Below are 62,650 nucleotides of genomic sequence, written 5' to 3'. Positions count from 1 at the left end.
TAATCCATGTTATAGTCGATTTTATAGAGAAGACTATAACAAGTTTATAGATATAGAGACCACACTATAGTCGAGTTTATTGAGTTCCTAGTCGATTTTATAGACGAGTTTATAAAGGATACTATAGACAAGTTTATAGTTATAAAGAAAAGACTTTAGTCGAGTTTATTGACAAGTTCTTAGTCGAGTTTATAGACGAGTTTATAGTTGAGTTTATAGATATATAGACAATACTATAGTCGAGTTTATAGACTAGTCTATGATTGAGATAATAGTAGAGAATACCGTCGATGTTTATAAAGGAAGCTATAGACAAGTTTATAGATATAAAGACGAGACTAAAGTCGAGTTTAGTGACGAGTACTTGTAGACGAGTTTATAGTCGTATTTATAAAGAAGACTATAGAAATGTTTTTAATATAAAGAGGGTATAGTAGAGTTTTTAGTCGAATTTATAGACTATGGTTGAGTTTACTAGACTTTAATAGAGTTTACACTAGTTTTGACGAGTTTATGGATGAGACATTAGTCGAACTTATAGAAGAGACTTTAGTCTAGTTAATAGTCCATTGTGGTCCAGTTTATAGAGGAGACCATAATCCAATTTATAGACTGTCTATAGTTCAGTTTATCAATAAAAATAGTCGAGTTTATGGAACAGGCTGGTCGTGTTTATAGACGATACTGTATACGAATGATTCAATAATATTTTCCATATCTCATCTCCTAAAGTATTTCCTCTTTGAAACCCGTAAATTCCCAAATTATTCACTAAAACACTCTAATATCTCACCTTGGACTTGTGGAACTGATGGAAAATTTTTGTCAATTTTTATAATTTTTTTAATTGCTTAAAACACTTCTAATAAGTATTAAATAATTTTTTAATTGTCGTAGGAGAACAAGCCAACGAACAAAAAAAAAAACGCAATTAATACAAATTAATAATCTTGATCGGATTACCTTATCTATAATAATCCACAACATAGAGCCACTTGAATAACTTTTTTTTCATTTTTGTTAAGTCATTAATAAAAATTTAAGTTGTTAACAAAGAAAAAGAAATGATAAAATGTTTTATATAATAAAATAGTAAAAAAATAAATTTGCCAAGAGAAAAACAATTAAACGCAAACACTTCTTAAAAAGATTATTATTTAATTCCGAATAATTGTAAGGATTGTTAACATAAAAACTAATATCTCTAAAAAGTTTAATATAATCTCTTAATTTTAATATGTATTTTGACAGATTTATTTGTGATAAACTGATTATTTTTATTAAAAATTCAAAAGTTATTTGAAAATTTTATTTAAAATGAAGTGCGGAAGGACGGACATATTTAAAGCGATAAGGAAAAAGATTTAAGATTTAATGTTAAACTGAGAAGCTTTTCACATTTCAATCACAATAAAATCGTGGTTAGTAACTGATCTATACTATATACTTTACACTGATGTATAGTTTGGACTATAGATTGATCTATAGTCTGGACTATAGACTGATCTATAGTCTGGACTATAAACTGATCTACAGTCTAAAGTCTGGACAATAGACTGATCTATAGCCTGGACTATAGAGTGATCTATAGTATGGACTATAGACTGATCTATAGTCTATCTATAGTCTATAGACTGATCTAAAGTCTGGACTATAGACTGATCTATAGTCTGGACTATAGACTGATCTATAGTCTAAGCTAAAGACTAACCTATATTCTGGACTATAGACTGATCTATAGTCAGGTCTATAGACCGATCTATAGTGTTGACTATAGACTGATCTATAGTCTTGACTATAGACTGACTATAGACTGATCTATAGTCTTGACTATAGACTGATCTACAGTCTTGACTATAGACTGATCTATAGTCTTGATTATAGACTGATCTATAGTCTTGACTATAGACTGATATATAGTCTGAACTATAAACAGATCTATAGTCTGGACTATAGGCAGATCTATAGTCTGGACTAGACTGATTTATAGTCTGGCCTATAGACTGATCTATAGTCTGGACTATAGACTATAGACTGAACTATAGTCTAGACTATAGACTGAACTATAGTCTAGACTATAGACTGAACTATAGTCTAGACTATAGACTGAACTATAGTCTAGACTATAGACTGAACTATAGTCTAGACTATAGACTGAACTATAGTCTAGACTATAGACTGATCTATAATCTGGATTATAGACTGATCTATAGTCTGGATTATAGACTGATCTATAGTCTGGATTATAGACTGATCTATAGTCTGGACGATAGACTGATCTATGGTCTGGACTATAGCCTGATCTATAGTTGAGATTATAAACTGATCTATGGAGTGGTCTGTTGCATGGACTAAGGACTGATCTACCGTTCCGACTGCAAAGCAATTGATTAAGTTTTTGACAAGTAATTTTAAACTTTAGAACCAGAACACTTTAACAGTTTTTGTTATTATTATGATTTCACTTTTAAACCAAAAACAAGAAATATTAAAATTTTTTTTTTAATTATAAATTTTCCTTAACATTTGAAAATTACACTTGAACCGACATATTACAAACTAAAAATCAAGAGACCTTGATAAATTAACTTAAAATTTGTCCGGTATTTATAAATTTTATAAATTTTTCACTAATACAATTAAATGTTAATGGTGGCGTATGTACAATATTTATTTAGCACAAAGGATTTAAAATCACTTATACGCCGCCGCATTAATTTGAACTATTTTCGTGTTTTGATATTTTGATTAAACTTTACCTTTTATTTAATAAAAAAGATCACTTTGTTTATTTCAAAAAATTTCTTTTGAAAGCACAATTTATATAATTTTTTTTCTTAAATTTTCTTAACTCTTGTTTTGTTAGAAAAATTTAAATTTTCAGCTTTTTCTTTAAAATTTTTCGCAACTTTTAATTAATTTTCTTTAACCACCTCAGTTATTATTACTTTTCTTTAGGTAACAGAAACCACGATTTATATTTTTTATACTTTGTTTTTTTTTTTTCAAACCAACCGCGCACGTTAAACGTCTAACAGCGAATGAAGTTAACAGCGTAAAATTCATTAAAGTTATAAACTGTTTGGCCAAAATCCAACCAAAAACAATACTAATAACTAACTAAAACTCGTACTTAACTCATGAGCAGTCAACAGCAGCAATAGCAGCATTTGGCCAAAATCAAATATTATGTGTGTAAAATACACAAAAACAATAAAAAATTATATACTCTCAAACCCGCTATAATTTGCTATCAGTGATAAAAGATTTGTAGTTATTTTTTCTTTCATTCAGTTAGTAAAAAAGATGACTTGATAAAACACAAGAGCAAAACAGAAAATGATATGTACGTGTGCTCTTAGTTTGTCTAAGCTTAATGACAAAGAAACAAAGTTGCAAAATTTCAATTAAAGAGAGCTAGTTAAACAACTTAAGAGAATAACTGTAACTCTTAATAATGGTGATGAGAATGGGAAGTACTTTTTTAGTAGTTTTACGTACTTTTTGCTGATCTATAGTCTCGACTAGAGACAGGTCTATAGTCTGGATAATAGACTGAACTATAGTCTGCACTACAGATTGATCTATAGTCTGCACTATCGTATAAATTGCACTATAGTGTGGACTGCAGTTAGGACTATAGACTGACTTTAGAATAGACTTTAACTCATTTATAGTCTCGAAGTTTGACTGAACTATAGGCTGCACTATAGATCGATATATTGATATTATTGGACTAAAAACTGATCTATAGAAAATACTATAGACTGACCATTAATCTCACATATAGTCTGACTATAGTCTGGACTATAAGTGGACTAATCTATAGTTTGAACTATAGACTGATATGAGATCAAGACTATAGACTGATCTATAGTCTGGACTTTAGACTGATATATAGCTAAAACTATGGATTGATCTATAGTCTGGAATATAGACTTATCTATAGTCAAGACTATAGACTGATCTACAGTCTGTACTATAGACTGCTCTATAGCCAGGGCTATATACTGTTCTCTAGTCTAGACTATGGACTGATCTATAGTCTGGACTATAGACTGATCTATAGCTAAAACTATAGATTGATCTATAGTCTGGAATATAGGCTTATCTATAGTAAAGACTATAGACTGATCTACAGTCTGGACTATAGACTGTTCTATAGCCAGGGCTATAGACTGTTATCTAGTCTAGACTATGGACTGATCTATAGTCTGGACTGTAGACTGATCTATAGTCTGGACTATAGACTGATCTATAGTCTGGACTGTAGACTGATCTATAGTCTGGACTATAGACTGATCTATAGTCTGGACTATAGACTAATCTATAGTCTGGACAATAGACGGATCTATAGCCTGGACTGTAGACTGATCTATAGTCTGGACTGTAAACTAATCTATAGTCTAACTACAAAGTGATCTATAGTCTGAAGAATAGAGTGATCTATAGTCTGAACTATGGGCTGATCTATAGTCTGGACTGTACTCTGATCTATAGTCTGTACTAAAGACGTTTCTATAGTCTGGACTATGGGTTGATCTATAGTCTGGACTGTAGACTGATCTATAGTCCGGACTGTACTCTGATCTATAGTCTGTACTAAAGACTATTCTATAGTCTGGACTATAGACTGATCTATAGTCTGGACTGATCTGTAGTCTAAACTATAGACTGATCTGTAGTCTAAACTATAGACTGATCTATAGTCTGGACTATAGACTGATCTATAGTCTGGACTATAGACTGATCTATAGTCTGGACTATAGACTGATCTATAGTCTGGACTATAGACTGATCTATAGTCTGGACTATAGACTGATCTATAGTCTGGACTATAGACTGATCTATAGTCTGGACTATAGACTGATCTATAGTCTGGACTATATATAGTTTGGACTATAGACTGATCTATAGTCTGGAGTATAGACTGATCTATAGTCTGGACTATAGACTGAGCTATAGTCTGGACTGTAAACTAATCTATAGTCTAAACTACAGAGTGATCTATAGTCTGAAGAATAGAGTGATCTATAGTCTGAACTATGGGCTGATCTATAGTCTGGACTGTACTCTGATCTATAGTCTGTACTAAAGACGGTTCTATAGTCTGGACTATGGGTTGATCTATAGTCTGGACTGTAGACTGATCTATAGTCCGGACTATAGACTGATCTATAATATGGACTATGGGTTGATCGTTAGTCTAGACTATAGACTGATCTATAGTCCGGCCTATAGACCATTCTATGGTCTGGACTATGGGTTGATCTATAGTCTATAATGTAGACTGATCTATAGTCTGGACTATAGACTGATCTATAGTCTGGACTATAGACTAATCTATAGTCTGGCCTATAGACTGATCTATAGTCTGGACTATAGACTGATCTATAGTCTAAACTATAGACTGATCTATAGTCTCGACTAGAGACTAATCTATAGTCTCGACTAGAGACTAATCTATAGTCTGGAGTATAGAGTGATCTATAGTTTGGACTATAGACTGATCTATAATCTGAACTATATTTAGTCAGGCCTGCAGGCTGATCTATTGTCAGGACAACAAACTGATCTATAATCAGGACTACAAACTGATCTGCAGTAAGGCCTATAAAGTACGCTATAGTCTCAACCACAGACTGTTCTATAGTCTCAAGAATATAGAGTATTATATAGTCTTTCCACGCTTGACTATTTTGGCTCTAGACAATTTTTTAATCACAAATATATAGTCTCAACCAAACTGTTTTCGAAATTGCGTTGTACTATTTTGACATTTTTGATTAGTTGACATATAGAACGATTTCCTAAATTTTAAATATATTCCGATAATAATTTGATAAAGTAGGGCGACTTTTTCAAAATAAGTGTTATTGTTTTCAAAAAATGTGCACTTTTATATAGGAAAAAATAATATTGCATTGGAATTTTGGTAACAAAAAAAAACAAAACAATATTGACATTTTGAATTGGATCGTGTTGAATTGGACGCGTGTCAAAATTTGAAAATGTGATAATTAAATTGTTTTTATTATAACATAAACAAATCATAATATTCCATCAAAATTTTCTTATCTTAATATGTATAAGTAATTGAAAAAGAGAAGATTAGAGAAATATTTCTATGGTTACATTAAAATAATAAATTAAAGTAAAATTAAACAAATCTTGATAAATTTATAGTTTAAACAATTATCTAATATCAGATTTTTATTATTTTCCTCAATAACAATAAGCAATTTTTAAGTTTTATTAGTTTAACGATAACATTATATATGTATTTATAGGCCCTAAAAGGTCGGGTTCACTTTATTCTATTGATTTTGTTTCAACTTAACGTAAAATGTATAAAATTTAAATTCAAAAATTGTTTTCTTTATAAAAATCACTTGTTTTTTGTTTTAGCCAATTAATGACTTAATGCTAATTTTAAGACTAAAAACTCATCTTTTTTGCTGTAAATTCTCTAAAACTCAGCTTTATTTAATTAATTTTTTATTTTCAGAAAACCCCCTTTGAAAAGGTACTGAAAAAAATACAACAAATTGTTGCGGTTGTACAAAATTTTAAAAAAAATTTTTGGTATAAAAAAGAGATCAAAGCTCCACTACAGTCACATGTCGTTTTGAATTTGATAAAAATTTAAATATTTTTTTTTTATAAAATGCAAGTGTTTTGCTTTTTATTAATTAATCAGTAATATCTTAAATAAAAACCTGAAGTATCCCAAAAATTAGCAAACTTTTTTTTTACAACAATTAACTAATAAATTAAATTTATTAAAAGACAACAGGGACCTTCAAAAGAGAAAGTGTTATTTGTTGTTCTGTTTTTAAAAATTTTGATATTTAAAATTTCTTTAATTGAAAACAGAGTATGTAATTATTCAAATATAAAATAAAAATTATTAAATTAAGCTAAAGAAGCTGAACAAACACAAAAGCCAAATGATGTTCGTAAATGTTTTAAAATATTTCCAAAACAAATTCATTAATAGTAAACATTCTGCTGATGAAGTAATCAAACGAAAGGGCGAACTAACTCTATAGTATTGACTATAGATCAGCCCATAGTATTGACATAGATCAGTCTATAGTCTTAACGATAGATCAGTATAAATTCATGACTATCGATTAGTCTATAGTCTTGACTATAGATCAGTCTATAGTCTTGACTATAGATCAGTCTATAGTCTTGACTATAGATCAGTCTATAGTCTTGACTATAGATCAATTTATACTCTTGACTATAGATCAGTCTGTACTCCATACTATAGATCAATCTATACTGTTGACTACAGATAAGTTTATAGTCTTAACTATAGATCAGTCTATAGTCTTGACTGAACTATACATCAATCTACAGTCTTGACTATAGATAAGTCTATAGTCTTGACTATAGATCAGTCTATACTCTTGACTATAGATCAGTCTATAGTCTTGACTATAGACCAGTCTATAGTCTTAACTATAGATCAGTCTATACTCTTGACTATAGATCAGTCTATAGTCTTGACTATAGATCAGTTTATAGTATTGACGATAGACCAGTCTATACTCTAGACTATAGATCAGTCTATACTCTTGACTATAGATCTGTCTCTACTCTTGACTGTAGATCAGTTTATAGTCTTGACTATAAATCAGTCTATAGTCTTGTCTATAGATCAGTCAATTGTCTTGACTATAGATCAGTCTATACTCTTGACTATAGATCATTCTATACTCTTAACTATAGATCAGTCTATAGTCTTAACTATAGATCACTATATAGTCTTAACAATAGATCAGTCTATAGTCTTGACTATAGATCAGTCTATACTCTTGACTATAGATCAGACAATACTCTTGACTATAGATTATGACTATAAATCAGTCTATAGTCTTAACAATAGATTAGTCTATAGTATTAACTATAGATTAGTATATAGTCTTAATTGATTAGCCAATACTCTTGACTATAGATTAGCCTATATTCTCGACAATAGTTCAGTGTATAGTGTTGACTATATATCAGTCTATAGTCTTGACTATTGATCAGTCTATAGTCTTGACTATAGGTCAGTCTATAGTCTTGACTATAGATCAGTCTATAGTCTTGACTATAGGTCAGTCTATAGTCTTCACTATAGGTCAGTCTATAGTCTTGACTGTAGGTCAGTCTATAGTCTTGACTATAGGTCAGTCTATAGTCTTGACTATAGATCATTCAATAGTCTTGACTATAGATCAGTTTATAGTATTGACTATAGATCAGTCTATACTCTTGACTATAGATCAATCTATACTCTTGACTATAGATCAGTCTATAGTCTTGACTATAGATCAGTCTCTACTCTTGACTGTAGATCAGTCTATAGTCTTAACAATAGATCAGTCTATACTTTTGACTATAGATCAGTCTATGCTCTTGAATATAGATCAATCTATAGTCTTAACTATAGATCAGTCTATAGTCTTAACAATAGAACAGTCTATAGTCTTGACTATAGATCAGTCTATACTCTTGACTATATATCAGTCTTGACTATAGATCAGTCTTTAGTCTTAACTATAGATCAGTCTTTAGTCTTAACTATAGATCAGTCTATAGTCTTGACTATAGATCAGTTTATAGTCTTGACTATAGATCAGTCTATATTTTTAACTATATATCTGTCTATAATCTTGACTTTAGATCAGTCTATACTCTTGACTATAGATTAGTCTATAGTCTTAACTATAGATCACTCTGTAGCCTTAATTTCTAGAATATTCCAAAGTATCTACTAAATAATAAAATAAGTGTTGAATCATTTTTTTCTAACATTTCTTAGGTCTACCAATATCTTTCAAATATCTACTTTAAAAATTGTACAGTAATTTATTTGTTTTATTTAAACCACTAATAAACATTATTATTTAAACATTCTTGGGCTCCGTTATAAATTCTTTTATTGATATTATTTTACGAGTTTTACGATTACAAATCTGTGTTTGTTTATTTGTTCACTAGTTTAAAAAAAGTTGTTATTTCTTTTAGTGGCAGATAACTAGAGATAAAAAGTAAATACATAATAGCCAAGTATTTAAACATTCTAACTGCTAATTTTTGCTAATTTAGCATTTACTATGCTTTCCAAATTAGACATTGTAAAGATAAATTAATTAACACTGTGTTGTTTAGAAAATACTATTAGAAATTACAGTGGGTAAGAAAAATGTTTTAGTTCAGCGCTAGTTCAGTTTTAGTTTAGTTATAGTTCAGTTCTAGTTCAGTTTTAGTTTAGTTCTAGTTCAGTTCTAGTCCAGTTCTAGTTCAGTTCTAGTTCAGTTCTAGTTCAGTTCTAGTTCAGTTCTAGTTCAGTTCTAGTTCAGTTCTAGTTCAGTTCTAGTTCAGTTCTAGTTCAGTTCTAGTTCAGTTCTAGTTCAGTTCTTGTTCAGTTCTAGTTCAGTTCAAGTTCAGTTCTAGTTCAGTTATAGTTCAGTTCTAGTTCAGTTCTAGTTCAGTTCTAGTTCAGTTCTAGTTCAGTTCTAGTTCAGTTCTAGTTCAGTTCTAGTTCAGTTCTAGTTCAGTTCTAGTTCAGTTCTAGTTCAGTTCTAGTTCAGTTCTAGTTCAGTTCTAGTTCAGTTCTAGTTCAGTTCTAGTTCAGTTCTAGTTCAGTTCTAGTTCTAGTTCAGTTCTAGTTCAGTTCTAGTTCAGTTTTAGTTCAGTTCTAGTTCAGTTCTAGTTCTAGTTCAGTTCTAGTTCAGTTCTAGTTCAGTTCTAGTTCAGTTCTAGTTCAGTTCTAGTTCAGTTCTAGTTCAGTTCTAGTTCAGATCTAGTTCAGATCTAGTTCAGTTCTAGTTCAGTACTAGTTCAGTTCTAGTTCAGTTCTAGTTCAGTTCTAGTTCAGTTCTAGTTCAGTTCTAGTTCAGTTCTAGTTCAGTTCTAGTTCAGTTCTAGTTCAGTTCTAGTTCAGTTCTAGTTCAGTTCTAGTTCAGTTCTAGTTCAGTTCTAGTTCAGTTCTAGTTCAGTTCTAGTTCAGTTCTAGTTCAGTTCTAGTTCAGTTCTAGTTCAGTTCTAGTTCAGTTCTAGTTCAGTTCTAGTCTAGTTCAGTTCTAGTTCAGTTCTAGTTCAGTTCTAGTTCAGTTCTAGTTCAGTTCTAATTCAGTTCTAGTTTAGTTATGCTTCAATTATACTTCAGTTCTGGATAAGTTCTATATCACTTTTAGTTCAGTTCTAGTTCATTTCCAAAAACATTTGTAATTTACCTTGTATTCCAATTTGTGTGTTTTTTGATTTCTTGAACAATAATTTGTGGATTTTCTGATTTCTTGAATAATAACTTAATTTCGGACATTTTCTTTTTATTGAAAAGATCTTCTTTTGGAATCTTGAATTAAAAACCTTCAGAGTTTTGATTGATAAGTCTTGCATATTAAAAAATATCTATAATGGGAGAGTATAAAGACATTATTTAAAAAATCTTATGAATATTTAAATATTCTGTTAAATATTTTTTTCTACAAAATAATGAGATTAAAGAAAATTAAATCTTACATTTCGAAACTTTATAAAATCTGCTTCAAAACTAATTCTGCCAAATCTTTCCAATTGATTTCTCTTTCAAAATTTCTTACTTTTTTAAACAAATCCAGCCAAAGCTTTAAGACACCTTTAAAAAAATTAAAGAAAAAACACTTTTACATTTTTAAAATCACAAGATTTAAATTAAAATCTTAAAAGCATTTAACTATTTATTTAACTACTAAAGGGTATTTTTATAAAATGTATTCAACGCTTTCCATGTCTACATCTCTGTAGTCCATAGGAAAATCATTGATTTAAAAAAAAAAAACGAAACAAAATGGTAATGAAATGTTAAAGCTTTTTAAGCGAAACACTACTACTTAATACATTTTAAAACATTATTAACATGGATAATGAGAAACTCAAAATAAATAAAATTCGAAAATTTTCTTCAGCAAAAAAAAAAGAACGCCTTCTCTTCAGAATTTCAAATATAGCATACGATGTGCCAAAGCTTTGCCAACCAGTTGGCTGTACTCAATAATTGATTCGCGTTCTTCATTGCCAGCAATCTGAAAGAAAGTTGAAAGATATTTGTGTGGAAATAATTTAATATTTTTAATAAAGATTTAAAATATATAGATGGTCTACAGATCAGACTATAGAGGAGACTCTAGAACAGTCTTAGCCTAAACTATAGATTAGTCTCTCTAGAATATACATATGTATGTTACTCTAGGTACTAAACTATAGTCTAAAGATCACTCTATATTCCAGTTTATACATCAGTCTATAGATCAGTTGTCAGTCTATAGTCTATATTATAGATCAGTCTATAGTCTAGACTATAGATCAGTCTATAGTTTAGCCTATAGCCTAGCCTATAGATCAGTCTATAGTCTATCCTATAGATCAGTCTATAGTTTATCCTACAGATCAGTCTATAGTCTATCCTATAGATCAGTCTATAGTCTATCCTATAGATCAGTCTATAGTCTAGCCTATAGATCAGTCTATAGTCTATCCTATAGATCAGTCTATAGTCTATCCTATAGATCAGTCTATAGTCTAGCCTACAGATCAATATATAGTCTAGCCTATAGATCAGTCTATAGCCTAGCCTATAGATCAGTCTATAGTCTAGCCTATATATGAGTCTTTAGTCTAGCCTATAGATCGGTCTATAGACTAGCCTATAGATCAGTCTATAGACTAGCCTATAGATCAGCCTATAGTCTAGCCTATAGATCAGTCTATAGTCTAGCCTATATATCAGTCTATATCTAGCCTATAGATCAGTCTTTAGTCTAGCCTATAGATCAGTCTATAGACTAGCCTATAGATCAGTCTATACACTAGCCTATAGATCAGTTTATAGTCTAGACTATAGATCATCTATTCTAGACAATAGATCAGCCTTTAGTCTAGGCTATAGATCAGTCTATAGTCTAGCCTATAGATCAGTCTTTAGCCTAGCCTATAGATCAGAGTATAGACTAGCCTATAGATCAGTTTATAGTCTAGACTATAGATCATCTATTCTAGACAATAGGTCAGTCTTTAGTCTAGGCTATAGATCAGTCTATAGTCTAGACTATCAGTCTATACTCTAGCCTATATATCAGTCTATAGTCTAGCCTATATATCAGTCTATAGTCTAGCCTATAGATCAGTCTATGGTCTAGCCTAGAGATCAGCCTATAGATCAGTCTATAGTCTAGCCTATATATCAGTCTACAGTCTAGCCTATAGATCAGTCTATAGTCTAGTACAGACCAGTTTATAGGCTAGATTATGAATCAGTTTGTAGGCGGACTATATATAGATCTGTCTACAGTTTAGGATCAGACTATAGCCTATACTGTGGATCAGTTTATAGGCTATAGGTCAATCTATAGACTAGCCTATAGATCAGACTATAGTCTATCCTATAGATCAGCCTTAAGTCTATCCTATAGATCGTCTATAGTCTAGACTATAGTCAAGATTGTAGTCTAGACTGTAGATCAGTCTGTGGTATAGGCTGCAGTTCAGTCTAAAGTTTAGACTGTAGATCAGTCTGAATTATTATTGATTTAAAAATATCCTTTACCTGTTTATATTGACGATATTTAACGTATGTCTTGGCATTTATTAACAATAATACTGAATCTATGTCACTAATCTTAAACTCATTGGCATCCTTGGCCTGTAGATCATTGTTAAAACGTTGATATTTATTTGCATCCAATTTAGAGCGTATTTCTAAAATAAAAATCAAATTTTAACAAATTTCTATAATATCTAAGAAATATATTAACAAATCTTACCATCAGTTAACAAATGCCAAGTATAGGTTTCGGGACACAATAAATATGAAGATGATAATCTACCCTTGTAGCGCATTTTGGGACAGGAATGTATATAGAAACCCATATAATAATACTTAAGAGAGGGTACAATACTGGCAAGTCTTTGAACTAATTCAATTTCTCTATTAATAAGAATAAAATATAAAATTTGAAAATTATATATTTGGATTGTATTAAGCCCACCTTAAAGAGCTGTAAGTACCCAGTGATAGGAAATTATAATCTGGATCATAAAAGAAATAAACAGAACTAACACAATAGGGTAATATATCGATGACAGCAACAGCAATTAGTTTATCATCTAGCCAGTACTGTTGATGAAATGAACCATATCCCGAGGGAGGACCATCAGCAGGTTTAGAGAGCTATAAGTGAAGGGAGAAAAATTCGGTATTAGAGTGACAGTTATTTGGAAATTAAAAAATATTTTTAGAAATGGAAAATAGTCATGAACGAATTCTATAATTCATGTTAAAATACAATATTTCTGAAAAAAAAAAATCATGTTCGAATTTAAAATTTCTATAGAAAGTCCAGATTCGAATACAATTTTCATGTCTAAATATAGTTTTTCTATAGAAAATCTTTTCGATTGCAATTTTTCAATAGAAAATCATGTTCAAATTCAAGTATTCTTTAGAAAATCATGTTCGAATGCCATTTTGCTTTAGAAAATCATGTTCGAATTTCAGTTTTCCATAGAAACATGATGTTCGAATTCAAATTTTCTATAGAAAATCATGTTCGAATAGATTTATCTTTGGAAAATCATGTTCGAATGCAATTTTGCTTTAGAAAATCATGTTCGAATTTCAGTTTTCCATAGAAACATGATGTTCGAATTAAAACTTTCTATAGAAAATCATGTTCGAATTCAAATTTTATATAGAAAATCATGTTCGAATAGAATTTATCTTTGGAAAATCATGTTCGAATGCAATTTTGCTTCAGAAAATCATGATCGAATTTCAGTTTTCCATAGAAAATCTTGTTCGAATACAAATTTTCTATAAAATATCATCTTCGAATACAATTTATCTTAAGAAAACCATGTTCGAATGCAATTTTAGTTTAGAAAATCATGTTCGAATTTAAGTTTTCTACATAGAATCATGTTCGAATTCAAATTTTCTATGTTCGAATACAATTTATCTTTGGAAAATCATGTTCAAATGCAATTTTGGGTTAGAAAATCATGTTCGAATTTCATTTTTTCTCAGAAAATCATGTTCGAATTATATTTTTCTACATAAACTCATATTCGAATACAATTTTTCTTTAGAAAATCATGTTAGAATATAATTTTTCCATAGAAAATCATGTTCGAATACAATGTTGCTATAGAAAATCATGTTCGAATTAAAATTTTCTATAGAAAATTATGTTCGAATACAATTTATCTTTAGAAAATCATGTTCGAATGCATTTTTTCTATAGAAAATCATGTTCGAATTTTAGTTTTCCATAGCAAATCATTATCGAATTAAAATGTTTTATAGAAAATCATGTTCGAATACAATTTATCTTTAGAAAATCATGTTCGAATTTCAGTTTGCCACAGAAAATCATGTTCGAATTATATTTTTCTACATTAACTCATATTCGAATAAAATTTTTCTTTAGAAAATCATGTTCGAATACAATTTTGCTTTAGAAAATTATGTTCGAATACAATTTTGCTATAGAAAATCATGTTCGAATTCAAATTTTCTATAGAAAATTATGTTCGAATACAATTTATATTTAGAAAATCATGTTCGAATGCATTTTTTCTATAGAAAATCATGTTCGAATTTTAATTTTCCACAGAAAGTCATTTTCGAATTAAAATGTTTTATAGAAAATCATGTTCGAATACAATTTATCTTTAGAAAATCATGTTCGAATACAATTTTTCCATGTTCGAATTTTATTTTTCCACAGGAAATCATGTTCGAATTATATTTTTCTACAGAAACTTATCTTCAAATAAAATTTTTCTTTAGAAAATCATGTTCGAATTTTAGTTTCCATAGAGAATCATTTTCGAATTCAATTTTTCTATAGAAAATCATTTTCGAATAAAATTTTCCTTTAGAAAAATCATGTTCGAATGCAATTTTTCTATAGAAAATCATGTTCGAATTCAATTTATCTTTAGAAAATCATGTTCGAAATTAAATTTTCTATAGAAAATTATGTTCGAATATAATTTTTCTTTAGAAAATCAAGATCGAACTTAATATTTCTATAAAAAGTCATGATCAAAAACAGTTTTTCTATAGAAAATAATGTTCAGTAAGAATTTTTTACAGAAACTCATGTTCGAAAGCATTTTTCCATAGAAAATCATGTTCGAAAAAAAATTTTTCTTAAGAAAATCAATTTTCAATAAAAGTTTTCTTTAGCAGATTCTTTTTCCTAAAATATTCCCAAATTAAAATTCATTTGAAAATTATTCAATTTCATTTCATTCCACCTGCAATGGTGAACGTTGTAAAAACACTAAATAATCATCTTCACCGCCTGGTGGATCATTATGTATAAGTGTTTGATATTTCTTATAGAGTTCATAAGTTTGCGGCAAAGTTTTATGAAATTGTTCACTCTTAACATGTATGACTTCCAGCTGAAACGAAATTGAGGAGAAAAAAAAAAATGGTAAATATTAAAATTAAATAAAAAATTTACCTTAAGAGGGGAATTGTAAAGGAAACGTAGCAAATTTTTAGGTTGTAGACGTTCGGGATTATCATTGTGTATAATTAATTGATATTTACGATATAAAGCTAATGCCGTTTCAGAGTAAATGTCTTTATTCGAAGGTACTAAGACAATCTGTAAAAAGTGGGAAAAAACCAACAATAGTTTTTTTGTTTGCTTTTGGAAAAAGTGTGCTTTAACTAACTACTTTTTTTATAGTATATAAAAGAGTATGAGTGTACGTCTAAAACAACCAATAATTTGCAGGTTTAAATGTGATCAAATTGCTTGAAAAAACTTACCTTAAGTTTATGTTTATCATCGGGTCTGGCATCATTAATTAAATCATTTAGAGTTTTCTCTTGATCACGTGGTGTTTTGGGTGGCAAATCTGTGGGTAAACCTTTAGCAGCCTGCTTAGCCATTTTACGTTCCAAACGCATTTGTTTGGCTTTCTTGCAAGGAGGATTAACACCTTCTAAAGCTGTTTAGTTATTAAAAAGTTAAAATTAAGAACATTTTTTTTAATAAATTTAAAAATATTTACATTTCTTGCTGCCACTTGAGGATTCTTCATTAGTTTGTTTTTTATCTTCAATATCTTTAGCCGGAGTTTTTTCCTTTTCTTTATAATTATCCTTAACAGTGTTTGGTTCTCCATTTGCTTTAGCAAATAACTCTAGATTTATATCTTTTAGGGGGACATTAGGTCCCTGCACTTCTTCTCTAATACCACCACCACCTCCAGCATCATCTCCCACATCTTCATTGTCATTATCTTTAGTCTCTTTATCTGCATTATTTGTACCCTGACCTTCTTCATTTTTATCACGTTTGCCATCACGTAGAAAACGATTCATACGTTTAAGTACTTTTTTATGGGATTTAGATAATTTGAATTCCAAAGCATCGCATCTGTAAAAGAAAACAAATATTTAACTTTTGCCTTTTAAATTGTTTAATTCTTAACTCACTTGATGGTATAACAAGGACAACATGTTGTTGTATTATCTTGTTTGTAGCAATAATGGCCACTGCGTCGCCAACCACGATCAATAAGATCCTGATAGTCTGCTGGTGACATAGTATAGGCATGCATTCCTATAAGTTAACATTATTAATTGAATCATTTTAATAAATCACCTGATATATATCAAATATTAGTCATTGTAATATGTTCGTAGTAGCACGTAATTAATAATTATACTTTTGTATCAATTACAAATACATTTATTATGATAAGGTGATAAGGTTTCTATAGTAAAACTTTAACAATTTGTATGTAATTTTTACAAAAACCTTTTAATTCTTAGAAGTAAAAGTGTTGTTGATTTAGAAAAGTCAAGTTTTTATAACAATTTTAGAATTAATACTTTTAAATCTTTAAATGTTTGAAAATAGTTCAATGTCAAGGTTATAGATAACCCCGTTAACATGTCTATAACAAAGAAAACAATAAAACGCATATAAATAATGTTTAGAATAGACAATTTGTTTGAGTGAAATAAACTTTACGCTCCAACAACTAAATATATCTACACACTGAAAAAATATAAGAAGCCTTTAATATGAGAGAATTGTTTAATGCAATAAACTGATAAACTAATTGTAAACAATATTTTTTACCTATAATTTCACAAGATTTTGTTAAGTTACTGATAGCTCCCCCTAAATGTTATTATTTTCAAGAGATTGTTTACCTATGTGCATAATGTTTTATTTCAAACATATTGGAATAACTAAATTCTATTTGACATTTATTTTTCTATAACTAAACTATATATTTTTGGCTTAGCAACTTCATTAATATACAAAACATTTAAACTACTTCTTGTGTCATGCTGTATCAACTGATTCATAATGATGATTAGCAAGAATTTTCCTGTTCTTTATAAATCAATTGTGTTTTATTGTTTTAGAGACGCATTTTTTAAATCTACATAAATTATTTAGTTATTATTAGACTATGGAGTTTGAATACCGTATTATTGATTTCATATCGAAAACAGATTCAGTTTTAAGGGAAAATTTGCCAAAACATGAAAACTTCTTAAACATTTTGTAAATGTTTAATGATTACAATGGTTAGGTTAAGAAGGGTTATACACCGTAGAAACGATATATGTCCACTCGGAGACCATAAGATCTATTGTGATTTCCTTCAATAAAGTGAAGATTCAGAAAACAGAGAATGCAAAACGCTACCACCTAGTAGACTGCGAGGGTTAAGTCCCGCAATTTCCCCCAGTTCGCCATGGAACCTATTCCCTAGCCATTTCAGCCTAAGATTCTGTACCCTAGGACATTGGCAAATGATATGCTCGATCGTCTCTACTTTCTCCTCATCTTCGCATAACCGGCAATAGTCCGGTACACTACTGTCCCACTTACTGACAAAGGTTCTAACTGAGCGGTGTCCAGTTAGAATCCCTATCAGAGCCCTTAGACTGCGTCTGTCGAGTCCTACAAGTATTTTGGTAGCAGCCATATCAAGTTTTGGCCACAGGGCCTTTGATATTTTGCAATCCAATCTACTATTCCAGGACTGGTTAATGATGTCGCGTATTCTTTCGAATATCAACCTATTATAGTGACAAATGTGTGGTTTTACCATCCTTTCCCTGTCATCTATATCAAGGTTCGAACCTAATCTAGCTAGTTCGTCCGCAACCTCATTACCATGCACATTACAGTGACCTGGCACCCAACACAATCTAATGACAAACAGTCTCATAATGTCCCTAAGGGCATTTCTACAATGATTATAATACTTCTAAAGGAAAACAGGTTCGAACGCATTTTTATAAATAACCTATTCACATATAAGATGGTAGCTATAGTAACATCTTATAGCCGCTAGAAGGTTTACTTTATCTCCAAAACTTGCTCTCTTAATGGTCTCCTTAGAAGCAAGAGTCGGATTTCTACCAGCATTTCTTGTAGACTACTTCTTTGAGTTTAGACCACCTTCATTCCTTATTCTTTCAGAGAATGCCAGTTAACCCTTAACAGTTCTTTGCTGCTGGCGACGATTCTTAAATCTTTTGAGTTTAGGCCAAATCGATATTTTCAAACAATCTTTAGGAAGCTGTTAGAGGTTACAGCCCCTCGGCACTGCTCCTACTTGATAAACCATTAACATGGACTAAGGGAAGCCAAAAACACAGACTGCACGTAAAAAAAATCATTTTCATATAAAATTTTAAATAAAAACTATAATTTTGGACACTTAAGACTACTTTTAGTTAAATCTTTTAAAACCCGCTATAGCCTGTATTCGTTATCATTGAAATACCTATATTCGAACATTAATTACCATTCAAAGTAATGTTCTTAAAACAAGAATAGTTTAAATTTACCACAAAATCTACTTCCGAACAAAGTCCACTTTTTTGTCCCATAAACATTTATAGCCGGGAAGTTAAATACCGCAAAATTTCGCAGAAAAAAACAATACCTTAAAATATACCGATTTCAATCAAGAAGGTCGTTCATTAACTTTTCACTTTATATTTTTGCAGTGATTCGCATCTTTTTTTAAACATTTGCTATCAACAGCAGCTTCAGTTTACAAAAACAATAACCAGGCGGCACCTGTCTGGTGTTTTTGTTTTTTTTTTTTTCTTCAATATATGCTAAAACAACAAAACTTTATACGTCACTTTTTTTCATCTTAAAAGTGTATTGTATACAAATCTTTGTTCGTTTTGTTGTTGTTTGATTGATTATTAGTTTGAAAATTATTTAAATTTATGCTTAACGTGTTAAATAAAAACAAATATGGTGTGACTTAAAGTTTTTTTGCTCCTTCATCGAAATAAAATCAATTAATTCTGGTTTCTTCCAGTTACATTGCCCACTGCCAATGACACTTACCATGACCAATGCTGCATTTGGTACCTTTGCAGTAGCCGCATTTACTTTCTTGTTTCCCGTAATATTCCACTATAGTGAACTCCATTTTTTGTTAATTATATTTTATGCCTTTAGTTTGCAATTTTTGCAAAATTTTTTATTTTTTCAATTACGTATTTTTTCTAGTTTGATTTTTCTTTGTCTTATTCTGTTGAAAAGTTTTTCTAACTGATGTTTTTTTTAGAATGCAAAAAAACTTCTGACAGCTGTTCATTCCAGTTGCTATCGATAACTTGTTTTTGCTGCGTTGAGTTTGTATAACTATAAAAGTCATTGAGAGAAATACACAGAGAAAATATAATGTTTGATTGACTTTAAGTGGTAAACTAAACTAACTAACTAACTAACTAACTACTAACTAACTAACTAACTAACTAACTACTAACTAACTAACTAACTAACTAACTAACTAACTAACTAACTAACTAACTAACTAACTACTAACTAACTAACTAACTAACTAACTAACTAACTAACTAACTAACTAACTAACTAACTAACTAACTAACTAACTAACTAACTAACTAACTAACTAACTAACTAACTAACTACTAACTAACTAACTAACTAACTAACTAACTAACTAACTAACTAACTAACTAACTAACTAACTAACTAACTAACTAACTAACTAACTAACTAACTAACTAACTAACTAACTAACTAACTAACTAACTACAACTAACTAACTAACTAACTAACTAACTAACTAACTAACTAACTAACTAACTAACTACTACTAACTAACTAACTAACTAACTAACTAACTAACTAACTAACTAACTAACTACTAACTAACTAACTAACTACTAACTACTAACTAACTAACTAACTAACTAACTAACTAACTAACTACTAACTAACTAACTAAACTAACTAACTAACTAACTAACTACTAACTACTAACTAACTAACTAACTAACTAACTAACTAACTAACTAACTAACTAACTAACTAACTAAACTAACTAACTAAACTAACTAACTACTAACTAACTACTAACTAACTAACTAACTAACTAACTAACTAACTAACTAACTAACTAACTAACTAACTAACTAACTAACTAACTAACTAACTAACTAACTACTACTAACTAACTAACTAACTAACTAACTAACTAACTAACTAACTAACTAACTAACTAACTAACTAACTAACTAACTACCTAACTAACTAACTAACTAACTAACTAACTAACTAACTAACTAACTAACTAACTAACTAACTAACTAACTAACTAACTAACTAACTAACTAACTAACTAACTAACTAACTAACTAACTAACTAACTAACTAACTAACTAACTAACTAACTAACTAACTAACTAACTAACTAACTAACTAACTAACTAACTAACTAACTAACTAACTAACTAACTAACTAACTAACTAACTAACTAACTAACTACTAACTAACTAACTAACTAACTAACTAACTAACTAACTAACTAACTAACTAACTAACTAACTAACTAACTAACTAACTAACTAACTAACTAACTAACTAACTAACTAACTAACTAACTAACTAACTAACTAACTAACTAACTAACTAACTAACTAACTAACTAACTAACTAACTAACTAACTAACTAACTAACTAACTAACTAACTAACTAACTAACTAACTAACTAACTAACTAACTAACTAACTAACTAACTAACTAACTAACTAACTAACTAACTAACTAACTAACTAACTAACTAACTAACTAACTAACTAACTAACTAACTAACTACTAACTAACTAACTAACTAACTAACTAACTAACTAACTAACTAACTAACTAACTAACTAACTAACTAACTAACTAACTAACTAACTAACTACTAACTAACTAACTACTACTAACTAACTAACTTACTAACTAACTAACTAACTAACTAACTAACTAACTAACTAACTACTAACTAACTAACTACTAACTAACTAACTAACTAACTAACTAACTAACTAACTAACTAACTAACTAACTAACTACTAACCAACTAACTAACTAAATGTTTTTCAGTACAAATTTAAACTTCCCTGTGTTGCCATACACTCTTCTTACCTCGGTTAATCAACAAGCCGGTTTTCGAAATATTGGCAATTTTCGGAAAATCGGTTTCTCCAGAAGTCGGGTTTTTAAACTATAGTTCTATGGACGAGTTTACTGTCTAGTCTATATACGAATCTATTGTCTAGTCTGTTGTCTAGAATATAGCCCAGTCTTTTCTCTAGTCTATATATAAGTAATTTTTCTTTTCTACAGACTAGTCTATTGTCTAGTCCATGGTCTGGTATATGTAAAATTAATATGTAAAATTAAAAAAAGGTTTGGTACAATCGGAATCAAAAAAGTACAACTTCAATGCCTTCTTGTACAATTTGCAAATAGCATTTGCCATCCCTGCTGTGTAGTGTTTAAATATTCTTATAACTTCTCTAACTGTATTATACACACACAGCCAAATGTAAACAAAACAGAAATAGTACTATGTTAAAGAAGTACTTTTTAAATACAACTGTGTGTACAAATTAAGCTTTTACTTTCCAGACATTTAAATTTGTTTCACTAACTTTTGTTTTCTCATTTAGTTTGTAGTTGAAAAGCTCAGCCAGAGTCGTGAGCTTTATTCTAATAAACATTTTTACACATGAAATTTTTTCTGGTCAGTTTTGAAAATCTATTAAGTAAGAGTGGATGCTTATTTGTTGGTGGCGTATAAATTTAATAAAAGTAAAATAAAACAAGAAAAAACTATTAAAAGCTATGAATATTTGAATTTATTAACTTGACGGGTATTACACGTAATTTGGCAATGTGGTGATTCGTACGTACTAGTGAAGTGTTAAATAATATTGTTTTTTTTACACAAAAACGAAAACAAAAACAACTTCTATACATGTGTTTAGCAAAAAGAAAACGTCATTAAAAAACAACTGATTTCTCTTGGAGGGTCGCGCGATTTTGCGTAAAAAACAGAAAATATACACAAACAAAATCGGGAAAAAATAGAAAAATTATAAAAGAAATTAGTAAATGATGGTGAAGGTGCATTAGCAAATTAGTTTAGTATAAAAAAAGCTGGATGACAACAAATGATTTAGCAAATAAGGTGAAATATTTCAACAGATAAAGTGTAATTGAAATGCAAATTATAAAAAAATACATATTGATTTTCTTCTAAGTGAATAAAATGAGAGTAAATAAAATCAAAATTGTATAACAAAAACAAAAAATTGTGTAAAAAACGAAAATCTCAATTATAAAACAAACCCCACAAAACAACAACAACAACAATTATAAACAATTAAAATTTTGAAAAAGAGAAAGAAAAAACAGTTCAATTAACTTTTTTTTTTGTTATGGAATTTCTAAAAAAATTTACAACAATTTAAAAGAAATTTAAATTAACAACATTTTAATTTAGAAAACTTTGTTTTAAAGCGTTTTTGTTCAAACAGTTTTTTTTGTCCATGGAATTTTTTTATGTAAAAAACACGAGTTTTATATACTTTCACTAAAATTATTCATCACCATCACCAGTTCTGCAACACCTCCCCTGTTACCGGAGTGTTCCCACCAAACCACTTATTCAAAAGATTGAACATTGAACTTGAACTGTTCGTCAGTTAATTTGTTTTTTATTTCTTTATAACGTAAAGTTAATGTTTTATTTAAAACATTTCGTTGTTAATACATTTTGAATTTTTATCATTTCAAACTATTTATTGTAAAATTATTTTATTGCAATCTAAGCAAATGATTGTTTAGCATTTTCATTTCCGTTTCAATAAGACAAATTATAAGAATTTCCCGCCATTTTAAAGAATTTTCTATAGCCAGTGTCGAACCTACTTAGCTTACAAATAAAGAAGCTTAAGCGTCAAAAAAATAAAGTATAAAAACAAAGGTTGAAAAATAATGTAATTAAATGTTTAAAAAATTGTCCAATATAGGCACATGCTTTTAATTAATAAGTTGTTTAAAGATTTAAATGCTACTTACTAATTTATGTGAAAATTGTGAATAGGAAAATTTTCAAAATAACACCTAAAATGTGTGAAAGTTAATCAATCAAGTTCTGTTCTGGTTAGGTTCTTCTTCAGTTCCAGCTAATTCTAGTTCAGTTTTAGTTCAGTACTAGGTCAGTACTAGTTTAGTTCTAGTCCAATTCTAGTTTAGTTCTTGTTCAGTTCTAGTTCAACTCAAGTTCTGTTCTAGCTAAGTTTTAGTTCAGTTCAAGCTCAGTTCTAGATCAGTTCTAGATCAGTTCTAGTTCAGTTCTAGTTCATTTCTAGTTCAGTTCTAGTTCAGTTCTAATTCAGTTCTAGTTCAGTTCTAGTTCAGTTCTAGTTCAGTTCTAGTTCAGTTCTAGTTCAGTTCTAGTTCAGTTCTAGTTCAGTTCTAGTTCAGTTCTAGTTCAGTTCTAGTTCAGTTCTAGTTCAGTTCTAGTTCAGTTCTAGTTCAGTTCTAGTTCAGTTCTAGTTCAGTTCTAGTTCAGTTCTAGTTCAGTTCTAGTTCAGTTCTAGTTCAGTTCTAGTTCAGTTCTAGTTCAGTTCTAGTAGAGTTCTAGTTCAGTTCTAGTTCAGTTCTAGTTCAGTACTAGTTCAGTACTAGTTCAGTACTAGTTCAGTACTAGTTTAGTTCCAGTTTAGTTCTTGTTCAGTTCTAGTTCAATTCAAGTTCTGTTCTAGTTCAGTTTTAGTTCAGTTCTAGTTCAACTCAAGTTCTTTTCTAGTTCAGTTTTAGTTCAGTTCTAGTTCAGTTCTATTTCAGTTCTAGTTCAGTTCTAGTTCAGTTCTAGTTCAGTTCTAGTTCAGTTCTAGTTCAGTTCTAGTTCAGTTCTAGTTCAGTTCTACTTCAGTTCTAGTTCTAGTTCAGTTCTAGTTCAGTTCTAGTTCAGTTCTAATTCAGGTCTAGTTCAGTTCTAGTTCAGTTCTAGTTCAGTTCTAGTTCTGTTCTAGTTCAGTTCTAGTTCAGTTCTAGTTCAGTTCTAGTTCAGTTCTAGTTCAGTTCTAGTTCAGTTCTAGTTCAGTTCTAGTTCAGTTCTAGTTCAGTTCTAGTTCGGTTCTAGTTCAGTTCTAGTTCAGTTCTAGTTCAGTTCTAGTTCAATTCTAGTTCAGTTCTAATTCAGTTCTAGTTCTTTTCTAGTTCTGTTCTAGTTCTGTTGTAGTTCTGTTCTAGTTCTGTTCTAGTTCTGTTCTGGTTCTGTTCTAGTTCTGTTCTAGTTCTGTTCTAGTTATACCCTACACCACTTTAGTGGGGAGGGTATATTGGATTTGTGCTGATGTTTGTAACATACAAAAATATTCGTCCTAGACCCACCTTAAAGTATACCAATCGGCTTAGAATCGTTTTCTGAGTCGATTAAGCTATGTCCGTCCGTCCGTCTGGCTGTCCATGTAAACCTTGTGCGCAAGGTACAGGTCGCAATTTTCAAGATAATTGGATGAAATTTGGCATGCACGTTTTATTTGACCCAAGGACGAAGCCTATTGAAAATGGTTAAAATCGGTCCATTATTTCACATAGCCCCCATAGAACAGAACCCCCCGAAAAGGGCTTCTGAGCTCATAATTATGTTAAATATACAGATATATCGATAAAATACGGCACAACTAAGTTTTATAGAAGTCTTGATGACCCTGCCAAATTTCATAAAGATCGGGCCCCATTTGACCCTAGCTCCCATACAAAGTCCCCTTCAGAAAATTACTTGAATGTCCCAAATTAACTTATAAACACAAATATCGCGATGAAATTCAGCACAATAAAATATTATGTAAATATAAATATATTCACAAAATTTTATCGGGCTTGGTCCATATTTGCCCCTAGCCCCCATATAAAGCCTCTTTCAGAAAATTAGTTTTTCATCCATAAATTGCTTAAATGTATCGGAACAAGGGAATATTGAAAATAAATGCTTTACTATGAAAAATAAATCACATTTAATATTCATAACTGGTGTAGGGTATCATATGGTCGGCCTCGCCCGACTATACTTTCTTACTTGTTCTGTTCTAGTTCTGTTCTAGTACTGTTCTAGTTCAGTTCTAGTTCAGCAATAGTGCAATTCTATTTGAGTTCTAGATCAGTTCTAGTTCAGTTCTACTTCAGTTCTAGTTCAATCCTAGTTCAGTTCTAGTTCAGTTCTAATTCAGTTCTAGTTCAGTTCTAGTTCAGTTCTAGTTCAGTTCTAGTTCAGTTCTAATTCAGTTCTAGTTCAGTTCTAGTTCAGTTCTAGTTCAGTTCTAGTTCAGTTCTAGTTCAGTTCTAGTTCAGTTCTAGTTCAGTTCTAGTTCAGTTCTAGTTCAGTTCTAGTTCAGTTCTAGTTCAGTTCTAGTTCAGTTCTAGTTCAGTTCTAGTTCAGTTCTAGTTCAGTTCTAGTTCAGTTCTAGTTCTAGTTGAATTCTAGTTCAGTTCTAATTCAGTTGTTTATGTACCCTTGTTATAGTTCTTTTATGGATCTAGGTCCAATTAATTGAATACATGCAAATCGCTGTAGTGGCATTAGAGGTAGAAGGAGATTGGCTTGACATAACGAATTTTGAATTACATAATTGAAATTTCTTTATGGGAAAAGTACACTTATAATACCGTTGAACTAATACGCTTTAAAACAAATTTTAAATCCAATCTTTATTCTAAAAAACCTATAGCAAACAACAATAAACACCAATGTAAGGTTCCTGTTTTGAAAAGAGAAAAATGTGCTAAAAGTACTCGTCGTACCTGAGCTGGAAGCAACAAATAACAATAAAGTGTCCTCACAAAATTACCTAAATCACCTACAACTACCTCGCTGATTTTAAATTATTTATTGTATAAATATCTCAACTACCCCATAATATATTGCAAATATGTCTAATTTTGATGCCTGGGATTATGCGGTGTTGATCACCATCCTGGCCATATCGGCATCTATAGGAATTTATTATCGCCTATCGGGCGGCAAACAAAAAACCACCAAAGAATATTTAATGGCTGATCAAAGTATGTCAGCGTTACCAGTATCATTTAGTTTAATGGCGAGTTTTATGTCGGCCATAACTCTGCTGGGTGTCTCCAATGAGAGTTATCAGTTTGGCATTATGTTCTGTGCCATTAATATAGCCTATATTTTAAGTACACCTCTGGCAGCTTATGGATTTCTACCGGTTTTCTATCGCATGCGCACCACAAGTGTTTATGAGTATTTGGAGCGACGTTTTGGCCACAGCATGCGTTTGGTGGCTTCGTTGGCCTATTCAGTACAAATGATTTTATATATGGGCATAGTATTGTATGCACCCGCCTTGGCGCTGGAAGCTGTAACGGGTTTAAGTCATGTGGCCGCCATTTTAGCTATAGGTTTAGTTTGTACCTTCTACTCGACTCTGGGTGGCATGAAGGCTGTGCTCATCACTGATGTCTTTCAATCTTTACTCATGTTTGCCGGCATTTATTCGGTGATTATAGTATCGGCCATTAAGGCTGGAGGTCTTCAGCCCATTTGGCAAGCGGCTCAGGAAACAGGTCGTTTAGATGTTAGTGCCATTTCCTTGGATCCTACAATACGTCATACTTGGTGGAGTTTAATTATTGGTGGTATGGTTACTTATCTATCACTGTATGGTGTTAATCAAACTCAGGTGCAACGTCTCTTAAGTGTGAGGGACTTGAAAGGTGCTCAGGCGGCGCTATGGTGGAATTTGCCTATTTTGAGCTGTTTGAGTTTTAGTACTCTGTTTACGGGTTTGGCGATATTTTACTATTATCGCAATTGTGATCCTGTGCTGAATGGCCGCATTAAGTCCAGAGATCAATTGATGCCGCTATTTGCTGTGGATACTATGGGTAAGTGGAGTTGGATTTTAAAATTTAGGAAATTTTTTTACATAATATGATTTTCTAGTTCAGTTCTAGTTCAGTTCTAGTTCAGTTCTAGTTCAGTTCTAGATCAGTTCTAGTTCAGTTCTAGTTCAGTTCTAGTTCAGTTCTAGTTCAGTTCTAGTTCAGTTCTAGTTCAGTTCTAGTTCAGTTCAGTTCTAGTTCAGTTCTAGTTCAGTTCTAATTCAGTTCTAGTTCAGTTCTAGTTCAGTTCTAGTTTAGTTCTAATTCAGTTCTAATTCAGTTCTAGTTCAGTTCTAGTTCAGTTCTAGTTCAGTTCAGTTCTAGTTCAGTTCTAGTTCAGTTCTAGTTCAGTTCTAGTTCAGTTCTAGTTCAGTTCTAGTTCAGTTCTAGTTCAGTTCTAGTTCAGTTCTAGTTCAGTTCTAGTTCAGTTCTAGTTCAGTTCTAGTTCAGTTCTAGTTCAGTTCTAGTTCAGTTCTAGTTCAGTTCTAGTTCAGTTCTAGTTCAGTTCTAGTTCAGTTCTAGTTCAGTTCTAGTTCAGTTCTAGCTCAGTTCTAGTTCAGTTCTAGTTCAGTTCTAGTTCAGTTCTAGTTCAGTTCTAGTTCAGTTCTAGTTCAGTTCTAGTTCAGTTCTAGTTCAGTTCTAGTTCAGTTCTAGTTCAGTTCTAGTTCAGTTCTAGTTCAGTTCTAGTTCAGTTCTAGTTCTAGTTCAGTTCTAGTTCAGTTCTAGTTCAGTTCTAGTTCAGTTCTAGTTCAGTTCTAGTTCAGTTCTAGTTCAGTTCTAGTTCAGTTCTAGTTCAGTTCTAGTTCAGTTCTAGTTCAGTTCTAGTTCAGTTCAGTTCTAGTTCAGTTCTAGTTCTAATTAAGTTCTAGTTCAGTTCTAGTTCTAATTCAGTTCTAGTTCAGTACTAGTTCAATTCTAGTTCAGTTCTAGTTCAGTTCTAGTTCAGTTCTAGTTCAGTTCTAGTTCAGTTCTAGTTCAGTTCTAGTTCAATTCTAGTTCAGTTCTAGTTCAGTTCTAGTTCAGTTCTAGTTCAGTTCTAGTTCAGTTCAGTTCTAGTTCAGTTCTAGTTCAGTTCTAGTTCAGTTCTAGTTCAGTTCTAGTTCAGTTCTAGTTCAGTTCTAGTTCAGTTCTAGTTCAGTTCTAGTTCAGTTCTAGTTCAGTTCTAGTTCAGTTCTAGTTCAGTTCTAGTTTAGGTCGGCTGACGTTCCAAAAATTGTACAATAACTTTATCAAATTTGTAACCCTTATCTTTTTTGCTTGTTAAATTTCAGGTCAATATCCCGGCTTGTGTGGACTCTTCGTATCGGGCATCTTCTCTGCCAGTCTCTCAACTGTGTCTTCAGCTGTTAGCTCTCTCTCCGCCGTAACTTTAGAGGATTATTTAAAACCTTTATATAAGAAAATATTCAAAAGAGCCATGACCGATTCCAGCACCACATTGCCCTCGAAAATAATGGCCTGTATATATGGTCTAGTATGCATAGCTTTGGCCTTTGGAGCCGGTTCAATGGGTGGAGTATTGCAAGCTTCACTCACTATATTCGGTGTAGTAGGTGGTCCTCTATTGGCTGTTTTCACTTTGGGCATGTGCACCACGAGAGCTAATCAAAGAGGTGTAATAGCAGGACTGTTGTGTGGTCTGTGTTTTGCATTTTGGATTGGTTTTGGTGGACCCAAACCACCACCACCATCTTTGCCGCTATCCGATGATGGCTGTATCGCCGCTAATACAACTTTAGTAGCGGAATCATTAAGAGTCATAGAGGAGTTTGTTAATGAAACCGTAAGCACTACAACGGAACAAAGTTTAAGTGCAGCACCCCACTATTTCTGGCTTTATCGTCTGTCGTATATGTGGTATTGTGTTTTGGGTTTCATTATCACTCTTTGCTTAGGCTATATGTTTAGTTGGCTACTGGAACGTTTCGATTGGGCTGATAATTCTCAGATATATTTGGATTTGGCCTGCAAACAATTGGACTATGACTTATTTGTGCCTTTACTGTCGCGCAAATTGCAAGAACAAGCTGCTGCTTCAGAAGAGTTGGGTAAATTAAATTATTGTCATACGGTGACTTAAAAATCTAGTTAATTTTATTTATATTGCTATCAATATTATAATTTTTATTGTAAATTTTTTTAGCGCTTAAGTTTTTATATGTAAGGGTTTTAATTTGTATTAAGTTTGAAAATAAGGGGGTTCTATTCTTTTCATATATAAATTAGCTATCTCATTAGAGAATATTTTTACTTTTATATAAATTAAAGTTTTCAGTTCAAATTTTTAAGTTTAAAATTGTGTTTTTATAGGAATTCTACTTTAATATTATGTTAATTTACTTAATTTTTAAAAAATTACTTACTTTGTAACTAAGTTTTACTTAATTTTAACAAAAACTTAATTTAACTTAATTTTTTCTTGATATTAATTTATTTGTTAATTAAATTAATTTTTAAAGAAAAACTAAAATATTGAAATACATTTCTACTGAAAAGTGAACTTTAAAAGTTCAAATGTAATTGGTTTATGTTTTTTATTATTTTGTTTAAAGAATTGGAAAATTTTGAGTTTAGATATGAAAGGATTCGAAAATGAGTTTCCTTCTTTGGTTTTTTATTTATTATTTGAGAAAATGTATTTGAAAAAACCGATGTTTTTGAAAGAAATTTTATCTTTGGACCCGCCTTAAATAGATTTTGATTAAAAAGTAATTCCTAACAACTTGGGCGGCTGGATATTGAAATGGAATTTCAATATCCAGCCGTAAAAATGTAAACCGATCGTCTTCCTCGGTTTACATTTTCTGAGCTCATAGAAAAGTTGACACCTTTACAGTTCTAGTTCAGTTCTAGTTCAGTTCTAGTTCAGTTCTAGTTCAGTTCTAGTTCAGTTCTAGTTCAATTCTAGTTCAGTTCTAGTTCTAGTTCAGTTATAGTTCAGTTCTAGTTCAGTTCAAGTTCAGTTCTAGTTCAGATCTAGTTCAGTTCTAGTTCAGTTCTAGTTCAGTTCTAATTCAGTTCTAATTCAGTTCTAGTTCAGTTCTAGTTCAGTTCTAGTTCAGTTCAAGTTCAGTTTTAGTTCAGTTCTAGTTCAGTTCTAGTTCAGTTTTAGTTCAGTTCTAGTTCAGTTTTAGTTCAGTTCTAGTTCAGTTCTAGTTCTAGTACAGTTCTAGTTTAGTTCTAGTTCAATTTTAGTTCAGTTCTCGTTTAGTTCTAGTTCTAGCTCAGTTCTAGTTCTAGTTCAGTTCTAGTTCAGTTCTAGTTCAGTTCAAGTTCAGTTCAAGTTCAGTTCAAGTTCAGTTCTAGTTCAGTTCTAGTTAAGTTCTAGTTCAGTTCTAGTTCTAGTTCTAGTTCAGTTCTAGTTCAGTTCTAGTTCAGTTCTAGTTCTAGTTCTAGTTCTAGTTCAGTTCTAGTTCAGTTCTAATTCAGTTCTAGTTCAGTTCTAGTTCAGTTCTAGTTCAGTTCTAGTTCAGTTCTAGTTCAGTTTTAGTTCAGTTCTAGTTCAGTTTTAGTTCAGTTCTAGTTCAGTTCTAGTTCAGTTCTAGTTCAGTTTTAGTTCAGTTCTAGTTCAGTTCTAGTTCAGTTCTAGTTCAGTTCTAGTTCAGTTCTAGTTCAGTTCTAGTTCAGTTCTAGTTCAGTTCTAGTTCAGGTCTAGTTCTAGTTCAGTTCTAGTTCAGGTCTAGTTCAGTTCTAGTTCAGTTCTAGTTCAGTTCTAGTTCAGTTCTAGTTCAGTTCTAGTTCAGTTCTAGTTCAGTTCTAGTTCAGTTCTAGTTCAGTTTTAGTTCAGTTCTAGTTCAGTTCTAGTTCAGGTCTAGTTCAGTTCTAGTTCAGTTCTAGTTCAGGTCTAGTTCTAGTTCAGTTCTAGTTCAGGTCTAGTTCTAGTTCAGTTCTAGTTCAGTTCTAGTTCAGTTCTAGTTCAGTTCTAGTTCATTTCTAGTTCAATTCTAGTTCAATTCTATTTCAGTTCTAGTTCAGTTCTAGTTTAGTTCTTATTCAGTTCTAGTTCAGTTCTCGTTCAGTTCTAGTTCAGTTCTAGTTCAGTTCTAGTTCAGTTCTAGTTCAGTTCTGGTTCAGTTCTAGTTCAGTTCTAGTTCAGTTCTAGTTCAGTTCCAGTTAAGTTCTAGTTCAGTTCTAGTTCAGTACTAGTTCAGTTCTAGTTCAGTTCTAGTTCAGTTCTAGTTCAGTTCTAGTTCAGTTCTAGTTCAGTTCTAGTTCAGTTCTAGTTTAGTTCTAGTTCAGTTCTAGTTCAGTTCTAGTACAGTTCTAGTTTAGTTCTAGTTCAATTTTAGTTCAGTTCTCGTTTAGTTCTAGTTCTAGCTCAGTTCTAGTTCTAGTTCAGTTCTAGTTCAGTTCTAGTTCAGTTCAAGTTCAGTTCAAGTTCAGTTCAAGTTCAGTTCTAGTTCAGTTCTAGTTAAGTTCTAGTTCAGTTCTAGTTCTAGTTCTAGTTCAGTTCTAGTTCAGTTCTAGTTCAGTTCTAGTTCTAGTTCAGTTCTAGTTCAGTTCTAATTCAGTTCTAGTTCAGTTCTAGTTCAGTTCTAGTTCAGTTCTAGTTCAGTTCTAGTTCAGTTCTAGTTCAGTTTTAGTTCAGTTCTAGTTCAGTTCTAGTTCAGTGCTAGTTCAGGTCTAGTTCAGTTCTAGTTCAGTTCTAGTTCAGTTTTAGTTCAGTTCTAGTTCAGTTCTAGTTCAGTTCTAGTTCAGTTCTAGTTCAGTTCTAGTTCAGTTCTAGTTCAGTTCTAGTTCAGTTCTAGTTCAGTTCTAGTTCAGTTCTAGTTCAGTTCTAGTTCAGGTCTAGTTCTAGTTCAGTTCTAGTTCAGGTCTAGTTCAGTTCTAGTTCAGTTCTAGTTCAGTTCAGTTCTAGTTCAGTTCTAGTTCAGTTCTAGTTCAGTTCTAGTTCAGTTCTAGTTCAGTTCTAGTTCAGTTCTAGTTCAGTTTTAGTTCAGTTCTAGTTCAGTTCTAGTTCAGGTCTAGTTCTAGTTCAGTTCTAGTTCAGTTCTAGTTCAGTTTTAGTTCAGTTCTAGTTCAGTTCTAGTTCAGTTCTAGTTCAGTTCTAGTTCAGTTCTAGTTCAGTTCTAGTTCAGTTCTAGTTCAGTTCTAGTTCAGGTCTAGTTCTAGTTCAGTTCTAGTTCAGGTCTAGTTCAGTTCTAGTTCAGTTCTAGTTCAGTTCTAGTTCAGTTCTAGTTCAGTTCTAGTTCAGTTCTAGTTCAGTTCTAGTTCAGTTCTAGTTCAGTTCTAGTTCAGTTTTAGTTCAGTTCTAGTTCAGTTCTAGTTCAGGTCTAGTTCAGTTCTAGTTCAGTTCTAGTTCAGGTCTAGTTCAGTTCTAGTTCAGTTCTAGTTCAGTTCTAGTTCTAGTTCAGTTCTAGTTCAGTTCTAGTTCAGTTCTAGTTCAGTTCTAGTTCAGTTCTAGTTCAATTCTAGTTCAATTCTATTTCAGTTCTAGTTCAGTTCTAGTTTAGTTCTTATTCAGTTCTAGTTCAGTTCTCGTTCAGTTCTAGTTCAGTTCTAGTTCAGTTCTAGTTCAGTTCTAGTTCAGTTCTGCGTTCAGTTCTAGTTCAGTTCTAGTTCAGTTCTAGTTCAGTTCTAGTTAAGTTCTAGTTCAGTTCTAGTTCAGTTACTAGTTCAGTTCTAGTTCAGTTCTAGTTCAGTTCTAGTTCAGTTCTAGTTCAGTTCTAGTTCAGTTCTAGTTCAGTTCTAGTTCAGTTCTAGTTCAGTTCTAGTTAGTTCTAGTTCAGTTCTAGTTCAGTTCTAGTTCAGTTCTAGTTAAGTTCTAGTTCAGTTCTAGTTCAGTTCTAGTTCAGTACTAGTTCAGTTCTAGTTCAGTTCTAGTTCAGTTCTAGTTCAGTTCTAGTTCAGTTCTAGTTTAGTTCTTCTAGTTCAGTTCTAGTTCAGTTCTAGTTCAGTTCTAGTTCAGTTCTAGTTCAGTTCTAGTTCAGTTCTAGTTCAGTTCTAGTTCAGTTCTAGTTCAGTTCTAGTTCAGTTCATAGTTCAGTTCTAGTTCAGTTCTAGTTTCAGTTCTAGTTCAGTTCTAGTTCAGTTCTAGTTCAGTTCTAGTTCAGTTCTAGTTCAGTTCTAGTTCAGTTTAGTTCAGTTCTAGTTCAGTTTAGTTCAGTTCTAGTTCAGTCTAGTTCAGTTCTAGTTAAGTTCTAGTTCAGTTCTAGTTCAGTTCTAGTTCAGTACTAGTTCAGTTCTAGTTCAGTTCTAGTCAGTTCTACTTCAGTTCTAGTTCAGTTCTAGTTCAGTTCTAGTTCAGTTCTAGTTCAGTTCTAGTTCAGTTCTAGTCAGTTCTAGTCAGTTCTAGTTCAGTTCTAGTTCAGTTCTAGTTCAGTTCTAGTTCAGTTCTAGTTCAGTTCTAGTTCAGTTCTAGTTTAGTTTTAGTTTGGCTCTAGTTTAGTTTTTATTCAATTGTCTCCGCAGGGACACAGTTTTCTTTAGAAATGTTGGGATTTCTTTGGGAGAAAGTTGGGGTAATTTTACAAATTAAAGTGTTTTATAATTATTGAGTTTTTGAAATTTTAAATTAACAGCCAGTATTTAAAATTTCAAAATTTTCTTTAATTTCAGTTGTAAATTTTAGAAATTTATTTTTCTATTTTTTAATTATAATTTTTGTAGAATTTTCTTTCTCTTTCCAGTTGAGTCATAGATAGGGGGCGCAAAGGAAATAGCCAGAAAGTAATGTATATTTTAATTTCAAAATTGCTATGATTTTCAAAAATGCATCGAATTATTTAGCCAAATTTATTAAGTATTTATAGCAAAATATTATATATGTACATAAATAAAAAAATAATATTGTTTAAATAGCTAAATTGCATATTTTGTGTTTTTAATACAATGTATGAAAATAAATATTTAAAATATTTTTTAAAAATAAAAACTGCAATCTGTTAAATATTACGTTAAAGTCTTCCATTGTAATTGTAGTTGAGGCAATAATTTTCGTTACAAAACGAATAAAAAAGAATTTGCTTAAATTGTGTAATTTTATATAAATATACTTAAAATAAATATTTGTATGTAAAGTAAATTAAAAAATACTAATTAAAATAAAAATTTATAAATTTAATAACAAAAAAAATATATATTACATTTTAACAAAAAATATGTTCATGTCTCAGCATTATTAACATTTTGCATACAATGTAAATTTCCTTAAATTACACAAACATTTTTTGTGCAAAAATGTAATTGCACAATATATTTAAAATAAATGTTGTATTTTACTTAATGCCTGCAAATATTTGTTTTGTTTGTGCAAACAAATTTACTATACTATACTCACAAACTCACAAACCAGAACTAAATATTTATTATACATATATAGTAGATAAATAAAATAAAAATAAATTTTACAATGTTTATAAAATCTTAATGATCTTTTTTAATTATTTAATCTTTATGGCCCCACCACCATCATTAAGAAAATACTACTGGATCTGGGGATCTATAAAAGAAGCGTGAGGTATGTATGGCTATGATAAACAATAAAGATTGTAGATAATAATGATAAGATTTATTGAAGTGTGGGAATATTTTAATTCAAGTAAAATGGCGAGTATAGGAAAGATTATTCTGTAGAGTATAAGTAGTAATGTCTTAATAGTCTAGTCTATAGTCTAGTCCATAGTCTAGTCTATAGTCTAGTCTATAGTCTAGTCTATAGTCTAGTCTATAGTCTAGTCTATGGTCTAGTCTATAGTCTAGTCTATAGTCTAGTCTATAGTCTAGTCTATAGTCTAGTCTATAGTCTAGTCCAGCGGTTCCCACCGATTTTTACTTCGCGGACCCCTTGAAGAACTTATTTAATTTCGCGGACCCCCATACATATTTTTATATCTTATTGTTCTAAATAATTGTCCATCCGAAAATTGACCTAGTTCATTAATTCCTAGGTCTAATAAATGTAGAGATGTCATATCTATAAAATATTCCCGTACTTTGAGAATATATAATATTTCAGATAGGTTTTCAATTGCATGTTTTGAAGATAGAATGACTTCTTTGTTGATATGTTAACATGATGTATAATTTTATGATCGTGAGATCTTTCATGTTCATTTTTCTTCAAGGTAGCGAAAAGGTTTCTTTATCAAATATTGTCACATGTGCTTAAGGAGTCACGTTTCAAAAATTTGTTGCGATTGCAAAGGGTGAACTGAGTAAGTGAGCTAAGTTTTCGGGAAAATAATATAAGAAAGTTGGACTTCTTCTATGTTGTTGCGGAATGCGTTATCCGCATAATATATGATTTGAACTCTTTGTTAAAGTACTGTGAATTTGGAACTTAAATTTGAATTTTAAAATACCAACGAATTATTTTACTTCATGGTTTTTGGCTACATATTTACGCGAAACGCTATGGATTTTCTGATGTTAATTTAATAATATGTATTGGTCAACAAAATCAAGTTAAAATCTGTGTATCACGTCGGATTGGAATATTTATAAAGAGATACATAAAGAGTCACCTCTGTTTTGGAAATATATAATTTTAGTCCTTTCAAACAAGAACACTTTTGCTTACAATTTGATAAACTTAAATCTGTAATAAGCTTGTCTTTGAATTGAACTTCATACTCCGGTACCAGTATCCCTAATTTAATTGTAAGGCAGAGTATTATTTGTCTGAAATAAAAACCATTATTTCAGTACATATACAGGAAATAAAAATTACAAATCACGCAATACTTTCTTTTATAAAAGTTATACAATAAATTTGTAGGGCCTAGCTTCTTCCTGATAAACAACCGAAAAAATTAAATTCAAAAAGTCACCAAAAAATTTGGGATTATTGCACAAAAATTGGAGATATTTGTACATACATATAAAAGCAGAATATATTTTATTGGTGTTTTTTTTTCGTTCGTCTTCGCGGACCCCCTAGGATTTTACTACGGACCACTAGGGGTCCGCGGACCCCCATTTGGGAACCGTTGGTCTAGTCTATAGTCTAGTCTATAGTATAGTCTATAGTCTAGTCTATAGTCTAGTCTATGGTCTAGTCTATAGTCTAGTCTATAGTCTAGTCTATAGTCTAGTCTATAGTCTAGTCTCTAGTCTAGTCTCTAGTCTAGTCTATAGTCTAGTCTCTAGTCTAGTCTCTAGTCTAGTCTCTAGTCTAGTCTATAGTCTAGTCTATAGTCTAGTCTATAGTCTAGTCTATAGTCTAGTCTATAGTCTAGTCTATAGTATTGTTTATAGTCTAGTCTATAGTCTAGTCTACAGTCTAGTCTATAGTCTAGTCTATAGTCTAGTCTATAGTCTAGTCTATAGTCTAGTCTATAGTCTAGTCTATAGTCTAGTCTATAGTCTAGTCTATAGTCTAGTCTATAGTCTAGTCTATAGTCTAGTCTATAGTCTAGTCTATAGTCTAGTCTATAGTCTAGTCTATAGTCTAGTCTATAGTCTAGTCTAGTCTAGTCTATAGTCTAGTCTAGTCTAGTCTAGTCTATAGTCTAGTCTATAGTCTAGTCTATAGTCTAGTCTATAGTCTAGTCTATAGTCTAGTCTATAGTCTAGTCTATAGTCTAGTCTATAGTCTAGGCTATAGTCTAGTCTATAGTCTAGTCTATAGTCTAGTCTATAGTCTAGTCTATAGTCTAGTCTATAGTCTAGTCTATAGTCTAGTCTATAGTCTAGTCTATAGTCTAGTCTATAGTCTAGTCTATAATCTATTCTATGGTCTAATGTAGTATATAGTCTAGTCTATAATCTAGTATATAGTTTAGTCTATAGTCTTTTTATCTTTTGTTAGTGGAGCTGGAAATCCTCCCAGTGGGAGTGGCCAGTCTATAAGTCAGATTATGTCTATAATTCAGGCTATTTTCCAGACTATAGTCTTGTCTATAGTCCAGATTATAGTCTTATCTATAGTCCAGACTGTAGTCTAGTCTATATTCCAGATAATAAATTATAATCTAGATTATCGTTAAGTCTGTAGTCCGCGCTAAAACAAAGTCTATTCTCCAGACTATAGTCCAGAGTATATATAGTCTGCAGTATAGTTCAGACTGTATATAGTCCGTACTACGGACTCCGTAGTATAGTATAGTCCTTTCCATAGTCCAGACTATGGTTTAGTCTATTCTGCAGACTATAGTCCAGCCTATTGTCCAGACTATATATAGTCTGTAATACAGTCCAGACTGTATACATATAGTGTGTAGTATAGTCCAGTATGGAAGTTGTTTGTGGAAATATATTTAATTATTTACTGAATGTTATTGCTATTTATGTAAACAAATATGATTTGCTTACTCAATTGTTATTGTTCCAATTCCCTCTATATTTGTTTATACATACAAATACTACGTACATGATGACTCGACAAATTTTTATATATCATCGTTGTCGTATTGCTTGTTTTTGGATTTTGTCTGAAACTTAAGTATTAGTGGTTAATTTTAGACTGACTTTCAAAACATCGTGTTCAGTTTAGTTAGTATAAATGTATTTCACTTGTTTTTCAATTGTCTTCTGAGTATGAAGAGCTTTTTTTAGTTTATTACAAAAAAATTAGTAAGTATTTCATCATTCAAGAACTAAAAGATCTTCTTAGGATTTCCTTATAGGTATGTATTATCGACTTTTTTATTGATAACCTATGACTAATGTTAAAGGTTTCCGTGACGCGTGTCGAAGTTTAAATTCTCCTATGCTCTTATCATTCAGGTAAGTAGTTTGATTGAGTAAACTCTTTATTCATTCCCGATAACAAAATACAAAATCATTTAACTTCTTTATAGGTGGTACGATTAGAATACTTAAACATATGATTTTTCAACAAAAATTAATCGAATGTTAATATAAATTGATATCAAAGGTATACGATCGCATTAAGTAAAATATTTTTTATATTTTGGTGACTTTTAAGTTTCAACAAATTTCTGAAAATACCGGTGAAAGACCCGAATGACTATAGTCTAGTGTATACTTTGTGCTTTAGTATATTCTACAGTGTGGTGTAGAGACTGAAATATAGTCTGGTTTATAGACTGGACTAATGTCTGTTATATAGTCAGAACTATAATATAGTCCAGACAATAGTCTAAACTGAACTATAGTAAGTTCTATAGTGAAAACAGAACAGAGTGTACTATAGTCTGGTCTATATATAGCCAGAAATATGGTCTGACTATGCTATGGTCAATAGGCTGAAATACGATCTGGTCTATATTTTGTACCACACTAATATATTATAGTCTGGTCTATAATTTGGACTTTAATGTGGACAATTGTCTGGACTATAGTTTGGACTATAAGCTATAAACTGGACTAAAGCATGTCCCATAGTTAAGACTATACACAGTACTATAGTCTGGACTATATATCTATCTTCTGTTCTATATATGTAGCCAGAAATATCGTCTGGGTTATAGTATAGTCCATAGTCTGAACTACAATCCTGTATCTAGTCAGAACTGAAGTCTGGACTATAGACTAACTATTATCTGGTCTTATGTTTAAACTATATTCTGGACGATAAGCTGGACTATAAATGTTTTGAAAATCAAGACTATAGTTCGGCCTATAACTAATCCGAACTATAGGGTAGTTAATAGTCTAAAATATAGTCTAGACTACGATATGGATTATAGTCTTCTCTATATTAATACACATGTTAGACTTTACTCTGTTAAAATTTTGATTATATAATTAGTCTCTATTTATACAATTTTAAAGAAAGAAACGTCAAAATATTTTCGTCATTTTTATGACGAAATATTGAGACATTTAAATTTAGAATTGAAAGCATACGAAATTCTTAAAGTGCTTTATATACATACATATATATATATAGTTGTGCATATATGTATAAATAAGTTTGGAAATATGCATAAAAAATAGATTTAATAATTTCTTAAAAATAAAGTTTTATTTTAAAAACACTACAAATTGTGTTTGAAAATTTGTCGCACTTCTAAATGTATGTAAAGGTGAGACGTAAATTTCATTTTATACTTATCATCTCGGTTCAAGTCCATAATGTTTTTTTTTTTTAACTATTATGTATACATTTTTTCTAAACAAAATGTTTCAAACTTTTGCTGAAAATATAAAACAATAAAAAAAACTGATAAGATTTTGTAGAAAATTTTAGCGGTCAGAAACTTATAAAATATTAATGAAATGAGAAATTGATAATATAAACAATTTAATGATCTGTATACTATATATAAATCTGTATATTATACGCCGTATAAAAGAAGGAAGAGTCGAAATTTGTGCTCACTCCTCTTCTTATTTCTGACGTAGCTGGATTCTTTAAGATTTTGAAAACAAAACATGATTATTTTGAATAAAAATAAAGAAAATATGTTACGCAAATTAGGTTTTATGTTTATGTGTGCCACGCCTGCTGGAAATTTGTTTTCAATATAGTACCATATACTAGTATTTTTAAAATTTAGACTATTACGCCCACGTAAAATTAGTCTAGGGGAAATTTTCTTGACACTGCAACTTGTTAGATAAACACACTTTTTGGTGTTTAGAAAAGTAGACAAGTGTGGGGCTTTCATGGACAAATCGAATACAGTTGTACCCTATATAGATTTGATCGGATTTATGGATATTATAGATCAGACCATATCCTAGACAATATTCCAAACTATTGATCAGCCTGTAGACGAGACTTTAAACGATACTATAGTCCATACTATATACATTACTATAGTCCAAACTATAGACGATACTATAGTCAGACTATAGACGAGAATTTAGTCTTGACGAGACTATAGTCCAGACAAAAAACGAGAGTATAAAGGAGACTTTAGGCGAGACTATAGGCTATAATCTCGTCCAGACTATAGACAAGACTATAGTCCGACTATAGTCAGACTATAGACCAGACTATAGTCCAACTATAGACCAGACTATAGTCCGACTATAGACTAGACAAAAGTCCAGACTATAGACCAGACTATAGTTCAGACTATAGACCAGGCTATAGCTCATATATACATAATCAATATCAACTATATCGACTACAGTCTCGTCTAGGCCTTTAAAAAATGTTCCTGTACCAACACTATATAAACATCAACATACCCTCCACACTACGAGTAGGGTGCCAAACGATGAATATGTGAGAGAAATTTATAATTTCTCTCAATATTTTCATTTAAAAATTTTTCGACCTTGACCTGCATCTATTGATTTGATTTGAACAAAATAGTGCCGTTAGTTGTTCAACTCTTAAATACGTAATACACCGACAAATACTTTCTTTTCTGATAAGGTCCTATTATCATATTAATAACTTTTTAAATCTTCATTTAAAAACCGTATTACTACTCAACAGAAATGCTCTCTTCTAAAATAATGGGGCGTCAAGAGATATTTGAAATATACATATATTTTTTATAACCATCACGTGTTTAACCCATATACATACATAAACAAATCAATTCAATTTAAAATAGTTAAAAAAAAGTATATTTCCATTTATGCTGTTAATTAAACAGAAGTTGTTTGTTTCCCAACAGAAATCATACGATATTAAACGCAATTAAATTAATTTAGACAAACAATTCCATTCAGTTATTAAGATGTACAATTTTTGTTTCGGAACGTGTCATCATTGTCATATGTTTGGGAATATTTTATGTCAATAAGTATGTCAGTGTCTCACAAACTGTTAAATTTTGGGGTACTAATATATACTAGGACTATAGACTTGACTATAGTCTGACTTATAGACTCGAATATAGACTCGACTATAGTACGGACTATAGACTCGACTGTAGTCTGGACTACAGACTCGACTGTAGTATGAACTTTTGATTCGACTATAGTCTGGACTATAGACTTGACTATAGTCTGGACTATAGACTCGACTATAGTCTGGACTATAGACTCGACTATAGTCTGGACTATAGACTCGACTATAGTCTGAACTATAGACTCGACTATAGTCTGGACTATAGACTCGACTATAGTCTGGCCTATAGACTCGACTATAGTCTGGACTATAGACTCGACTATAGTCTGGACTATAGACTCGACTATAGTCTGGCCTATAGACTCGACTATAGTCTGGCCTATAGACTCGACTATAGTCTGGCCTATAGACTCGACTATAGTCTGGCCTATAGACTCGACTATAGTCTGGCCTATAGACTCGACTATAGTCTGGACTATAGACTCGACTATAGTCTGGACTATAGACTCGACTATAGTCTGGACTATAGACTCGACTATAGTCTGGACTATAGACTCGACTATAGTCTGGACTATAGACTCGACTATAGTCTGGACTATAGACTCGACTATAGTCTGGACTATAGACTCGACTACAGTCTGGACTATAGACTCAACTATAGTCTGGCCTATAGACTCGACTATAGTCTGGACTATAGACTCGACTATAGTCTGGACTATAGACTCGACTATAGTCTGGACTATAGACTCGACTATAGTCTGGACTATAGACTCGACTATAGTCTGGACTATAGACTCAACTATAGTCAGGACTATAGTCTGGACTATAGACTCAACTATAGTCTGGACTATAGACTCAACTATAGTCTGGACTATAGACTCAACTATAGTCTGGACTATAGACTCGACTATAGTCTGGACTATAGACTCGACTATAGTCTGGACTATAGACTCGACTATAGTCTGGACTATAGACTCGACTATAGTCTGGACTATAGACTCGACTATAGTCTGGACTATAGACTCGACTATAGTCTGGACTATAGACTCGACTATAGTCTGGACTATAGACTCGACTATAGTCTGGACTATAGACTCGACTATAGTCTGGACTATAGACTCGACTATAGTCTGGATTATAGACTCGACTATAGTCTGGATTATAGACTCGACTATAGTCTGGACTATAGACTCGACTATAGTCTGGACTATAGACTCGACTATAGTCTGGACTATAGACTCGACTATAGTCTGGACTATAAACTCGACTATAGTCTGGACTATAGACTCGACTATAGTCTGGACTATAGACTCGACTATTGTCTGGACTATAGACTCGACTATAGTCTGGACTGTAGACTCGACTATAGTCTGGACTATAGACTCGACTATAGTCTGGACTATAGACTCGACTATAGTCTGGACTATATTCTCGATTATAGTCTGGGCTATAGACTCGACTATAGTCTGGGCTATAGACTCGACTATAGTCTGGGCTATAGACTCGACTATAGTCTGGACTATAGACTCGACTATAGTCTGGACTACAAACTCGACTATAGTCTGGACTACAAACTCGACTATAGTCTGGACTAGACTTTAACCTTAAATATAGACTGGACTATAGTCTGAATTATAGAGTGGACTCTAGATTAGACTATAATCAGGACTATTAACTCGCCTATAAACAGGACTATAGAATACACTATAGGCTGGACTATATACACTACTGTAGTCTGTCTATAGTCCAGAATCGACTATTAAATCGACTATACTTGAACCCCCAATATGACTAGATTATAGGGCAGTTTAAGGAAACTGTTGCCAAATTTAACGTTTAAAGAATTATTGAAAACTGATATCTAGGTATTTGTTTTACTTGAACAAAAGCTATTCGCAATGATCGTTAAAAGGTTAATAACTTTAAAATGTGGCATGAGCTTCATTTTCTGAAATAATAAACTTCATAAATTTTGTTACCTAATATCGGTTATATTTCGTAGAAGTGCAAAAAGAAAATGTGTTAGAATAACCTCGCATAAAATTAGTACAAACTGCAGAAAACACCTGTATGAATTTTAATAGGTTTCGCTAAGTTTTAACACATTATCAGCAAAATGTGATAAGAAAAGCATTCGACGGCAGTTAAATGGCAAAAAATATCCAAAAATAAAATAGTTATAAATATGTGCAATTTCATGATGATAGATAGCATTACAATTATTTTTTGTTTTTGGCGTGAGTAATAAATTTATGCAGATAATTAATAAATATTCAATCACTTACAATTCCAAACAATTTATCTAAAAATGTCTAGAAATAGTGTTAATAGTCGAGACTATGGTGGAGTTAATGGTACAGAAAATACTCAATTCTGTGGTCTACTCCTCAGTCAAGTCTAAATAGTCTAAACTATAGTATTAACATGTGACGTTTTTACTGTAAACAAACGATCTCTGCAAATAGCTGAAATGTGGGGTGATCAGTTTGTTTACATTTTGTCGGCTAAAAAATTATTTGAACCATTCAACATTTTATTGCTATTGTTGTACACAAACTTAAAAAATCTTAATTCTTCTCCACTTTTTTTAAATACTTAGTAAATACGTACTATGTTTGTCTGCACATTTTAGCGAATTAGTCATCAACGACCACCTCCCTAGTACACTTGTGTGACCGTCAAAAAGATAATTTGGACTTTGATTTTAAAAGTTTTTTATTAAAATGTGAAATAATTCACATTTTCTACTATTACTATCTCTGCTAAGATAAGTAAATAGCTAGTTTAGCACGTGGTATTTTAAATGTTAATTCCAATTATATATATATATATTGCATAAAGCATTTAGATTTGTTGTAATAATCGAAAAACGTTGTTAATTAATTTGTGGTTTTTTCTAACAGATAAGATTTTACTAGCAAACGGAAATGACCTTGTACGGTTATGGCGTCAATCTAGAATCGCTATTTCGGTGACCATTTAGTAGTACTGATAAAAATAATTTTTATATAATTGATAATATTTAGTTGGATATTGGAAATAATTTTTGGAGGTAATATAGACGCTAAGTAGTAGCTGCATACAGGTGTTCGCAAAATCTGCGGGCACTAAATATAAATACTAGAGTCCGGTCTGAAGTCTAGGCTATAGCTGTGCTTCTAGTCTAGACTATTGTCGAGTTTACAGTCCACACTATAAAATAGTCTTTAGACCAGACTATACACGAGTCTATAGTCTAGACTATAGTAGAATCTGTAGGCCAGACTATATATAGTCTAGACTCTAGTCTATAGTCGAATCTATAATACTGACTTTAATGGAGTCTACAATAGAATTTACAGTAGTGTATATAGTCCACACTATAGTCGAGTCTACAATCCAGAATAAAGTCAAGTATTTTGTCCGGACTATAGTCGAGTCTATAGTACAGACAATAGTTGAGTGTATAGTCCAGCCTATTGTCGAGTTTATAGTCCAGACTATAGTTGAGTCGAGTTTATAGTCCATACTATAGTCAAGTCTATAGTCCAGACTATAGTCGAGTCTATAGTCCACTATAGTCGAGTTTATAGTCCAGACTATAGTCTAGTCCATAGTCCAAACTATAGTTGAGTCTATAGTCCAGACTATAGTCTAGTCCATAGTTCAAACTATTGTCGAGACTATAGTCGAGACTATAGTCGAGACTATAGTCCAGACTATAGTCGAGTCTATAGTCCAGACTATAGTCGAGTCTATAGTCCAGACTATAGACGAGTCTATAGTCCAGGCTATAGTCTCGACTATAGTCTAACTAACTAACTAACTAACTAACTAACTAACTAACTAACTAACTAACTAACTAACTAACTAACTAACTAACTAACTAACTAACTAACTAACTACTAACTAACTAACTAACTAACTAACTAACTAACTAACTAACTAACTAACTAACTAACTAACTAACTAACTAACTAACTAACTAACTAACTAACTAACTAACTAACTAACTAACTAACTAACTAACTAACTAACTAACTAACTAACTAACTAACTAACTAACTAACTAACTAACTAACTAACTAACTAACTAACTAACTAACTAACTATAGTTTGGACTATGGACTAGACTATAGTCTGGACTATAGACTATAGTCTGGACTATAGACTATAGTCGAGTCTATAGTCCAGACTAAAGTCGAGTCTTTAGTCCAGACTATAGTTGAGTCTTTAGTCCAGACTATAGTCTAGAATAGTTAGTGAATTAGTTAGTCACTTAGTTAGTTAGTTTGTTAGTTAGTTAGTTAGTTAGTTAGTTAGTTAGTTAGTTAGTTAGTTAGTTAGTTAGTTAGTTAGTTAGTTAGTTAGTTAGTTAGTTAGTAAGTTATTAGTTAGTAAGTTATTAGTTAGTTAGTTAGTTATTAGTTAGTTAGTTAGTTAGTTAGTTAGTTAGTTAGTTAGTTAGTTAGTTAGTTAGTTAGTTAGTTAGTTAGTTAGTTAGTTAGTTAGTTAGTTAGTTAGTTAGTTAGTTAGTTAGTTACTTAGTTAGTTAGTTAGTTAGTTAGTTAGTTAGGTAGTTAGTTACTTAGTTAGTTAGGTAGTTAGCTAGTTAGTTAGTTAGTTAGTTAGTTACTTAGTTAGTTAGTTAGTTAGTTAGTTAGTTAGTTAGTTGGTTAGTTAGTTAGTTAGTTAGTTAGTTAGTTAGTTAGTTAGTAGTTAGTTAGTTAGTTAGTTAGTTAGTTAGTTAGTTAGTTAGTTAGTTAGTTAGTTAGTTAGTTAGTTAGTTAGTTAGTTACTTAGTTAGTTAGTTAGTTAGTTAGTTAGGTAGTTAGTTACTTAGTTAGTTACTTAGTTAGCTAGTTAGTTAGTTAGTTAGTTAGTTAGTTAGTTAGTTAGTTAGTTAGTTAGTTAGTTAGTTAGTAGTTAGTTAGTTAGTTAGTTAGTTAGTTAGTTAGTTAGTTAGTTAGTTAGTTAGTTAGTTAGTTAGTTAGTTAGTTAGTTAGTTAGTTAGTTAGTTAGTTAGTTAGTTAGTTAGTTAGTTAGTTAGTTAGTTAGTTAGTTAGTTAGTTAGTTAGTTAGTTAGTTAGTTAGTTAGTTAGTTAGTTAGTTAGTTAGTTAGTAGTTAGTTAGTTAGTTAGTTAGTTAGTTAGTTAGTTAGTTAGTTAGTTAGTTAGTTAGTTAGTTAGTTAGTTAGTTAGTTAGTTAGTTAGTTAGTTAGTTAGTTAGTTAGTTAGTTAGTTAGTTAGTTAGTTAGTTAGTTAGTTAGTTAGTTAGTTAGTTAGTTAGTTAGTTAGTTAGTTAGTTAGTTAGTTAGTTAGTTAGTTAGTTAGTTAGTTAGTTAGTTAGTTAGTTAGTTAGTTAGTTAATTAGTTAGGTAGTTAGGTAGGTAGTAGGTTGATCGATTATTCGACATTTTCCAAAAACCGGTTTTCGAATAGTTCGAATAGTTGACATTTCAAAAAAACCGGTTGATATTTTTCAAATTCAGAAAAAACCGGTTAACCGGTTTTTCATAATAAATAAAAAAATATATGTTAATTTGAAGAAATTAATGTTTATGTTTAAATTTGATTAATAAAACATGGCCCGAAATGAATTTTAACAGTTTTTCAAATTCAGAAAAAACCGGTTAACCGGTTTTTCATAATAAATAAAAAAATATATGTTAATTTGAAGAAATTAATGTTTATGTTTAAATTTGATTAATAAAACATGGCCCGAAATGATTTTTAACAGTTTAACAGATTATAACTTTAGATCTAGTCGTCTGATTTACATTATTTCTTTAATATAAAAAAAAAAAAATTAGGAAAAAAGTGGACACTTCTGTTAAACATAAGGTACTATGTAATCCTAGCTTATTCTAAAGCCCTTTTAGGAAATTTTCATAGGCATTCCAACACTTCCATAATATTTCAGCGGTAAATTAATTATTGTAGTTGGAATATAATCTTAAGATTAATAAAATTTTATTAAACAGTTATCAATTTTACAAATAAAATTTTTTAATTAATTAGGAAAATCAAAAAAGTTTAACCAATGGTGCTTTAGAAAAATATATCCTAGTTCCTGGACTCGAATATTTTTAACATTTAAACGGGCTGTATTATTTACTTCAAAATTTCATTTAAATAATCGTTGAATACAAAGTATTCGAAACCGGGTTTTAAAAAGTGAAAAAACCGGGTTATTCGATATTCGAAAAATCAACATTTAGAAAAAACCGACACTGGTAAAACAGAAAAAACCGGTTTTAAAACCGGTTGAAAAATCGAGACGATCACCCTAGTAGGTAGTTAGTTAGGTAGTTAGTTACTTAGTTAGTTAGGTAGTTAGTTAGTTGGTTGGTTAGTTGGTTAGTTGGTTAGTTAGTTAGTTAGGTAGTTAGGTAGGTAGTTAGTTAGTTAGGTAGTTAGTTACTTAGTTAGTTAGGTAGTTAGTTAGTTAGTTAGTTAGTTAGTTAGTTAGTTAGTTAGTTAGTTAGTTAGTTAGTTAGTTAGTTAGTTAGTTAGTTAGTTAGTTTTGTTTGTCACATTTTTCAACATAATTTCAACTATTAAAGTTTCTTTTAAATCACTTCGGGCTAGGAAACTTCTATTTAGTTTCATTTCAAAATTTCTTTAGTTGTGTCAAAGAGTTCAACGTACCATTGCAGAAACATATAACTTCGCATAGAGAAAGTTCAAACTTTACCAAAATATAAAACACCAATAATGTTATTAATAAATCTATCTAACCATTCCTTTCATTCTAAGTTTCTTTTGAAAATTAACTATAGAAAAGATACCATCATCGACAACATCATCTATCTATAAGTGCTAATTTAAACAAAATTCGTTTAAAAATCTTGATTAATGGTTTCTATTGTTTTTTTTTTTTTTTTTTTTTTTTTTTTTTTTGAAGTAGCCAATAAAAAGAAATCACACAATGATTTACTCACTTAACTGAATTAGTTGAATTGGTCAAAGAGTTTGATTATAAATAAACGAAAATATTCCTTTGATAATGAAATGTTGTCAAATGTTTACAAATTAATCAAAACAATTGATTTTGGGGACAAATAGTTGCGGAACCTATAATCAATTTTATTCATTCATAATTTGTACGATTTTGGAAAACAAAGAATGGCCAGATGTTTGCGAATTTTAACACGTTTTGGTGGCCAAACAATGGTGGGATTATTTAAATTGTGGGTGTGTAATATACTTTTTCTAAAACAATATCTAGAAACAAATGATCCAAAACAATAGGTTTTCAATCTGGATTTATGTGTAAAGAATTTTAAGATGTATAAAATCTGTTTGTAAGTCAAAAATTTTTTGATAATAAAAATGTTATACTTTGATAAAAATACAATTATTTTATGATGAAATTTTAACAAGTTTTTCATAATTTAACACTTTTTGTTTTTGTACTTTAACTATAATTTACTTCACTGTATAATCAGTTGCCTTAAATTTGTTTTTATTTTATATTTACATATGATTTTTTAAGTAACTGCCTAAAAGTATGCTTTATTATTTAATATTTTATTTACAAAAACCTACATGCTTACTGTTGGCAATTTGGTTGTATAAATATGAATTGCCAACGTAATGTAAAGCTCAATGATAACGATCAACGAAAACTATTCGTCTGAGATCCTTATATAAACGTACCATTAGAAAATGGATTAAACCAGGCATGAAAAATGTAAATTTATAAATAGTATAATAAGTAATAAGCCAAATAGTACTTATAAGTTTTACAATACTAAACTAATTCCGCAACTTTGTACGCTCACTATGAACTGGACTATAGACAAGATTATATATTAAACAACAGACTAGAGTTTAGATCAGATTGTATGCCAGATTATAGACTAGACTATGCATTAGACTATAGACTAGACTACAATATAGACCAGACTGGACTACTGACTATAGTAAAGAATAGACTATAGATTACACTACTATACTTCAAACTAGACTAGAAGCTAAACTAACTATAGACAAAAATACAGACTAGACTAGACAATATACTAGACATTAAATTAGACTATAAGTTAGACTACACTATAGACCAGACTACACTAGTCTACTAGTCCGCAGACCAGACTATAAGCTAGACTCGACTATAGACGAGATTATAGACTATAGTATAAACTAGACTGTTGACTAGAATATAGGCTAGCTTATAGACTATACTACACTATGGACCAGACTGGATAATAGACTACATACTAGGCTAAAGACTAGACTACTGATTATACTATAGATTACACTACCGTTTAGTCTCTATACTAAATTATTCTACACTAGACACTAGTCTACAGACTAAACTATAAACTAGACTACAGACTAGACAATACACTAGACTACACTATAGACTAGTCTACACTTGCCCATAGACTAGACTACACTAGTCTATAGACTACACTACAATAGTCTATAGACTACACTACACTAGTCTATAGACTTCACTACACTAGTCTATAGACTTCACTACACTAGTCTATGGACTACACTACACTAGTCTATAGACTACACTACACTAGTCTATAGACTACACTACACTAGTCTATAGACTATACTACACTAGTCTATAGACTACACTACACTAGTCTATAGACTAGACTACACTAGTCTATAGACTACACTACACTAGTCTATAGACTACACTACACTAGTCTATAGACTACACTACACTAGTCTATAGACTAGACTACACTAGTCTACTAGACTACACTAGTCTAGACTAGACTACACTAGTCTATAGACTAGACTACACTAGTCTATAGACTAGACTACACTAGTCTATAGACTAGACTACACTAGTCTATAGACTAGACTACACTAGTCTATAGACTAGACTACACTAGTCTATAGACTAGACTACACTAGTCTATAGACTAGACTACACTAGTCTATAGACTAGACTACACTAGTCTATAGACTAGACTACACTAGTCTATAGACTAGACTACACTAGTCTATAGACTAGACTACACTAGTCTATAGACTAGACTACACTAGTCTATAGACTAGACTACACTAGTCTATAGACTAGACTACACTAGTCTATAGACTAGACTACACTAGTCTATAGACTAGACTACACTAGTCTATAGACTAGACTACACTAGTCTATAGACTAGACTACACTAGTCTATAGACTAGACTAGACTACACTAGTCTATAGACTAGACTACACTAGTCTATAGACTAGACTACACTAGTCTATAGACTAGACTACACTAGTCTATAGACTAGACTACACTAGTCTATAGACTAGACTACACTAGTCTATAGACTAGACTACACTAGTCTATAGACTAGACTACACTAGTCTATAGACTAGACTACACTAGTCTATAGACTAGACTACACTAGTCTATAGACTAGACTACACTAGTCTATAGACTAGACTACACTAGTCTATAGACTAGACTACACTAGTCTATAGACTAGACTACACTAGTCTATAGACTAGACTACACTAGTCTATAGACTAGACTACACTAGTCTATAGACTAGACTACACTAGTCTATAGACTACACTACACTAGTCTATAGACTACACTACACTAGTCTATAGACTAGACTACACTAGTCTATAGACTAGACTACACTAGTCTATAGACTAGACTACACTAGTCTATAGACTACACTACACTAGTCTATAGACTACACTACACTAGTCTATAGACTACACTACACTAGTCTATAGACTAGACTACACTAGTCTATAGACTAGACTACACTAGTCTATAGACTAGACTACACTAGTCTATAGACTAGACTACACTAGTCTATAGACTAGACTACACTAGTCTATAGACTAGACTACACTAGTCTATAGACTAGACTACACTAGTCTATAGACTAGACTACACTAGTCTATAGACTAGACTACACTAGTCTATAGACTAGCCTACACTAGTCTATAGACTAGACTACACTAGTCTATAGACTAGACTACACTAGTCTATAGACTAGACTACACTAGTCTATAGACTAGTCTATAGACTAGACTACACTAGTCTATAGACTAGACTACACTAGTCTATAGACTAGACTACACTAGTCTATAGACTAGACTACACTAGTCTATAGACTAGACTACACTAGTCTATAGACTAGACTACACTAGTCTATAGACTAGACTACACTAGTCTATAGACTAGACTACACTAGTCTATAGACTAGACTACACTAGTCTATAGACTAGACTACACTAGTCTATAGACTAGACTACACTAGTCTACAGACTAGACTACACTAGTCTATAGACTAGACTACACTAGTCTATAGACTAGACTACACTAGTCTATAGACTAGACTACACTAGTCTATAGACTAGACTACACTAGTCTATAGACTAGACTACACTAGTCTATAGACTAGACTACACTAGTCTATAGACTAGACTACACTAGTCTATAGACTAGACTACACTAGTCTATAGACTAGACTACACTAGTCTATAGACTAGACTACACTAGTCTATAGACTAGACTACACTAGTCTATAGACTAGACTACACTAGTCTACAGACTAGACTACACTAGTCTATAGACTAGACTACACTAGTCTATAGACTAGACTACACTAGTCTATAGACTAGACTACACTAGTCTATAGACTAGACTACACTAGTCTATAGACTAGACTACACTAGTCTATAGACTAGACTACACTAGTCTATAGACTAGACTACACTAGTCTATAGACTAGACTACACTAGTCTATAGACTAGACTACACTAGTCTATAGACTAGACTACACTAGTCTATAGACTAGACTACACTAGTCTATAGACTAGACTACACTAGTCTATAGACTAGACTACACTAGTCTATAGACTAGACTACACTAGTCTATAGACTAGACTACACTAGTCTATAGACTAGACTACACTAGTCTATAGACTAGACTACACTAGTCTATAGACTAGACTACACTAGTCTATAGACTAGACTACACTAGTCTATAGACTAGACTACACTAGTCTATAGACTAGACTACACTAGTCTATAGACTAGACTACACTAGTCTATAGACTAGACTACACTAGTCTATAGACTAGACTACACTAGTCTATAGACTAGACTACACTAGTCTATAGACTAGACTACACTAGTCTATAGACTAGACTACACTAGTCTATAGACTAGACTACACTAGTCTATAGACTAGACTACACTAGTCTATAGACTAGACTACACTAGTCTATAGACTAGACTACACTAGTCTATAGACTAGACTACACTAGTCTATAGACTAGACTACACTAGTCTATAGACTAGACTACACTAGTCTATAGACTAGACTACACTAGTCTATAGACTAGACTACACTAGTCTATAGACTAGACTACACTAGTCTATAGACTAGACTACACTAGTCTATAGACTAGACTACACTAGTCTATAGACTAGACTACACTAGTCTATAGACTAGACTACACTAGTCTATAGACTACACTACACTAGTATATAGACTGGACTACACTAGTCTATAGTCTACACTACACTAGTCTAAAGACTAGACTACACTAGTCCATAGACTGTTGATTAGGCTATAGACTTGATTTCAAACTAGATTATACAAACTATAAACTACATTAGTCGATAGAGTAAACTACACTAGTCTATAGACTAGACTACACTGGTCTGTAGACTAGACTACATTAGTCGATAGAGTTAACTACACTAGTCTATAGACTACACTACACTAGTATATAGACTGGACTACACTAGTCTATAGTCTACACTACACTAGTCTAAAGACTAGACTACACTAGTCCATAGACTGTTGATTAGGCTATAGACTTGATTTCAAACTAGATTATACTTGTGTATAGGGTAACATATGGTCGATCATGCCCTATTTTGTTTTCTAATCTGTTGTTTACATTTTTAGTGTCAAAATAAACACAGATAACACAATATCGAAAAAATAGCTATTTATACACCAGTTGCAATGACGCTGGCAAACTCAGGTTTTGTTTGCTATCCATAATCGAAAAGCCAAAAATGTTAACGTTGTTAAGGAAAATCTGCCAAATTTAAATACTAATCCTAACTTAAGACCATCTTATATGAATCATGGTCTAAAATGCTTTGCTCAACTGCTCAAGCATGAAAACTTTTAAAACAGAAAAGAATACTCACAAGTCTCGTCTTTTGAATGCATTTTGTTGTCAAGCTGATATAAATTGCCAAAAAAAAAGAACCAAATAAGTCACATTTCATGTCTGTCTGTCCACCATTTATCTTTCTCAGCTTCTTTGCAATATTCGAATAAATCACTGGCACTTTTTCAAGATTTTGTTTGTATATTAAATTATGATTTAATTCATTCTTTTTTGTAATTTTAGTTCTTCAATTTACAAAAATTAAATGTCACTTTTTTTTTTTCAAAATACACACACGAATTCAAACACAAATTGAATTCCAGATGGAACGTTGTTTTATATATAAAATTTTTATAGTAAAAAACAGCAGTTCGGCATAACACAGTAGAAAGAGATAAAACGCAGAGAGTTTACTTCTTCTTGGATACACCGACAGTGCGACCACGACGACCGGTAGTCTTGGTGTGTTGACCACGAACACGAAGACCCCAGTAGTGACGAAGACCACGGTGAGAGCGGATCTTCTTCAAACGTTCCAAATCATCACGCAATTTGGAATCCAAATTGGAGGAAGTCAATTGATTGTATTTACCATCAATGATATCCTTTTGTCTGTTCAAGAACCAGTTGGGTACTTTGTAGTGCAAGGGATTGGTGATGATGGTGACGATTTTCTCGACCTAATAAACAAAAACAATAAACAAATTAGTATGTTCCAAAGAATTTGTTGTTACAAAAAAAAAAAAACTTACCTCTTCATCGGTACATTCACCAGCACGCTTGGTCAAATCAATATCGGCCTTCTTCAACACAATGTTGGAGTAGCGGCGACCTACACCCTTAATGGCAGTCATGGCGATACCAACTTTGCGTTTACCGTCAATGTTGGTATTCATGATACGGAGAATGTGTTGGAACTTTTCTGGGATAACGAGCGACTGGAAAATATTGTAAATACGAAAAATTAGTCTCAATAAACATAATAATTTTATTTTTTTTAACAAATATTTAACACCAACTAAATATTTTTTCTTTATGATTCAATTTCATTTTTTCTTTTTGTAAAAATTTACTTTTTCTTAAAAATTTCTTCATTATCTTATAGTTTATGCACAAAACATTCATAGTTTTTGGGGTTTTTATCATTTGTTTTAGGATGTTTGGTAATAATTTCGATATTTTTTCGCACACATACCATTTTGCCCTTTTTGAAGAGACCGTTTTCAAGCCGAAAAAGACGGAAAAACGGATGTTGACAAAACGTCTTAATTTGACAGTTGACACTATACACTTACTGTCTAAAGCGCCCTCTGTTTGTGAAATTTTTCAACAGAGTTGTATTTATTTACAGTTTTAAACACAGAGTTGTTTTATTAAATGTAAATGACATTAAGATGGAGCTGTCAAAAGTGAAAAAAGTTAAAATTGTGTAGATTTTGTAAAATTGTGAAAATTTTTTATAAATTATAGTTAAAAATAATTAAAATAACTAAATAATTATTATTTTATGTTAAAAGAATTAGTGTTTGTTTAAATATTAACAAAAAAGTGTTGAAAATATGCGAGTAAATTTGTTTGGTGTAAATTATTTTGCTGAAGCTACCCGAAGGTTTTGGCGGCTTAAAAGAAAAAAAAGAAAAAACCTAATTAAGCTAATAAAATAAAGTTTTTCCTAATTTTAAAGCAAATGAAGTTATCTTTGGATAAGAAAAACCAAATTTAACCTATCGGTGACCGGTGTTCACCGCTAATTGGAAAAAATGCAATTGGCTGCAGTCGTAAATGCAACCTGTCTCTTGTGTATCTAGGAATACCTCTTTGCTACTTTAAAATGTTTGCTTAATAACAGAAAGAAATTGGAAAATGAGCAATAAGTGTGCAAAAGTGCCGGGAGCCTCTTTTTTTTAACATTAACAGGAAAAAAAAGTTGAAAATTTTCGCTAGTTTTATTAATTGTGTAATTCATATAAATATAAAAAAACAAACTAAACGACAAATATTTGCAGCTAAATATTTCGGTAAGTACTATAATTAACTTATTTTGTCTTAAAACCAGCCAATATCCTATTTTTTAGTGCTAAATTAAAGAACCTTAATAAAATACAATTCCTGATTAGAATTTTGATAGATTTTTGACTATATGTACTTAGGAATTTCTACAGTCCGGCCTTCTGCAGTTTGATATAAAGCTCTGTTTTTGGTCCAGTTTAAAGTCTAAACAAGACTAATGTCTATTTTAATCTAGACACTATTAATCGCACTATAATATATAGACTATACTATAGCTTAGTCTATTCTAATTAGTAAATTCTTGCCTATTGTATGAATTATAGTCTAGACTATGGTCTGCAACATATTCTAATCTATAGTCTAGGCAATAATCTGGATTATCTACTTGTGTCACTTCAACTATATACTATTATAATCTCTTCTAAGTATAGTCTTGACTATAATCTAGACTTTCTAGTTTGAACTAGAATATACTATAGTTTATTGTCAGGACTATATGGTATGGACTATAGTCTGGTAAAGTCAATATTATAATCTATCTAAAATCTTGCCTATAGTCTATTATATAATCTTGACTATTGCCTTCATTTAGTATAATCTATATACTTTCTAATCTATTCACTAGTCTATCTATGGTCTAGTATGTAGTCTAGTTTATAGTCTTGACATTAGTCTAGCTTATAGTCTTTACTATAATAGTCTTGTCTAGTCTATAGTCTAGTTTATAATCTTGGCTATAATCTAGTCTATAGTCTGGACTATATTCTGTAGTCTAGTCTATAGTATTGACATTAATCTAGCCTTTAGAATTGACTATATTCTAGTCTATAGCATGGACTATAGTCTAGTCTATAGTCCTGACTATAGTCTAGTCTATCATATACTTTCTAATGTATGGTTTGGACTTTAGTCCATCTAGTCTAGTCTGTAGTCTAGTCTATATTATTGACATTAGTTTAGCCTTTAGACTTGACTATAGTCTAGTCTATAGCATGAACTATAGTCTAGTCTATTATATAGTATGGATTACAGTATGTGGTCTGAACTATAGTCTAGTATATAATCTACACTATAGTCTATTATATATATAGTTTGGACTATAGTCTAGTCTAGTCTACAGTATGGACTATTGTCTAGTCTATAGTTGGACTATATTCTAGTCTATAGTGTGGACTATAGTCTATAGTATATTCTGGATAATAGTCTGGTCTAGTCTATAATATGGACTATGGTCTAGTCTATAGTCTGGACTATTGTCGAGTCTACAGTCTAGAATATTATAGTCTGTAGTATGGACTGTAGTAGTTAGGACTATGGTCTTGTCTACAGTCTTTTGAATTCTCTAGTCTGCAGTTTGGTTACATTTTCGTTTAGACTATTATCTGTTTGTTAATCTGTGCTATAGCATATCATCTAGTCTGATCTATCGCCTAGTGTGTAGTTTAGACCATAGACCAGCCTAGGGGTAGTTTGGATAATCTACAATCTAGTGTATCAATACAGAACAAACCTTATTTGGATAAATACCAAACAATTTTCTTTAAAGTATGGTTCATAGATTCCGTAGATTTCAATTGAAAATCTTTATTTTTTATGTTTTATTATCAAAATGTTCTTATATGAAATGTTTACGCAAGTATTTTCTAATTTTTATTCATAACCAAAAGTAATAATGTCATTCCGCTTGTTAAATATCACTCACTTGTTATTTTGATAGCAAATATTTAAATGTATTTAGCTGCCATATGGAGAAATGTGCTTGTTTCTTTTTGATAATAAAAATATTTATAAAATCTAAAACAGCAGGAGGTTGTTATGAAAATATAATATAAAATAATAGTAGTTATTTTTGTAAAAACATTACTATTTTAATGTGTGCAATTTGATGAATTAAAATGTTGTATAATTTTGTTACGAGACCTTGTATGTACTAGTAGGCAATGTGTTTTTCCATTGCTAAGGAATTTTGTTTGAGTGGTTTAATTCTATACTTTAATTTAGCTTTAATTGGGCAGAATTTAAAAATTTTAATATTGATAACATTTTACCAGAATATAACATTCACACATTTCCTCAGACCCTCTAGTCTACTTCTGCAATTTAAATTTTGGTTCCTTTATTAAAATTCCCTTTAAATTTCTAATAAAAATATATGTAAAAACAACATGTTCTATTTACATCACAGCATCCCTTAACAAAAATACTATTAATAAAATATTCTCTAATATTATAAATAAAATCTAAAAATCTATAAATAATTTCCTACATTTATTTTACTCAACCGAAAAATAATATGTAAACAAGACATGAATATTCATGTACAATAGCAATCAAATTATTAGTTACTTGTAGGAAGTGACTCCAACCACACAAACAGTAAAGTTTACTCAAGTGCTTGACTAGTAGCATACCCCAACTCCTATTGGAAAATGTAACTGGTATTAAAGCTGAAGCAAAAAAAAAAAAAAAAAAAAAAAACAAAAACCAAATGCCTGAAAACAATTTAATTTTAAATTTGTAATATTTGACATTTAACAGTAACAATAACACTAAATAAAAAACATAACAGCTTCAATAAAATCAAAAAAATATGTAACAATAGGTTGGTAACACTTTTTTGGAATTATCAGAATAAGGGTTAGTTTAGAAGGACAGAAATATCTTGTCTGGCGGACAGTTTATACTCTGGCTTATAGTCTGTACACTGGTCTGGCATATAGTCTGGTCCATAATCTACTGTAGACTATAGTCTAGTCTACAGGTTGGTCTCTAGTCTATACTATAGTCTGGACTATAGTCTAGTCTATAGTCTAGTCTATAGTCTAGTCTATAGTCTAGTCTATAGTCTAGTCTATAGTCTAGTCTATAGTCTAGTCTATAGTCTAGTCTATAGTCTAGTCTATAGTCTAGTCTATAGTAGTCTATAAGTCTAGTCTTAGTCTAGTCTATAGTCTAGTCTATAGTCTAGTCTAATTAGTCTATAGTCTAGTCTATAGTCGTCTATAGTCTAGTCTATAGTCTAGTCTAGTCTAGTCTATAGTCTAGTCTATAGTCTAGTCTATAGTCTATAGTCTAGTCTAGTCTAGTCTATAGTCTGGTCTATAGTCTAGTCTATAGTCTAGTCTATAGTCTAGTCTATAGTCTAGTCTATAGTCTAGTCTATAGTCTAGTCTATAGTCTAGTCTATAGTCTAGTCTATAGTCTAGTCTATAGTCTAGTCTATAGTCTAGTCTATAGTCTAGTCTATAGTCTAGTCTATAGTCTAGTCTATAGTCTAGTCTATAGTCTAGTCTATAGTCTAGTCTATAGTCTAGTCTATAGTCTAGTCTATAGTCTAGTCTAATAGTCTAGTCTATAGTCTAGTCTATAGTCTAGTCTATAGTCTAGTCTATAGTCTAGTCATAGTCTGTCTATAGTCTAGTAGTCTATAGTCTAGTTATAGTCTAGTCTATAGTCTAGTCTATAGTCTATAGTCTAGTCTATAGTCTAGTCTATAGTCTAGTCTATAGTCTAGTCTATAGTCTAGTCTATAGTCTAGTCTATAGTCTAGTCTATAGTCTAGTCTATAGTCTAGTCTATAGTCTAGTCTATAGTCTAGTCTATAGTCTAGTCTATAGTCTAGTCTATAGTCTAGTCTATAGTCTAGTTCTATAGTCTAGTCTATAGTCTAGTCTATAGTCTAGTCTATAGTCTAGTCTATAGTCTAGTCTATAGTCTAGTCTATAGTCTAGTCTATAGTCTAGTCTATAGTCTAGTCTATAGTCTAGTCTATAGTCTATAGTCTAGTCTATAGTCTAGTCTATAGTCTAGTCTATAGTCTAGTCTATAGTCTAGTCTATAGTCTAGTCTATAGTCTAGTCTATAGTCTAGTCTATAGTCTAGTCTATAGTCTAGTCTATAGTCTAGTCTATAGTCTAGTCTATAGTCTAGTCTATAGTCTAGTCTATAGTCTAGTCTATAGTCTAGTCTATAGTCTAGTCTATAGTCTAGTCTATAGTCTAGTCTATAGTCTATGTCTATAGTCTAGTCTATAGTCTAGTCTAAGTCTAGTCTATAGTCTAGTCTATAGTCTAGTCTATAGTCTCGTCTATAGTCTAGTCTATAGTCTATTCTATAGTCTAGTCTATAGTTCTAGTCTATAGTCTAGTCTATAGTCTAGTCTATAGTCTAGTCTATAGTCTAGTCTATAGTCTAGTCTATAGTCAGTCTATAGTCTAGTCTATAGTCTAGTCTATAGTCTAGTCTATAGTCTGTCTATAGTCTAGTCTATTAGTCTAGTATTCATCGTCTAGTCTATAGTCTAGTCTATAGTCTAGTCTATAGTCTAGTCTATAGTCAGTCTATAGTCTATCTATAGTCTAGTCTATAGTCTAGTCTATAGTCTAGTCTATAGTCTAGTCTATCAGTCTAGTCTATAGTCTAGTCTATAGTCTTAGTTCTATAGTCTGTCTAGTCTTAGTCTATAGTCTAGTCCTATAGTCTAGTCTATAGTCTACTAGTCTAGTCTATAGTCTAGTCTATAGTCTAGTCTATAGTCTAGTCTATAGTCTAGTCTATAGTCTAGTCTATAGTCTAGTCTATAGTCTAGTCTAATAGTCTAGTCTATAGTCAGTATATAGTCTAGTCTATAGTCTAGTCTATAGTCTAGTCTATAGTCTAGTCTTATAGTCTAGTCTATAGTCTAGTCTATAGTCTAGTCTATAGTCTAGTCTATAGTCTAGTCTATAGTCTAGTCTATAGTCTAGTCTATAGTCTAGTCTATAGTCTAGTCTATAGGTCTAGTCTATAGTCTAGTCTATAGTCTAGTCTATAGTCTAGTCTATAGTCTAGTCTATAGTCTAGTCTATAGTGCTAGTCTATAGGTAGTCTATAGTCTAGTATAGTCTAGTCTATAGTGTAGTCTATAGTCTAGTCTATAGTCTAGTCTATCAGTGTAGTCTATAGTCTAGTCTATAGTCTAGTCTACAAGTCTAGTCATAGTCTAGTCTATAGTCTAGTCTATAGTCTAGTCTATAGTCTAGTCTATAGTCTAGTCTATAGTCTAGTCTATAGTCTAGTCTATAGTCTAGTCTATAGTCTAGTCTATAGTCTAGTCTATAGTCTAGTCTATAGTCTAGTCTATAGTCTAGTCTATAGTCTAGTCTATAGTCTAGTCTATAGTCTAGTCTATAGTCTAGTCTATAGTCTAGTCTATAGTCTAGTCTATAGTCTAGTCTATAGTCTAGTCTATAGTCTAGTCTATAGTCTAGTCTATAGTCTAGTCTATAGTCTAGTCTATAGTCTAGTCTATAGTCTAGTCTATAGTCTAGTCTATAGTCTAGTCCATAGTCTAGTCTATAGTCTAGTCTATAGTCTAGTCTATAGTCTAGTCTATAGTCTAGTCCATAGTCTAGTCTATAGTCTAGTCTATAGTCTAGTCTATAGTCTAGTCCATAGTCTAGTCTATAGTCTAGTCTATAGTCTAGTCTATAGTCTAGTCTATAGTCTAGTCCATAGTCTAGTCTATGTCCTAGTCTATAGTCTAGTCTATAGTCTAGTCTATAGTCTAGTCTTAGTCTAGTCTATAGTCTAGTCGATAGTCTAGTCTATAGTCTAGTCTATAGTCTAGTCTATAGTCTAGTCTATAGTCTAGTCTATAGTCTAGGTCTATAGTCTAGTCTATAGTCTAGTCTATAGTCTAGTCTATAGTCATAGTCTTAGTATAGTCCTATAGTCTAGTCTATAGTCTAGTCTATAGTCTAGTCTATATCTAGTCTATAGTCTAGTCTATTCAGTCTATAGTCTAGTCCTATAGTCTAGTCTATAGTCTAGTCTATAGTAGTCTATAGTCTAGTCTATAGTCTAGTCTATAGTATAGTCTATAGTCTAGTCTATAGTATAGTCTATAGTCTAGTCTATAGTCTAGTCGATAGTATAGTCTATAGTCTAGTCTATAGTCTAGTCGATAGCCTATAACTGAATCCCCCAATGGCAACATTTCCTACAGAGAGTCCTCCCTAATTAAACAGCATTAAAATTAGTATCACATGCAGCTAAAGATGCCTGATATCATTTTATTTAAACCTCAATACACGACTCTATATACTATTTTACACAATTTGTGTAAGAAAAAAATACGAAAAGGGGTTGGGGAATTGCCGGAACATTAGTACAACTGTGAGAGTTGGTTACGTGCTGCAACAACAATACAAAAATAATAATGTCGTGGCGGTGGTAGGGGATTCTTGAGGTTATGTTTCTGTAGTGATAAAGAAGGATTTCCGTTTTTTATTGATGAGGGTAATTATTTATGTGTGTTACTTTCTTAGACAAATCCTGGGGAAAAAAACCTGCAAACTTTTTTGCTGGTATAAATTTGTTTGTTGTTTTTTCCTGTTTCACTTTGTGTTTTAATTTTTTCTGCCATTTTTATGGGGTGTAATGTCCTGTTTTTTGTTTTGAGTTTAAAGGAATAAAAAGTTGCTGTAAAAAAAAATAGAAAATGTGTCATTAAGATAAATGGGGCGTGTTCTTTTTTCTCAATATTATTTTAGTTAAAAAAGTTCCTCATTAAAATCGGCAGTAAATTAAAGTTTGTTATTAATTATCTACTATTTATATTACTACTATAAATGAAATAATGTCAATTTAAAGTAAAACAAGTAAGAAAGTATAGTCGGACTTGGCCGACCATATGATACCCTACAAAAGTTATGAATATTAAATGTGATTTATTTTTCATAATAAAGCATTTATCTTCAATATTCCCTTGTTCCGATACATTTAAGCAATTTATGGATGAAAAACTAATTTTCTGAAAGAGGCTTTATATGGGGGCTAGGGGCAAATATGGACCAATCCCGATAAAATTTTGTGAATATATTTATATTTACATAATATTTTATTGTGCTGAATTTCATCGCGATATTTGTGTTTATAAGCTAATTTGGGACATTCAAGTAATTTTCTGAAGGGGACTTTGTATGGGAGATAGGGTCAAATGGGGCCCGATCTTTATGAAATTTGGCAGGGTCATCAAGACTTCTATAAAACTTAGTTGTGCCGTATTTTATCGATATATCTGTATATTTAACATAATTATGAGCACAGAAACCCTTTTCGGGGAGTTCTGTTCTATGGGGGCTAGGTGAAATAATGAACCGATTTTAACCATTTTCAATAGGCTTCGTCCTTGGGTCAAATAAAACGTGCGTGCCAAATTTCATCATTGCGACCTGTACCTTGCGCACAAGGTTTACATGGACAACCAGCCAGACGGACGGACGGACATAGCTTAATCGACTCAGAAAACGATTCTAAGCCGATTGGTATACTTTAAGGTGGGTCTAGGACGAATATTTTGTATGTTACAAACATCAGCACAAATCCAATATACAATATACTAAAGTGGTGTAGGGTATAAAAACCTTTAAATGGTTGGCATCTTTCAATGCACATTGGAGCAGAAGTAAAATATTTTTGGAAAAAAATCATTTTTAGTTCTAGTTAGTTCCAGTTCTAGTTCAGTTCGTTCTAGTTCAGTTCTAGTCAGTTCTAGTTCAGTTCTAGTTCAGTTCTAGTTCAGTTCTAGTTCAGAGTTCTAGTTCAGTTCTAGTTCAGTTCTAGTTCAG

The 62,650-nt window shown here is 31.4% G+C and overlaps 3 protein-coding genes across 8 annotated transcripts; 1 reads left to right on the top strand and 2 right to left on the bottom strand.

Annotated features, from left to right (window-relative positions):
• Positions 1-10,665: 10,665 nt before the first annotated feature.
• On the bottom strand, positions 10,666-19,625 carry LOC119612813 (arginyl-tRNA--protein transferase 1-like). 2 transcript variants are annotated; one of them, XM_037968685.1, is made up of 9 exons: positions 19,404-19,625; positions 16,502-16,628; positions 16,075-16,442; positions 15,830-16,011; positions 15,516-15,662; positions 13,029-13,210; positions 12,804-12,967; positions 12,587-12,738; positions 10,666-11,066 (listed from the first exon to the last, which is right to left on the bottom strand). In XM_037968685.1, exons 1-9 carry the CDS (start codon positions 19,486-19,488, stop codon positions 10,974-10,976), a joined length of 1,500 nt encoding a protein of 499 aa, XP_037824613.1. In that variant the 5' UTR covers positions 19,489-19,625; the 3' UTR covers positions 10,666-10,973. The 2 variants fall into 2 exon arrangements, with proteins under 2 accessions (XP_037824613.1, XP_037824612.1); XM_037968684.1 differs by lacking the exon at positions 15,516-15,662 and adding an exon at positions 15,304-15,453 and having other exon boundaries at positions 19,404-19,612.
• A 2,410-nt stretch (positions 19,626-22,035) lies between these two features.
• Positions 22,036-29,791, top strand: LOC119612811 (putative sodium-dependent multivitamin transporter). 5 transcript variants are annotated; one of them, XM_037968681.1, is made up of 3 exons: positions 22,036-22,262; positions 26,098-27,274; positions 28,543-29,791. In XM_037968681.1, the coding sequence occupies exons 2-3, from the start codon at positions 26,299-26,301 to the stop codon at positions 29,349-29,351; spliced, it is 1,785 nt and encodes a 594-aa protein (XP_037824609.1). In that variant the 5' UTR covers positions 22,036-22,262; positions 26,098-26,298; the 3' UTR covers positions 29,352-29,791. The 5 variants fall into 5 exon arrangements, with proteins under 5 accessions (XP_037824609.1, XP_037824610.1, XP_037824606.1 ...); XM_037968682.1 differs by having other exon boundaries at positions 22,044-22,168; XM_037968678.1 differs by having other exon boundaries at positions 22,107-22,547.
• A 23,511-nt stretch (positions 29,792-53,302) lies between these two features.
• LOC119612814 (40S ribosomal protein S18) lies at positions 53,303-54,339 on the bottom strand. Its single transcript, XM_037968686.1, has 3 exons — positions 54,226-54,339; positions 53,783-53,968; positions 53,303-53,710 (listed from the first exon to the last, which is right to left on the bottom strand). The coding sequence occupies exons 1-3, from the start codon at positions 54,226-54,228 to the stop codon at positions 53,441-53,443; spliced, it is 459 nt and encodes a 152-aa protein (XP_037824614.1). The 5' UTR covers positions 54,229-54,339; the 3' UTR covers positions 53,303-53,440.
• Positions 54,340-62,650: the final 8,311 nt, after the last annotated feature.

This window comes from Lucilia sericata, unplaced genomic scaffold (genome assembly GCF_015586225.1).
Source record: "Lucilia sericata isolate MDLA Ls3-8-SP2 unplaced genomic scaffold, ASM1558622v1 Contig001833F_arrow, whole genome shotgun sequence".
In the NCBI taxonomy this organism is placed as follows: domain Eukaryota; kingdom Metazoa; phylum Arthropoda; class Insecta; order Diptera; family Calliphoridae; genus Lucilia; species Lucilia sericata.
The sequence above is the reverse complement of the archived record's forward strand: the minus strand, read 5'-3'. Positions and strand labels throughout refer to the sequence as shown.

Coding starts and splice junctions, on each gene's coding strand:
- LOC119612813 (XM_037968684.1), bottom strand. CDS start 19,488: ATGGAGTTCACTATAGTGGAATATTACGGGAAACAAGAAAGTAAATGC. Junction 16,629..19,403: donor CAAATGCAGCATTGGTCATG/GTAAGTGTCATT, acceptor GTTAACTTATAG/GAATGCATGCCTATACTATG. Junction 11,067..12,586: donor AATATCGTCAATATAAACAG/GTAAAGGATATT, acceptor ACTTTCTTTCAG/ATTGCTGGCAATGAAGAACG.
- LOC119612811 (XM_037968681.1), top strand. CDS start 26,299: ATGTCTAATTTTGATGCCTGGGATTATGCGGTGTTGATCACCATCCTG. Junction 27,275..28,542: donor ATTTGCTGTGGATACTATGG/GTAAGTGGAGTT, acceptor GTTAAATTTCAG/GTCAATATCCCGGCTTGTGT.
- LOC119612814 (XM_037968686.1), bottom strand. Junction 53,711..53,782: donor GTGAATGTACCGATGAAGAG/GTAAGTTTTTTT, acceptor TTTGTTTATTAG/GTCGAGAAAATCGTCACCAT.